This window comes from Pinus tabuliformis, chromosome 6, assembly GCF_031772625.1.
Source record: "Pinus tabuliformis cultivar Carrire ecotype Pingquan chromosome 6, CPIR1, whole genome shotgun sequence".
Taxonomy (NCBI): Eukaryota; Viridiplantae; Streptophyta; class Pinopsida; order Pinales; family Pinaceae; genus Pinus; species Pinus tabuliformis.
The window spans coordinates 615763893-615835981 of NC_142292.1; the positions used below are offsets into that span (position 1 = coordinate 615763893).

General features: G+C 37.6%; 1 protein-coding gene across 4 annotated transcripts; it reads right to left on the bottom strand.

Annotated features, from left to right (window-relative positions):
• Window positions 1–29078: 29078 nt before the first annotated feature.
• On the bottom strand, window positions 29079–36189 carry LOC149260094 (uncharacterized). Of its 4 annotated transcripts, XM_089419683.1 has the most exons (7): window positions 35612–36189; window positions 35438–35511; window positions 35105–35301; window positions 34365–34459; window positions 31723–34239; window positions 30186–30426; window positions 29079–30065 (listed from the first exon to the last, which is right to left on the bottom strand). In XM_089419683.1, the coding sequence occupies exons 2-7, from the start codon at window positions 35488–35490 to the stop codon at window positions 29374–29376; spliced, it is 3795 nt and encodes a 1264-aa protein (XP_089275809.1). In that variant the 5' UTR covers window positions 35491–35511; window positions 35612–36189; the 3' UTR covers window positions 29079–29373. The 4 variants fall into 4 exon arrangements, with proteins under 4 accessions (XP_089275809.1, XP_089275817.1, XP_089275801.1 ...); XM_089419691.1 differs by lacking the exon at window positions 35612–36189 and having other exon boundaries at window positions 34365–34450; window positions 35438–35589; XM_089419675.1 differs by lacking the exon at window positions 35612–36189 and having other exon boundaries at window positions 35438–35588.
• Window positions 36190–72089: the final 35900 nt, after the last annotated feature.

Below are 72089 nucleotides of genomic sequence, written 5' to 3' on the forward strand. Positions count from 1 at the left end.
ATGATGACTAAAGGTATGGCATTGGTGCAATTTTAATATGAAAATTAAGAACCCTTGCCTTAAAAGTATCCAAATTAAAGGAAAGAACTTACTCAAACCCATTTATGAAAAGGAAATGTTGGTCATATCACATGTAGTTAAAAAATGATACCCTTACCTAATATGAAGTTCCTTTAAGGTAAAACTAATGATCATGATAATTTGAATTACTTCTTGGAACAACGATTATGTTCAAAAGAACAACAAAAAATGGCTTAAAAATATGTTAGGCTATGACTTTGAAAGTATCTATTTAAAAGAAAATGAAATATTTTGGTAGATGTATTTTCAAGGAGAGAAGAAGATTGGGTAGAAGAAGCAAGGATAGAATGGAAGAAAAATTAAAAGGTATAAAAGATTATTCAAAAATTACAAAAGGATATATTTTCATTAGATAAATTTGTGTGGAAGAATGATTTACTATGGTATCAAGATCACTTATGTTTATGTATAAAATTCCGAAATCAAATAGAATATCCTTTTGGAATTCCATGCTTCTCCTATACAAGGAAATTTAGAGTTCTTGAAAACTTACCATAGAATTAAGAAGGATATTTTCTATGAAGGCATTAGAACTAATGTTCAAAATTCTATGGCTAAATGTGTGGTCTACAAATAGAATAAGGGAGAGACAATCAAGACCCTATATCTCCTACAACCATTTGACATATCAAGTCAATGACGAGAAGAGTTTCAATGGATTTTAAAACATGTCTATGTAAGCTTGAAGAAATAATGTCAAAATAGTAGTAGTGGATCAACTCAAAAAAAAAAATTGTTTTTTTTTTTTTTTTTCTTTGTTGAAATGTTAGTGAGAAATAGTTCCTTGACTTGTGTCTTAATCAAAAGAACCACAACAAGTTTTTCCTTGGGCATGCACGAGTTCTTATGAGTTAAGATCTAATTCCTAAAAGTTAGGACGAGTTCCTAGAATATAGAGCAAATTCCTAAAAGTTAGGAGTGCAAGAAGTAGTTGACTAGTGCTAATTAGTGGAAAGCCAAGTTTATTGGCTTCTAGAGTGAATTATTTTGGGTAAAGGACGAGATGATTGAATCATACTCTTAAATTATAGGAAGAACGAGTTAACACAACCAATGATATTTTGTTAATTATTCAATCAATAGTTTGACTTTCCTCAAATAGAACTTGCCAGTTAATACCTAATTGAAGCACAATTTGATCATTGTTTTGGTGAGTATGAGTTGGTGATACCAAGCAATAGGAAGCATAAGTTTGTGTGTGGATCTTGTGAGAGGAAGAGTCTGCAAGAGAAGGTTGTGCACAAATTAGTCGAGGGCAACAGAGATGAGTAATATTGCAAGGGTCTCAAGCTTAGATCAAGCAAGAAAGACAAGTGTATATTTCAGATTGAAACAATTGTATTTTGTAAGAGATTAATTGCTCATTTTTTCTATCAATATAATTATCATCAAGTAGAGGGTTTTTCCTAGTTGGGTTCCTTAGTAAAAGAAAAATTTATGTCTTGAAATCTGTGACTATGTTTTATTATCTGTTCCTATTTTGTTGCAATCTAGTAGAGAAATTATTTGTTTATGTGAGAAGAAATTTTATTTTAGATTTCTCTTATTAGTAGATCAAATTTTCATGGATTTTCTACATGGTATTAGAACAACTCAATAGTGAATAGAATTTACCAGCAAATATTGCAAATTTGTGTGCCCTAGGAGCAACATTCTGGAGCAGCCATAATCTTAACAAGTGGGTAGTCCTTGAAGTCCTCGTGTATAATGGTCATTGAAGGGCTAATAAGCTATTAGGAGGTAGATTTGTGAAGACCTAGTTCAGTGGGTTGTATATGGAAAAACCATTGATAAGAGGGCAGACCCAGAAGACCCAATGAGCAGAATTATTAGTGGAGGTAAAGGCATGCTAGTGGGAAGATTAGTGAGCAAATTTCAGTGACACAAAAGGAGTAGTGATCATTGATAGTGGCAGAATTTGGACTCGTAGAAACATGGTGGGAAGAACAAGCCTTCATAACAAGTTATGCAGAATAAAGCAACGAAGACTTCTAGTTCAGAGGGAGCATCTACATCAGTGAAGAAAATGGTATTTTTGGAAACAGGTCCAAGTGGATGAGGTTCTTCCAAGAACACCTTCCTCGCTAAGAGGGAGTGTTGAAAAAGTTAGCAAGAAAGAGTTCCTTTATTTGTACATTAATAAAAGGAACCACAACGAGTTTTTCCTTGAGCATGCATGAATTCCTATGATTTAGGAGCTAATTCCTAAAAAGTAGGATGAGTTCCTAAAATATAGGGAAAATTGCTAAATTTAGGAGTGCGAGAAGTAGTTGACTAGTGCTAATTAGTGGGAGGCCGAGTTTGTTGGCTTCTAGTGCGACTTATTTTGGGTAAAGGACGAGTTGATTGAATTAGGTTCCTAAATTATAGGAAAGATGAGTTGATTGAGTCAAGCTCCTAAATTATAGGAAAGATGAGTTGATTGAGTCAGGCTCCTAAAATATAGGAAGTACGAGTTAACACAAGCAATGAGATTTTGTTAACTAGTGAATAAACAGTTTGAATTTCCTCAACATAAATTCTCAATAATAGCTTTATTTAAGTGCTTATAAGGAGGAATGTAGGCACAATTTGATCATGTTTTTGGTGAGCACAAGTTGGTGAGACCAAGAAATAGGAAGCACGAGTTTGTGTGTGGAGATTGTGAGTGGAAGATGGTGCAAGAGAAGCTTGTGCATAGGTTGGTAGAGGACATCAAAGATCACCAATCTGGAAGGGTTCCAAGCTTAGATCAACCAAAAAAGACAAGTGTGTCTTTCAGATTAAAACAATTTCATTTTGTAAGAGATCAATTACTTATTTTTGTTATCAATAAATTTCTCAATAAGTAGAAGTGTTTTCCTAGTTGGGTTACCTATTATAAAAAAAAATTGTCTTGAATTATGTTACTAACTTTTTATTCTTTGTTCTTATTCCACTACTCTAGTAGAGAATTTAAGTGTCTTGTTGTAGCTTTTCCTAGCACCTGTAGCACAAGTGCTTCAAGATATATAGAAGCCTCCTAGAGACAACCTCTGGGTTGATTGTACACTAGTGCCTAGGGAAACTTAAAGAGAGGAGTCATTTTGAAGATTATATGGAGGGGTTTCTACTGCATTCCAATTGTCATGTCATTTAAAAGGAAATAATTCAAAGGCACTTGGTTCAATAGTCCTTCATCAAGGTAAACTCAAGCGCATACATGGATCTAAATCCTCAGGGGGTAAATCGAGCTACTCTCAAAAAGAAATGTCTGATTCTGGTGGCCGACACAAAAAATAGGCAGCTTTAATATTGAAATTGTAGTAAAATGAAGAGGAGGAAAGAAAGGAATGAATTTGACGCACAGGGATGGATACAAGTTCTAGAAAAGGTATGAAAGAATCAGAAGGTGAAATGGCAGAAATAGTGGAGCGCTAATTAAGGCGCCGAGCTCTATGCATCATGAATACATTTTCCACAAAATAAAATTAGTAAACCTGGGTACATTATAGGTACATAACTAAATATGTAGTTAACACAAGTATTGTTACTACTTAGTAGCGAATATACAACCATGAATCAAAGTGAATCTAACAACTTCATTACACTATTTCAGAGTGAGAAAAACATACATGAAGTGACTTACAGAGGAGAAAACATAATGCACATTACTATAATTGGAATCACCAAAGGGTTTCGTTAATCATTCAAAATGAGTCCAATTCAATAGTCCATTTACATTCAGCAATGTATCGCTCAAGTCCCTCATGAACAGGCAAATAGAACCAAAGTGGAATCACAAAATTTTGGACCTCTCAGGTACAGAATTCTGGAACCATTGTTAAGTATTTATTCCTTCCTTTTATAAGGAGAGGAGATTTTTGTAAAACTGTTACAAAATATCTTAGCCTAAGCTCTAGCTGTCTGATAGACTACTTGTCTCGGTGTGCAAAGGCCTGCTGCCCAAATTATTGCGATCAGATTTGATTTTGTTCTTTCAAATACGAAAATTACAGGAAAATAAAAAAAAGGGGAAATTGAATGATTACGGAGGAAAATATGTTCCTACCACCCCGTGATGGCTCTAATCAGGTCTTGTTTCTGCGTTGATGTGCCTCCCTTGCATCCCACTGGTTCCTGTCACTTTCACCTTAACCACTTGAATTTCCACGTTTTAGAGATGAGAGCGATCCATTGCGATGGCCTTAGTGGTATCATGGAATCATAGTTTTCGACTCATCCATCACATAAATCCCTTCCTTTCAACATCGGAGTGTTATATTCTTCGTAATATAGCCATATTGATATATCATATTTTTTTTCTTCATCGAGACTTTTACTCTAAAGAACAATGCAAAACAGTGATTAATGGTGGTCCTAGGCCCTTTTGTTTAGCCCCTTTCTGCTTTCTTCATCATATGGGGGGGTCATGATTGAAGGCTTGGCCTTAAGGTGCTAGGGCCTTTTGTTCCTGTCTGGGGGGCTTTTTCCTTTGTATATATATTGGCACCCAATTCCTTTGATTTTCTCTAGTGACCATGCACTAAACCAATATATCGGAGCCCCCTTATCGATGGTTTCCAATCAGGATTTCCACTCTAGAGTCATGATATTCAAGTTTCTACAATCGTTGATAGCCCTATGTGCTTTCCACAACCCTACACCTTTGGTTCTTGTTCTTTATGTGAATGTGTGTTAGCCCTTATATTGGAGCCCCCTTATCGGCGTTTTCAAGAATCAAGCATTACAAAGTGTCGACAATCCTCAACCTTCGATTTGTGACCTCTAATATGATTTCATCACTGCCACGTGGCACTTTTTCAATGTTGAGACATGACACCTAGATACGCCCTCATAGGCCCCCTAATGCCAAAACTGCATGACATGTGTTCTTTTGTAATGTTATCTCATGCTAACGTCATCTGCCACGTGTCTTTATTGGAGCCAATCCTGTGTTGCCACGTGTCATCATCGAAGCCAATCTTATGTTGCCATGCGTCCTGCTAGAGGAGAGAAAAAAGGGTTCATTTGCCCTTGGATTTGTAGTGAAATCCTTTGTAAAATCATTTTTGAGTTCCCTGGTGGTTTTATTCTCTATCAGAAATTTATTTGTTTCACAACCTTTTAAGGTTGTTACGTTCAGAAGTTCTAATTGCCGATGTTGCAATATTGCGTGATGTTGGACCTGCGATCACCGATATGTGACTGTTGACGTGCTGATACCTCTAATTATGAGATCATCGATATTCTATGCTGCCCTGATGTGTGATCATCAATCTTTGACTCACTAGACCTCCGACATGTGATCTATAATATCGGACCTCTGATATTCCCTCTTTCCTTGAGGCTTTAATCCTTGAACTTCAGAAGACCATAACTTCTGATCCAGGAGTCCATTTTTGGACTTCTACATACCGTTGGAAAGCTTTTTCAGATCACTTTCCAATGGAGAGGGTCTAATTTAGACTTTGAGTCATCCTGTGGCTTGGAATATGACTGCAAAATTCTCTTCTCTTTTGCACTTTGGACAACTGAAAACACATTTTGCAGTAGGTGACAACATTGGCCCAATTGGGGACAGTGCTTTGGCAAGGTGTGGAGAACTTGCAGACTAGTATCCTTCACCATTGGGCATGGAGTCAAAAATATAATGAACTTATACAACCAGAAAATCTCCATGGAACTTTATTTGTAGGGAGTCCTTTCCTCATCAAACTAAAATGCAAAAATGTAAATTCTAACAACTAGAAATTAAATGCTCAGCTAGTGAGATTTTTTATATACAACTCCTACTTATGAACAAGGCTCAGTTCACCCAAGTGAATTCAACCTTCCAATGACACCATCTCAACATCAGGGTACTCGAACTTAAGCCATCGCTCTCTAGAAATTCAACAATTAAAACAGGCATATACCACATAAAAGCTTTGGACAAAAATTTCGATATGTGCCCCCAACTTGGTAGTTGATGCGCAACTCTTTTAATCTCCTCCATGAACCTTCTAATGGTGCTATGTTCTTAAAAATCAGTGGTGACTAAAACACACACTGCACCCCATAAGAACTTCCGACCAAAGATTTGAAACATACCTTGGACTTGATGTATATTGTTGTGGGTGAAAGAAAGATGTCATGTAGTCAACTATTGGATCATGGAACTGATGATAAAAATTTATAGTTGTCTCCCTTTCTTGAACAGTTTCTAGGGAGGAATATTTCTGAAATAGGCAGCCACAAACATTGCTTGGCTCTTGAACTTTGGGCTCCTCTTGAAGGATTTTTTTGTTGGTAGTCTTCTCCCCACTTGTTTGTAAGTACCCTTTGAACATCTACAATAGTCTCATCCTCCTTGAATCATATGAATCATAGATTGGAGAATCTTTATTAACTTGAATACTAGTTTCTTGGACTTGTTCTCCCTTAGAAGGATGTGAGTTGCAAACTGAGGCCTCTTTGTTAACCTCTTGGTGAACCTTCTATTTTTGTGTAGCTTCCCATGAATGTGACTATTGTGGTTCTACATTCGCTCGACTCCCTATTGGAGTCACACACATCACAAAAGGAGAATCATCAAATTTGGTAGAATAAGATCTCTGAGGGTTTGTTTCTAACTCGATAATGTCTCTTTCTTATCTTTCTTGATCACTGGGTGATGCTTCTTGATGCTAGTATATGTATCCTGGAGTGGAGCCCCACAAACTTCTTTAGCAGGATCATTAACCTTAGAAATATTTTCATCATTAAAATATGCACAACAATCTTCAAACAGATCATCCGGTGGATATAATATTTTGCAATAATAATTGAATTCTATGTGAAAACGCTTCAAGTAAGATATGTTGTCGCGAGGTATTGTTTTTTACCAAACTCTAAAATCTTCTTCTAAAGAGTACATGAACAATTTCATTTGCGCATCTTCAAAAAAAATACCTTGTTGTTCCAAGAATTCGTGAAAATTCTTAAGGCATTGGTCCAACCTTCTATCTGTGTTCCCACTAAATCTAGGTAAATAGGTATTCCATTCATGAAATGAAGGGACATGAGTGGGATAACTAGAAATAGAAGAGAAAGCCAGTGGGGAAAATCTTTTGGCCAAGAATGTAGGAAGGGCCATTTTGAAAACATCTCTAGGTGAGTGATCTCAAGTTCAAATGCAGGGGAAGCTTTTCATTGTTCAGCATTAGAGCAAGTATGAGGCCTCTTGAAAGCTAGGATGGTCAAACAAAAATATAGAAAGTGGAGTTTCTAGAATGTTTATAATGAGATTCAACACTAGAGTCACCAGGGTGAGAGATCTTCAACCCACACTTCCCTCGCTCACCTAACAGAGGAAACTTTAAAAATTTTGTCGTACCCAGGGAAAAGTATTTCAAATTTGTTCCCTGGCAACAGTGCCAGAAAGATGTTGTAGCTTTTTTTAATCACTGTAGCACAAGTGCTTCAGGAGTATAGAAGCTCTCCTAGAGACAACCTCTAGGTTGATTGTATACTAGTGCCTAGGCATCTTAAAGAGAGGAGTGCTTTCTAAGATTATCTGAGGGGTTTTTGTTGCACTCGAATTCTCACATAGTTTAAAAGGAAATAATTCAAGGTGGCTTGGTTCAATAGTCCTTCATCAAGGTAAAATCAAGCACATACATGGATCTAAATACTCAGGGGGTAAATCAGGCTACTCTCAAAGAGAAACGTTTGGTTCTTGGTGACTGACACACAACAATAGGCAACTTTAATATTGGAATTGTAGTAAAATGAGAGGAGGAAAGAAAGGAGGGAATTCGATGTAGAGGGATGGATACAACCCAGAATCCTAAGCAACAGGTTCCAACATAAGTATGAAAGCATGAGGAGGTGAAATGGCAGAAATAGTGGAGAACTAATTAAGGCCCCAAGCTCTATGCATCATGAATACATTTTCTACCAAAAAACATTAGTAAATTTGGGCACATTACAGGTACATCAGTAAATATATAGTTAACACATGTACTCTTACTACTTAGCAACAAATATACAACCATGAATCAGAGTGAAACCGACAACTTCATTATACTATTTCAGAGTGAGTTGGATTTGGTTGGCTCTAGCTCTGGATCACCAACGTCAGAATCTCGATCTATATACCGAACATCTGGCTCTCTATCACGATCACGACCACGAACATAAGAAGTGATTTACAGAGGAGAAAATAACTACTACACATTTCTCTGATTGGAATCACCAAAGAGTTTCATTAATCCTTCAAAATGAGTCCAATTCACTAGTCCATTTACATTCATCAATGTATCACTCAAGTACTTGATGAATAGGCAAATAGAACCAAAGTGGAATCACAAAACTTGGACCTCTCAAGTGCAGAATTCTAGAACCATTGTTAAGTGTTTCTTTTTCCTTTTATAAGGAGAGGGAGAGCTTTGTAAAATAATTACAAAATATCTTAGCCTAAGCTCTAGCTTTCTGATAAACTAGTTGTCTCGGCGTGCAAAGGCCTGCTACCCAAATTATTGCGATTGGATTTGATTTCATTCTTTAAAATACAAAAATTACAGGAAAATAGAAATAAGGGAAAATTGAATGATTATGGAGGAAAATATCTTCCTACCACCCTGTGATGGCCTCTGATCAGGCCATGTTTCTGCGTTGATGTGCCTCCCTTGCAGCTTGGATGGTTCCCATCACTTTCACCTTAACCACTTGAATTCCCACCTTTTATAGTTGGGGAGTGATCAGTTGTGATGGCCTTAGTGGTATCGTGAATCACAACTTCTAACTCATCCATCACATAACTCCCTGCCTTTCACTATCAGAGTGTTATATTCCCAGTAATATAGCCATACTAGTATATTAGAGTTTTCTTCATAGGGACTTTTACTTTAAATAACATTGCAAAATAGCGATTAATGATGGTCCTAGGCCCCTTTTGTTTAGCCCCTTTTTGCTTTCTTCATCATATGATCGAGGACCCTGATAAGAGTCTTGATCTTAAGGCACCAGAGCCTTTTGTTCCTGTCCTGGGGGTATTTTTCCTTTGTAAATAGATTAGCACCCAATTCCTTTGAGTTTCTCTAGTGACCATGCACTAGAAACATATTTCAGAGCCCCCTTACTAGCGGTTTCCAATCGCAGTTTTCATTTTGGAGTCACGATACTCAGGTTTCTCTAATCGTCGATATCCCTCTGTGCTTTGCTTTAGCCGCGCACCTTTGGTTCTTTGTTCTTTATGTGCTTGTAAGCCAGCCCTTATATAAGAGCCCCCTTATCGATGATTTTCAAGTATCAAGCATTACAAAGTACCAAGAACCCTCAACCTCTAATTTGCGACCTCTAATATGACATCATCACTTCCACATGGCACTTTTTCAGTGGTGACACATGTCACCTAGATATTCTCCAATAGCCCCCCTCAAAATGCCAAAACTGCATGACACGTGTCCTTTCATATTTCCACGTCATAATGACGTCATCTGCCACATCTCTTTATCGGAGCCAATCCTGTGTCGCCATGTGTCATAATCGAAGCCAATAATATGTTGCGACGCGTCTTGCTGGAGGAGATATAAAAGGGATCATTTTCCCTTGGTTTTGGAGTTAAATCCTTTGTAAACTCATTTTTGAGTTCCTCGATGCTTTTACGCTATATCATAACTTTATGTCTTTTGAAACCTTTAAAGGTTGTCATGTTTAGAAGGTTTGATTGTAGATGTTGAGATATTGTCTAATGTTGGACCTGCGATAGCCGATCTCCGATGTTGCTTTATGTGCGATCGTCGATATGTGATCACCGACATGTCGAGACCTATGAATATGCGATCATCGTTGTTACACTAAAATTTGTCACCATGACTATTTGCAGTCAGTATGGCTCCATCAATAACCATACTGTCCTCCTTGGCAAGTCTTATACCTCTGCTCCTCATGTCAAACTCTAAAAAAGAGAGAAAGCCTTTAAAAAATCAATATAACTCTGGTTCCGCACTTTCTCTTACTCTTACCTGCGGGCCCGCACCTCAAGTACATAATACCTGCATACTTGTATGCTCTGTCTGTAAAGGGGTGGGTGCGTACCCCTATAAAAGTCAAAAGGCGCAAGTTTTACTTCAAAAAACTTACTTGCGGTCGATTCTAGAGCATTCTAGAAGATGGTTTGACGTGGATTGAGCACCTCCAGATGGTTCATGCATCCCAATGAAAGAGGAACTTATCCCATGAAGAGGGGAGCTATCCCTTTGAAAGAGGGGCTTATCCCATTGATGGTGGACCTATTTAACTTCCTCCAAAGCATTATAAATACAGGCATTGGGCCAGAGGCAAGGGGGGTTGAAAGTTTAACATTCCTAAGGGTAGATGCTGCTGAAATTAGAACTCCCTTATAGAGCTTAAGAGGAGAGATCACATTCCTTTCTTAGCTTCATTTGGAAGTGGGTGAGCTGATCAAAGTAGAGGAGAACTCTTGCTGGACCCTGGGAGGGACCTGCACAACACCAAGGCGCTGGTTGTAAGGTTTCTTTTGTTTCCAATTAATACAATTAAGTTCATTTTTCTCAACAAGTTGTTATATATAATTTGTTTCATAAACTCCTTCGTCTTTATGATGAATATGTTTTATTATATGAGTTATTCAGGTGCTATGTAATTGTTTGCTTGTTTGTGTATGCAGGTTTCAAGGAGAGGAGCTCATCTGGATCGAAGAGACTTGGCCGCTACAAACAGCGTTGGACTAAAGGTAAGCCTTAAACACCTGGTTGCTTTTATTTTAAATGCATATTTAGGGAAAGATAGTGCTTGATTGTTTTGTTTGTCACTAGAAAAGCCTTAGTTTCTAGGGAGGTCGGTTTTGTCCGCAAAATTGACTCTTTCCGCATGACAAAATGGCGACTCCGCTGGGGAATCCATGGATTTGATTGATTTCTCTTTTGATTGATACTTTGACCAGAGAAACTGTATTTTCTATTTCTGTTTTTGACTTGATGATTGTGGGATTGGGTGAATTTAGTTAATTTTGAGTTAGTTTTTATTTTTCATAGTTTTGGGAGAGGTACGCACCCTCTGAGTTAAGCACAGTGCGTACCTGTACGCACTTTTGCTTTGTGCACAGAGCGTGGACGCACCTGTGTAAACAGGTTGCCTGCGTACCCTATCAAAAATTTGAAAATTTTAAATTTTTCTCTTTTTTATCAGTTTAGAATTTGTTTATAGGTTTTAGCCATTGCCCAAACCTGCTTGTTCCCTGTCAAAAAACTTTCCTTGGTTAATTTCATTGGCATTCCTACTTTAAGCTTTTATCAATTGGGTGTTTTGAGTCTCTTTTTTGAGAAATTCTTAATTTGATTTCCTTTGGTCATTACTTGGAGGTTTGTCTCAGTCTTGGGGGCTAAATTGTGTATGAGTGTTAATCGCCTTTGAGTGTTTTTATTTTTTGATCTTTGGAACTCTCACCCAATTTTCTTGACTTGCACTTGATTGGTTCTTAGATTACATTAGAATCATCTTGTGCTTGAGAATTCTCTTGCATAGATCACATTTGCATAATTAGAATTCTCATTTTCAGAATATGAAATAAAAAATGTGCACTTTTATGTTGATTACAATTGCATAGTTTACATTCTGAAAAATCAATCGTAGATTTAGATCAGTTTTCTTTGATTTGAATTTACACAAAAATAAAAATAAAAAAACTATTTTGGAATTGATTTGCATTAGTTTTTTCTTGATGAAATTAGTGCATTAGAGAATTTGTTATATTTTCTCTTAGTGATCAATTTTTTGCATTGTTGGAAGTGAATGGAAACTCTCTCCTTACTTTAGTTAGGATTCATCGAATTGAAAGGATTACATTATCATATTCGATTGCATTCAATTTTGAGTCGGGTCATAACACCATTGGTTTCATATCCATTTACCCCTTTGAGTAATAACAACCTAAATAACACTGCGCTTAATTAAATTCATCTAGTAATTTTTACATTTCTAGGGCTCTGATACACCAACATAGCTTAGGCTAGTGTCTTGGAGTAGGAGAGTAATTATCTCTCCAAGACAGTAAAAACAAACAAGTAGGTGTATCTTGCGGTAGGAAGAAATCCAATTGTTGCATTTATGCTCTGGGAAAGCTCCTCTTAAAGGAGAAGCACGAGATCGTGTCCGAACCAGTGTGGGAATCAATCCTTCCCCATTGGGAAAGATGCCAGATATTCACGTATTAAAAATGGTAAACCTCAAATTAACCATTGTCGAGGAGCCTGGGGTCACTTGTTGGTAAACCTTGGATTATGTCAAGGGGCCTTCAGGGGATTGAGCTTGCTACTCTGCCCTTGCGTGCGTATCGGATCGTAGATTATTCCCCCAGGTATATTTGTTTCGGTTGGTAACCTTAGTGACCATATTCTTTAGGATTCTTCCTAAGGTGACAGTGGTGGGAAGATCCCACTGTACCTGGAGCAGACGTCGGCTAGACTCACTTGGATTTTCTGGGGGGTTCTCTTCACTCGAGACGGTTTAGTGGAGAAACTTGTGCCAGTCTATTCATTAAGCAGGTTGCCGGGGTAACTGTTCCAACCGCTATTTCTGTATTGAATTCTGCGACGTTGGATTTCATCACCAACTAGTGTTTTCGGTACGGAAAGTTACTGTTTGTGTGTGGTTTGACTCCTAGATTTGATAGTGCGTGTTAATTTGTTTGTTTTTACTTTTAGAGACCATAGGTGTGAATTGTGAATTATTAATTTTAGTTTTAAATTGTTAATAAAATTCACTGAAGTTGAATATAATGGCAAATGTTCCAGAATTTACCAACTAAGGAACCCCTCTTAACGAGAATCCTAGTACTTTTCCTTACATTGGAAATGTTGGTCCTCCTTATATGGCTACTTTGTCATTACCTGGATTTACTATAGGTTTACCGATATGGTTATTTTCAACTTCATTGGCCCCAAATACTCCAATTGTTCCACCTAAATCGAATGCTTCAACTCAACAGAGTTCACCGTCTCAACATCACCAACCTTCTGTTGACCCTTTACCTTCTTCGCCTAATTTTTCTTCCTCCATTTCTTCCTCTTCGCTTGGTAAAAGCCTTGATGCTAGTAACCAGGTGTCTAAAAAGAAGAAGAAAGGGAAGAAGAATAAGAAGAAGAAGAAGCAAGATAAGAAAGAAGTCAACCAACCAACCGTGACTGTAAGTGTTAGTTGTGTTGAGGAAAACTCCGACATGCATCATAAACCCAAATACCCTTGCAGGATTTGTAAGGGTGACCACTTCCTTATCAATTGTCCTGGTATTCCAAAGGTCCTGGAAGTATGGTTAGAAAAATCTCATCAACTTTCCATTGATCCATCAACTAGTGATAGTCAGGTTCCTAGGAAAAAGGGTAAAGTTAGGTTTCCGTTGTAAGTTATGCAAAGGGAGTAATCAAACTCACATTTGCCCTCACATGGATGAAGCCTCAACATTGTTGGAAAACCTTACTGTTCCACAACAAGAATTTCCAACTGGTTACCGTAAACTTTCTTCAACCTACCGTCAACTGACGGAGTGATTGATCTAATTTCAAGTACAGTCAATCACACTCTTCCATTGGAGAGTGAAACTCATGTCACTCAAGTTGATGATCCATTAGTTGATCAAGTGGTCGACTCAATTTCACATTTGGTCGATCCAACTTTCCCTTTAGAGAGTGAACTTCATACTGCTCAGGTTCTTTTTGTTACATCGGATTCTTCTACGCTGGGGGCATTTCATCTGTTTCTACAGAACCCCCTCCAAGTACTGAGGTCTTTTCCTTTGATTGGAATAGACTGATAGAACCTTGCCTTCCTTCCTCCATCCCTTTCCAAATCATTGTCAAGGCTGGTGGTAGGGACATACATCGTACTCAGGTAGATGAAGGTGCTTCTGTTAGTATTTTATCCTCAACTGTTTGGAAAGCTTTGGGTTCCCCTCAGTTTGTGCCTATTACACAGAATCTGAAAGCTTTTAACAGAACCATTAGTGAACCTTTAGGGATCCTTCCTAAGTTTTCTATTACCTTGGTAGGTAAAATGTCTATATTGATCTTATGGTAGTTCGAGGTCCTTGGATTTCAATTTACTCCTTGGGCGAGACTATGTTTATGCAATTAAAGCTGTCGTATCGACACTCTTTCGCGTGATGTCTTTCCCTCACAATGGCAGTATTGTGACTGTAGACCAGCTTTCATTCCCTAGTCTTGTTTCAACTACCAATAATATGACACCCCTAAATGTTCCTGATTCTAAAGTGGTATCTACCCTGCCACGGGTTAATTATGTGGCAACTGGTCCCATGTTTTCAGTTACTAATGTAAGTGAGCCTCCCACTGTTTGCTCATCTTCCTTTGATTTAGATCCAGTAATTGACATGGAAAACTCTATGGGATTACTTGAACACGATGTTCTTATCCCTTTTGAGTCCCTTGACATATGTTCTTTCCAGAGAACTATTCTTCCTTCTGATGAAGACCTATTGGAAGCCATGATCAAGGTGTGTCCATTGACATGTCTTTCTTCCAGTTGGAAGCCATGATCAATGAAGCTTAGAGGATAGTTCCTGTTACTGAGTCAACCTCGTTAAAAAATGAATCAAGGATTTTAGAGCATAGTTCCTTGTCTTGTGTCAAGCTCATTAAAAAATGAAACAAGGATTTTAGAGCATAGTTCCTTATCTTGTGTCAAGCTCGTTAAAAAAAAGAAACAAGGCGTCATGAGCATAGTTCCTTGTCTTGTGTCAAGCTCATTAAAAAATGAATCAAGGTTTTTAGAGTAGAGTTTTTGTTAGGTAGATTGTAGAGAGTAGAAGCGAGGATAGTTTGTTCCTCTCTCAACCTCGTTAAAAAATGAAATTGGATGTTTTGAGGAAAGTTCCTGTTACTGAGTCAACCTCGTTAAAAAATGAATCAGGTTTGAGGATAGTTCCTTGTCTTGTGTCAACCTCATTAAAATATGAAACAAGGATAGGTTATATAGGTAGATTGTAGAGAGTAGTTATGAGCATAGTTCCTTATCTTGTGTCAAGCTCGTTTAAAAAATGAAACAAGGGTTTTGAGGATAGTTCTTTTCCTGTGTCAACCTCACTAAAAAATGAAACAACTCCCACGAGTCTTTCCAAGATTTCGAAAGTAAACCTTCATTTCATCCACCTGATTGAATGAAATGAAGCTTGGGGGGCATGTACCTTGATTGGCGTCATTGTGTTGGGGGCATGCGAACTTATAACAAGCATAGTTTTTGTTTCAAGCTTGCGTAAACATGAAACTGAATCCGAGCATAGTTCTTTTCCTGTGTCAAGCTCGTTAAAAAATGAAACAAATCCTCCTCTACTTGAGTCGAGAGTTTGAATAGATCTCATAAATGTTAAGTTGTATATTTAGGTTAGTTATTTCAGTGTTTTGCATAATTTTCTTACAGTTTTAGGTCGAGTCTTTCAAACGATCTCGTACATGAACCTTCATTCCATCCAGCTTGTACTTAGTTGAATGAAATGAAGCTGGGGGGCATGCGCTCTAGCAGTTATGCTTAGGGGGCATCAAGCACAGTTTTCTCTCTGTTTCAAGCTTGTGTAAAAATGAAACTACTTTGAAGCATAGTTTTTCTTTGTTTCAAGCTTTTGTAAAAATGAAACCTATCTCGAGTCAATTTCAGTTATTTTCAAGACTCGTTAAACTCATGAAAATCCCGAGATTATTTTGCTATCTTTCATTCTCGTAAAACAAATGAAAATGTCGAATTCTTTCTGTCTTTTTCCTGCTCGTAAATTAAATTGAAAGTCGGCCATATGAGTACATTTTTATCATTTTTTCGAACTCATTAAAACTTACGAAAAAGTGAAAACCATGAGTACATTTTTGTCATTTTTTCGAACCGTTAAAACTTACGAAAAAATGAAACCTTGGAGGTCTCTTTTAATCCCTTTTCAGACTCTTAAAACATGAAAAGATCGCCGAGCGTTTCTTTTACACTCGTTAAAACGGAATTAAAAGACGTCCATTTACAGCTCTTTTCCAACCGTAAAAACATGAAAAGATTGTCGGATTTTTGTCGTTTTGAATTCGATATTGGTTATAAAATGACGTGTCGTTGATCGCTTTTTTACTTTTTCGGATCAGTGACACTAATAACGAAAAGTACTCCTTGGTCATAAAAGATCAAGCGGTTCTCTCAAGTATTATTTTATACTTTTTCGGGCTTGGGAGACACAAATTTACGAAAAAGGTCAACCCTAGAGTCTTCTTAAGTTTTTCAGACTCTCTAAAATTGAAAAACGCCGAGTTTCTCCTATACTGGACTCGTTAAAATTTCACAGTAAAGGACCTGTTCGATTACAAACAGGAACGGACCACTCCTTCTTAGGGTTCAAATCTAAACTAAGTTGGACTCATCCGAAGGATGAGCTTATAATCAAGCAAATGTTATCCTCCTCAAGCTTGTAAAAAATAAAGAGGTACTTGCCAGAAATGGTGGGGGAAAAGAGAGGAAAATGAGCCTATTTGTTATACTTTGTCTCGGAAAAACATTATCACCACTCTTGAACACGACACTTTTCATTCACCTGGGTTGGGAAATCCTTTTCCTAACAGTTGATCAAACCACATTGAAAGTCTTCAGCCAGTTTCCAGGTATTAACTTTGGGACAATTGTCACCAAACCATCTGTAGTGTCGTTATGTGTTCAAGAGGAGTCTTGCAAATAAGCCATTCATCTGCAAAATATTTGTCATCCATCTTGACCATCCCTGAGTCAGTCCTTACAGCTACATTTCTTCAACTTGATCTATGATTTCGTGTTGTGGGCTTGCCTGCAACGGATCGCTTTCTATTGACTTCAGTTCATTATCTAGAAAGATGATCTAGAAATCATCAGTAACTTGGGATCTGCATGCCTCAATGGCAGGTTTCTCGCCTTTGACGACAGGTTACATCAATGACCTTCGATCAAGGGATTCTGTGACATGTTCGACATCAACACATCTACTCACATCTCATGGATTGTACTGGGTACTTTGAGAACCATTAACATCACTGGTGGTCTCTCTCACACTTGTTAACAGTTTACATCATTGACTGGTAATCAAGTGGTTTCTACCATGTTCGACATCAACTCATTTATTCGCATGGATAGAATCGTACTATTTCGGGAAGCAGAAATGAAGACCCTGGATCTAGTTTCCGCCATCCAGGCTGCAAGGAATTTTGTATTCATTATACAGTAGACTAATTATAAACAGATGGATGTGTCCATACTGTGTCTACATGTGTCTATGTTTATGATGTATTGCGAAATCATTCCTATATCAGAGCAATAGTTAGTTTATTAGTTAAGTTTTTGATCTGAGTATGGGAATGCCTACCTCAGCGATGATATGATCTCATATATGTATTTTGTGTTGAATATTTGCAGGTTCTGACTGGGCTCTCCACAAGATAATCCTCGAAATGATAAAGTGCTTCACCCTTCCTAGATGATATAAAACCCTGATATACTACAGACCTCGCACTTTAGGGGGCAATCTGTTATACTAAAATTTGTCACCATGACTATTTGCAGTCAGTATGGCTCCATCAATAACCATACTGTCCTCCTTGGCAAGTCCTATACCTCTGCTCCTCATGTCAAACTCCAAAAAAGAGAGAAAGCCTTTAAAAAATCAATATAACTCTGGTTCCGCACTTTCTCTTACTCTTACCTGCGGGCCCGCACCTCAAGTACATAATAACTGCGTACTTGTATGCTCTGTCTATAAAGGGGTGGGTGCGTTACCCTGTAAAAGTCAAAAGGCGCAAGTTTTACTTCAAAAAACTTACTTGTGATCGATTCTAGAGCATTCTAGAAGATGGTTTGACGTGGATTGAGCGCCTCCAGATGGTTCATGCATCCCAATGAAAGAGGAACTCATCCCATGAAGAGGGGAGCTATCCCTTTGAAAGAGGGGCTTATCCCATTGATGGTGGACCTGTTTAACTTCCTCCAAAGCATTATAAATACAGGCATTGGGCCAGAGGCAAGGGGGATTGAAAGCTGAACATTCCTAAGGGTAGATGCTGCTGAAATTAGGACTCCCTTAGAGAGCTTAAGAGGAGAGATCACATTCCTTTCTTAGCTTCATTTGGAAGTGGGTGAGCTGATCAAAGTAGAGGAGAACTCTTGCTGGACCCTGGGAGGGACCTGCACAACACCAAGGCACTGGTTGTAAGGTTTCTTTTGTTTCCAATTAATACAATTAAGTTCATTTTTCTCAACAAGTTGTTATATATAATTTGTTTCATAAACTCCTTGGTCTTTATGATGAATATGTTTTATTATATGAGTTATTCAGGTGCTATGTAATCATTTGCTTGTTTGTGTATGCAGGTTTCAAGGAGAGGAGCTCATCTGGATCGAAGAGACTTGGCCACTACAAACAGTGTTGGACTAAAGGTAAGCCTTAAACACCTTGTTGCTTTTATTTTAAATGCATATTTAGGGAAAGATAGTGCTTGATTGTTTTGTTTGTCACTAGAAAAGCCTTAGTTTCTAGGGAGGTCGGTTTTGTCCGCAAAATTGACTCTTTCTGCATGACAGTCGTTATTATGATGTGTGATCACTGATATTCTATGTTGCCCTGATGTGTGATTGCCGATATCCGATGTCGCTAGACCTCGTATATGTGATCTTCATTATCGAACCTTCGATATTCCCTCTTTCCTTGAGGGTTTTATCCTTGAACTTCAGAAGACCATAACTTCTGATCTAGGAGTCCATTTTTTGACTTTTACATACCGTTGGAAATCTTGTTTAGAGAAAATTCCAATGGAGATGGTATGATTTAGATTTTAAGTCTTTCTATGGCCTGGAATATGACTGCAAACTTCTCTGCTATTTTTCACTTTAGACAGATGAAAACACATTTTGCAGTAGGTGACAACATGTCTTATGAATAGAACTAGATTCAGAATTGTTCATTAAGCAATTGCATAAATTCATGGAAAATCTACACTCTTCTCATTGTTTTAAAGAACGTATAAGAGCCACAACATTTATTGAAACATTTTAGAAGGTACATGGAATCCCCAATATTATTGTAAGTGATATAGAACCAATTTTTACTGGTAATTTTTTTACTAAATTATTTTCTTGTTTGGGTAATCAATTGGCTCATAGCTCCTCTTTTCATCCCTAATATGATGGCCAAAGAGATTGTGAATAAATGTCAAGAAGGGAATATTAATGGCTTGGCATCTAATAAACAAACACAATAGATCTAGTGGTTACTTTTAAAAGGTCCTCATTATGGAACTTTGTGGATATCATCCTTTATCCATCACATCACCCTTGACAGGGAAAGTGAAGCTTCAAGTAGTGGAGGACCACATAGATTACCAACAAGAGGTTCTCAAAATATTGAAGGACAAATTGGATACAACACAAAATATGATGAAACAATAAGTATTTCAACATCACAATGAAAGGGAATTTGAAGTGGCATATTGGGTATTTTCAGGATACAAAACAACCATACAAATATATGTACCTCAAGCAACAAAATAAGGACAATAAATTAGCACACAAGTACTATGGTCACTATAAGGTGTTGCAGAAGATTGGAATTATATATGGGTTACAAATTGGAGTTCCCTCGATCTTCACATGGCACATACAATATTTCTTGGTTCTTACTTAAAGAATGTAATAGTTGACAAGACCCTAGTTCAAACTATTTTACCAAAGATTAATGAACAAGGTAAAATAGTACTAGAACTAAAAATAATCCTTGAGATAAGGATCAAGTAGCTACAAAATCAACCAATTACGAAGTACATCCTCAAGTGGAATAATATACCAGTAGAAGGGATGACATGGAAAGATGAGTTCTTCACAATTAATTAAGTGTTGACGGTAATATTTTTTTGAAGGGAAGGGGATGTTAAGCCCTAGATAAAAGCCCCTCTTAAGCCCTAGACATTGAATATTACATTTCTATTGTTATATTACTTTTGTTAGCGAGACCCTTTAATTATAATTGTAACACACACACACACACATAGCCATCTCATCTTGTACATTTTTTCTATTGTAAAAGAAGGTTGCTCGAAAAGGTTTATATTACATTCTTATATCTAATTCTTAAGGCATGAAGTTACTTATATTTCTATTTTTTGGATATTTTGGTGTTTATTGCATAGGTGAACCACTTTAATGTGAATGTATTCACTCCAAGTATTGACAAAGATCCATCTATTGAATACCACTTGACCTAGAGGTGACAATTTCATTGAATAAGTAATGGGATCAACCAAAATCACACTACAAAAAGAGACCATCATTATCAAAGCCATAAGGGCCAAGTTTTATGCTTATTAAAGGGATAAACATGAAAGTCTTCAATTAGTCAAATTGATATTTGAAGTTTGATTTTCATTTATAAATGACTTATCCTCTGAGGTTTTGTTCAGATCATAAACTATGTTTGGACATTATCCATGATGTGCTAGGTAAAAGGCACTGAAGCCTTATAACTAAATAAAAATGGAGTTATAACAAGAGGAAATGTGAGGGCTTTCATAATTTCATAAGAAGCTAACTAAAGAGGAAAATACTTGAAGGAATCACAAAAGGAATGAACATTTATAAATTTCAAATTATGGTTTCACATGTATAGAGGAAGAATTCGTGCTTCTAACATTGTTAAGACAGAGTGACTTTCCTTTAAGGAATTTTATCCGTAAATTTTCATGTATATTTCACTAGACAATTTGTCACAACAAATATGCTAAAATATATTTGAAAAAAATGAAATCTACACTATGATGGTTAATCTTTCCTTAGATTTCTAGATTTGTTCTTATTGCGGTATGCTTATACATGTACTAAATAAAATATGAAAAATAGAGAATAGTGACATAAAACTCACAGATTACAATGAACACAATATATGATATGGGAAACCCTTCCAAGGATGATGAGAGGGAAGGTGAGTCTATTATGCTTTCTTTTTCTCTAAATGTAAAGGGATGCAAGTATAAAGGAGTGAGACTTATGGCCTGTGGGTTGCTACAATGTAAAAACCCTCTCTATGTTCTCTCTCCCTTTCCACTCTCATCTGATCTACTCATCTATTGAATAAAATTCACTTGAATAGAAAGGAACCATTTTTTCTCCTTGTGGCCCAGTTATAACATAGCCCATTCTAAGCCTACTAGTAGTTAAGTTTGACTCCATCAACTCTTAAATAAAGTTACAATATGGACTCTTCTAGATTCTTATTCGTCATGATCACATGGATAACCCCTTTTCCATGAATAATGGGGGTTGATGTGGCATCCTCTTTAATCATGGTGGTCAAAACAAGAAAGTCAACTTCCAAGTGGCATAACTCTTGCATATAGACTCTTTCATATGGTTTGTGGGTTGCTACAATATAAAAACCCTCTCTATTTTCTCTCTCTATCCACTCTTGTCTAATCTACTCATTTATTGAACAAAATGCACTCGAATAGAAAGGAAGCATTTTTTTCTCCTAGTGGCCCCATTATAACATATCCCATTCTAAGCCTACTAGCAGTTAAGTTTGACTCCATCAACTCTTAAATAAAGTTACAATATGGACTCTTCTAGATTCTTATTCATCATGATCACATGAATAACCCCTTTTCCATCAATAATGGGGGCTAATGTGGTATCCTCTTTAATCGTGGTGGTCAAAATAAGAAGGTCAACTTCCAAGTAGCATAACTCTTGCATACGAACTCTGATTGAGGTAATTATTGCACTGTTAAAAATGTATATGTGTGTATAATAGTGATATGGGATTCCACACTTAAGTGGCAAAGTTAACCCCAAAAATATGTTATTTTTTGTAGCATTGGATGTGTTCTAGCCACGAAATTTAGTGGAGAGACTAGAATACATGAGATCTCCAAAATCCATAAATCATTTATGGAAATTCCACATAGAGATGGCTTAATTAGATTATTAACTAGTTTTTAAATATTTCCTAAGTATAAACTTAGGGAATAGTTAATTAATCATACTTAATTAAGTCAAGGTGTGAATCATCTAGAAACTCACACGGGTCGACTTCAAGATGATCTTAGCCATTGATTAAGTTTTAATCTTGGTCATTTTCTCCAACAGTGGATTATAAGAGGAAGTTGGTGGGCACTTGGAGAAGATACACCAGAACACCAAAAGTTCGATTTCCTTGGCAGATTGATTTCTAGTGTAGTAGCAATCAGTTTTCAGAGAGCCAGAGATCGAAGCAGTGAGTGAGGGGCAGGGACAGTGAATCTGGAAGAGATTTTCTAGATCTGGAGAGCCAACTACAAGAGGATCAATTTTCCTCAATGAGGTTGCACAAAATCTTCAGAGGCAGCAATTTGATTTGGCCAGAAAGAGGGTCGATTTAGATGTTGAAGGCCTGGAATATTTCTAGAAGGGATCAACGAGTCATTCTTAGAGACTGGATTGGGAATACGGTTTGATAAGTTGAAGTTCTAGGTAGAGAGTATCAATGGTTGTGTAGGCTTGACGCAGGGGTTTTGTGGAGCCCATTCGGAGCCAGTTTTGGAGCTGGATTAGTGCCAAGTGGACAAAATTTCTCTCACTAATTTTTGTGGCCATAGTAGATTGCTAGTTTTTGCATCTAGATTATACTCAAATTTTCATTGTTGCATAAAAATAAAAACCCTCACTACTGCATTGATTTCCCCACATTGGTTTTTTCCGAGGACAATTGTCCAAAAATAACGGTGACAATTTTATTATGTGTGTGCTTGTATTTTCTCATATTCCAATGTTATTATTTCTACAGTATTTTATTTGTAAAGGTTTTAGTGTGATATTTTTGATATTTTCCATTGCATATAAATTGTTAAAATAATTACCAATTAGAAAAATAAATTCCAATTGTCGTAATAGGATTTCAGTTTTGAAATTTTCACATGGTATCAGAGCGTGAGTGATTAGTCGGGAAGCTCATAAGCAAAAGAGAGAATTTTTTTCTTCAGTAAGATAAATAGGCCAAAATTCCTAGAGGCGGCACAGTTCGTTACCAGGCAGGCCAAGTAGCTTTAGGAAGTTTGATTTTTCAATGCAGAGTGGAAGAAAAATTTGACTTTCTAGATTGAGTAATTCTAGCAAGCAAAGGGAGTAGCACCAACTCATATTTTCATTGAATAGATTCCTTGGTTGGATGTAAAGGGTTTTGCGGTAGCAAAACCAGTGTCAGGTGGAAGAGAAAAGCACACACAACAGAGGAAAAATTTTGCTCAGGGAACTTCGAGTCTCAAAAGTTTGATTTTTCCAGGTAAATTAGCAGTAGTAACTAGCAGATCTACGCATTCCATGAGGGAGTGCAAGTAGTAGAGCAACAACCAAGTAGAGGGAAAGAGGGAGTTTTCGAAAGATTCAGAGATGACCATAGCGGGGCTTAGAGATCAGGATAGGTTGGATGGCTCCTCTAACTATATCATCTGGAAGGCCAGTATGTCCTTCCTATTGGATGAATATGGCATGAAGCTCTACATAGACAGTGTTGTGGTAGTTACCCAGGATGCAGATCAGCTGAAGGAATACAAAAAGGAGATGGTGCGGGTGAAGCAATCGATCTTATATGGAGTCCAGGACCATATTGTCTCACACATAGGTGGCAAGGATACTGCAAAAGTTATGTGGGATGCTCTCTCCACGCTATACTAGAATACTTCCGAGTAGCGAAATATGTTCCTAGAAGAAAATATAAGATGCATCAAGGTGCAGAAGGGGGAAGGCATATATCCCTTCCTCACTAGGATTCAAGAGGTTTGAGACCAATGTGCAATTGTGGGGGAAACACCTCAACCAACAGATCTAGTGAGATTGGCATTGAACAGTGTCTCTGAGGAGTGGCAAGTTTTTGTTCAAAGTATATTGGGCAGAGACTGTTGGACAATGTAACTAGGTTCATTCTTCATTTAATATATTTGAGTCATCTTGTAATGTACATGTGAAAAGAATAAAGAAAAGAATTTTTAGTGACTTTTTAAAGCATGGGTTCCATGCTTGGGTCACCATGTTTTAGGTCAAAATCCCCATTGAGAACTTCTAGGATTTATTCTGAGTCAATAAAGTCAATGTACTTTTAAAGAAACCCTTCTTGGGCTTTTGAATCATGTAAAAAGGTCAAGTATTCAGTCAAATATAATTTATGTATCCTCCACATCAAGTCAACCTAAAAGAGATCAAGTCAGCCTAAGGACACTAATTCGACCTCACATGGAGCCTATAAATACAAGCACATCAAATTCATTTAGAACACACTCTCTCACAAGGAGTTCAATATCTCTTTTAGTTGGGAAAAGTGTGAAGTCTATTGTTGGGAATCCAAAGTAAGTGCGAGTTTGGGGAAGTATAAGAAGAAGGAAAAAATTTAAATTTTGGTGCCTCTCTCTCTCTATTTCATCGTCTATATTGGGAGATCGAAGTCTTCCAAGTTTCACTGTTGTCGGAAACTACCAGTTGCCAGAAGCTGCTGCCTAATCGAATTTGCTGGAAAGGGGTCAAAATTATGGGACGCTAACTTGGTGTGGAGGAAAGGTTTGGTATTTGTTTAGGGTGAAGAGTCTCAAAGAATATTATTTAAAGGAAGAGTTTCTTGACTGGGTTTTCCCCTTGAGGGGCGTTTTCCCCTAGCATAGTGCCTAGATATGGTGTATATTGTTTTATGTGTTGTTGCTTTGGTAGTTGCTTGATGAACTAAAAGAAAGAAGATATAAGGAATCGTAATAATAAGAAACATCACAAGTAATTATTAATAATAGGAAAATATTTTTGCCTTTCTGATTTTCTAACAAAGACAAGCTACCAGATTGGGACAGGATGTGGGTCAATTTGCAATAGGAGGAGTTGAGGTGAGCTTTGTTAAAGCTCCATCAGTGTTAGTAGTAACAACGGATCGAAGGTGGTGAAGGAGGAGAAAAATATCACCCTCATATCAAAGGGTCCCAGTTAGTGGCAGGGGGAACAAAGAAGGAAGAAGAAGGACCTGTCAAACGTCAAGTGCTCCAAATGTCGTGAGCTTGGTCACTATAGAACGTACTGTCCTCTCAGCAAGAAGGAAAATTTGGAGAAGCAGGATTTAGCAAGCAGCGTCAGATGAGATCAACAATTTGTCCTTCAAGTTGGAGGAAGACTTTGTGATGTTGGCAGCTATACCTCTAAGAGTGCGATGGGGTGACTTGGAGTTGTAGCCCCAAAGAGCTACATATTTGGTCAGGATCCACTGAGAAGTCCACCGCATGGATCATTACCTTGCTACAGGGGCCCACAATATTCAGTGGCAGGATGGATCAATGGCAGTTGAAGCAGTCAATACCAAAGTGACAGTTGTAGACTAGTAGCAATCATATATTGAGGATCACAGTGCAGTGTTGATAGCAGAACAGGTGGCTCAGTGCAGAGTTGGCAGCAACGCAGATTATTCAGCAACAATGCATATGCAAGTAGCATTTGGGACTCGGGAGATAGATGCATCATACTGAACACAATTGATTCAGTATTTTGGATGCTTCTCAGTTGTAGTAGTTGTAGTTGTAGAAACAACAGATGAGAGGGAGTTGTAATGCAGATGCAGAGTTGGCAGTAGTATGGCAGTGTTAGCAGCAGCACTAATGCAACATCATATTTGCATAGTAGTTAATGGGAAGCAGCAGCCAGACATCAGCAGCATGACAGAGGTGATACAGAGACAGGGTGTTGTGGCAGGATGTGAAATACTAGAGAGAGAACGCATTCCTTGCTAAGAGAGAGTGTTAGTTTTTGTAGCATCGTCTGTGTTCTAGCCACGAAATTTTGTGGAGAGGATAGAATACATGAGATCTCGAAAACCTAGAAATCGTTTCTGGAAATTCCACCTAGAGTTGGCTTAATTAGATTATTAACCAGTTTTTAAATATTTCCTAAGTCTAAACTTAGGGAATATGGTTAATTAATCAGAATTGATAAAGTCAAGGTGTGAATCATCTAGAAACTCACACAGGTTGACTCCAAGATGATCATATCCATTTATTAAGTTTTAATGTTGGTCGTTAGTGTTCCAACAGTGGATTATAAGAGGAATTCGATGGGCACTTGGAGAAGATACACCAAAATTTTGATTTCCTTAGTAGATCGATCTTTAGAGTAGCAGCAGTTAGTTGCCACAGAGCCAGAGATCGAAGCAGTGAGTGAGTGGCAAGGACAGTGAGTTCAGAGGAGATTTTCCAGATCTAGAAAGTCAGCTACATGAGGGTGATTTTCCTTAGTGAGGTTGTGCAGAAGCTTCAGAGGCAGTAGTTCGATTTAGCTAGATAAAGGGTCAATTTAGTTGTTGAAGGCCTGGACGATTTTCGGAAGGGGTCAATGAGTCATTCTCAGAGGCTAGATTGGGCAAATGACTTGATCAATTGTTATTCTAGGAAAAGGGTACCATTGGCTATGTAGGCTTGACACAGAGGCTAACGCAAGGTTTTCGTGGAGCCCATTCAAAGCTAGTTTTGGAGCTAGATCAGTGCCAGGTGAGACAAAATTTGTCTCACTAATTTTTGTGACTAGTTTCTCTTGTAATGGATTTCCAGATTATGCATCCAAATTGTACTCATATTTTCACTACTACATAATAATAAAAACCCTTACTGTTGCATCGCTTTTCCCACATTGGTTTTTTCCGGGGACAATTGTCCAAAAAATTCGGTGTCAATTTTATTTTTTGTGTGTACTAGTATTTTCTCAGATTCAAGTGCTATAATTTCTGCAGTATTTTATTTGTGAAGGTTGCAATGTGATTTATTTGATATTTGTCGTAGTAGATAAATTGTTAAAATAATTAACAATTGGAAAAATAAATTTTGATTGTTGCAATATGATTTCACTTTTGAAATTTTCACACAATCCTCACTTGATGTCTCAAATTGCTTCAAATTGCTTCAATATGGTTTTAGACCCCAGTTTGTCAAATTACGACCTGCCGGTAAAAATGGTCCTATGAGTTGATTCGTCCAATTTTTCAACCCTAAAAATATCAAAAACGATGAAAAATAATATAATGATCCAATATGGATCAAAAGTAAACAATGTTACCTTTTACAGATCATCCTATAAGAAAATCACTGATTTAAGGAAGAAATAAAGTTGGTCCAACATGAAGAAATATAGAAAGCACACTATACCAAATGCTTGAGTGTAAAAAGGAAAATTTAAAACATCCATATCATGTTTATTTGTTACATCCATTTACCATTTCATAATAAAAATGGGATGAAATCACCATAGATTTTGTTACATACCAATATAGTAATGAATTATTTCATTATGTTGGTCATGGATTTGCTATTAGTTTTGCTTTGACTAAAAATATTTAAAATCTATCCAAAGTTTAACATTATGAAATTAAATTTATATTTTTAAATAAAATTTATTTCTATTTATCTTAAAAATGATTGGTTGAAATGTCTCCCCTCTTATTGTGTAATGATGACAAGAATTGTCTTTTGTGTACTCTATTATTAATTACTATGTACTATATCACTAATTACTATGTACAATAAATATAAATAATTTGAAAAATAACATTATATATTAATTACCATGTACCATCACACAAATGATTTATAATTAAATTCAAAAATTCCATTTTCTCATTGGTGGAAAGTATTGAATAGACCATTTTTATGGGTTTTATTTTTTAATTTACAAAAAGTTAACTTAAAAAATATAAATTTGAAAAAATATGTAAAAATAACATGTGTAAAATTTGTGCAACTCTCATTATATTAGTGTATACTCTAATGACATGACATGTGTACTATAATATGAGTATTATATAAAAAAATGTCATCATTCAATATTAAATAAATAATTATTAACTTGTTATCATTCTCTTCAATATCAATTACATATGTAACCTTTATCTACCAAAAAAATGTTTAATTATATTAAAAAATTAATTAAAAAAAAAATAAACAAATATTTGTATGAATCATTTTACAATTTTATTATTGCTTAAAATACATACAACACATCATGACATTAAAATATTTTATTACACTAACCAACAATGAACACTAACTATACAAACTTATTAATTAAATAAAATAAAAATATTAATTAAATAAAATAAAAATACAACTACTAAACATGAAATTAAAAAAACTCAGTGTCCTTTCTCAATGTCTTTATTAAAAAGATTGCAGAAGCGTTAGTACTTCTTTTAAGAAAGACCAAAAATATATTCCATTTTGATTGTTGTAATATATGATAGGGACCATTAAAATATTAATATTACTTCGTACACTTAAATGATACCAAACATAAATGACATAATGTTTAGATAACGAATAAAATTCACATCCATCGAAATGTAATACAAAATATATATAATATAATGTTTACATAACAACTAATGTCCATATTCATCGTAATAAAATAATTACACATATATGTTTTAAGTTTATTTTTTCCTTAAATAATCATATTAAAAACAAAGGGAAGTATAACATCATTTGTATTTCATTTTCCTTACACTCCTTACCACATCTTTCTTGTTCCATATGTTATTTTACATTATGTCAGCATCTTTTTTGTTCCCTATGTTATATATGTTACTTTCTTTCAATAGAAATTGACCTAAGAGAATTTTGGAAAAATAATATCTGGGTGGAATAGAAATTAAACTCCACTAAATGGCGGTGAGAAATATTTTGTTTTATGTATCTCGAAAAATATTTATTTGAGTATATTAAATTGTTATTAAGTTGAGAAGCTTATTCTATAGTGTAATATGATGTGTAATCAGGTTCATTCTACCTGTCCAATGTGTAACTTTGTTCAGTGATCAAAGTTGAAATTTTGCTCATATCAATCCAAATAAAAACAAAAATTAAATAACTACACAAAATATTTAAATAATATCCATTTATAAAAATTGCACGTGAAAAATTAGATTCCTATTTAAAATAAATCTATACTAATATGTAATGATTACAATATACTGGTATATAGTAACTACACTAGTGAGTGAAAACACCAATCAAAACCTTGGATATCATCATTTTTTTATATATCATAAACTTCATGAAAATCTATTACATAAAAAATACATATGATTTTTTGCTTTACATATTAAATGAAAAAGGAAGTGGCATGAAACTTCAGGTGTGTTTTGTATGGATGGTTGTATTATACAGGAGTGGGTTTTGGATCAATTCCATCTCCCATGAAAAAGAGTTGCAGAGAGCTGCATGCTGATATAAACTCCCCTTTGAACATTTTAAAGATTTGAAATTACTTTAAAAATAACATGTTAACTAACCTAGACAAATCTTTACTAGTTTACTGCTAAGCCACAGGGAAATCCAAAATAATATCTTCCAGTAATTGGTCAAAGAGCAGCTTCTCTATGTCCCTGCCAATCTCCTGGGCCTCTCCTTCACCAAACATGCCATCATCCCATGAGGAAGTCCATATACTGTTCACCCCAATTCTTGTCATGTTGAGATCCCTCAACAACATGGTGAAAAGGGAGTCATTGGCAACATCATCATCAAAAGGCACAGCATGATAATCCACCAACTCTCCAATATCATCACACAGCTCCTCCACCAGATCTGGAATTCTTCTTTTCCTCTTTAATCCCTGTGCAAATGACGCCCTTCTCAGTTTTAAAATTGACGGCCTCTGCTTCATTTGCAAACGCGTCCTCGTCTTTCGTTTCAACAATTCCTTGACGCAGTCCATCACGAGGCGGCGTTCGAGGGCGTCACCGGGGAGCCGCTGTTTACCCGAGAACGACGCCGCTTCCTGCTCTTCTATTTTATAGTAGAGTTGTGGGTAGAGCTCAGTCGAGTCTGCCCCTTCCGCGTTCATCAATGTGGGATTACTCGTCAAGATTTCCCAAACATAATCCCTGTAATCCATCTCACAAGCGTCAAACTCAGCAGACTTGGCTGCACTTTGGTTGCTGCAACTTGACGCTGTGCTTAGCCTCGCTTGCCCCTCTTCACGGATTTGATCTGTTGTCTTGTCTGAATCTGCAGCACCCAAAAACACAATTTAGGAATATAATAGAGGGAACCCACTTAGGACATGACAAATGGTCTGCTCGTGTATTGTATTACAGTGTCCAATAACAGGTTTGGAGAAAGAATAACCTTTATCATCAGTTGGTTGACTGGAGGATTCATATTCCTCTTTTTCCCCATTATCAGCTCCCAGTTCGTCTACATCATCTTCTTCTAAATGATGTGCTTCTGCTTCTGGTGGCAGTTCCAGAACAGAGACTGGATTGATTGACAAAGCTGCAGAACTATGCTGGAGAGCAACTGGTAATTGATCACTGTCAGAGCTTTTCTCATTTTGGGCATCATAAGCATGATCCAAGCGGCTTGCAACCTGCAGCATGTTAATGTGATTGTGATCAGAATTAAAGAATGATCGATAGTGGAGAAGATTTGGCAGGAGAAATGAAAGCTTACTGCAATAATCAATCATATCCAGAGTTCAGGTTTTACATCACTTAGCAAATCTATGTTAACGCTAAACACACATAATATAAAATGTACCATAATGGGATCATATAGGATTAGAGATGATACAGTGAGAATGATCTCAGTATAATAGAGATTTTAAAGAAATTAGCAGTTCATTTTATTCCATTCCTTTCCCCTCTTAAAATTCCAAAATGCAGTGTAATAATAATAATATACCTAAGGAACAAAAATCCTTCATCATTAATCAGGCCTGGTCTATTTTGGAACAGGATTTCCATAATTTCCAATTTAATGCAGTGTAATAATAAATACCCTAATGCACAAAAATCCTTCATCCTTAATCAGGCCTGGTCTACTTTGAAACAGGATTTCTAATTTCTATTTGGTTTATATTAAATAATATGAGTATTTTTAGTAGCACATATAATTAAAGGTATATATAATTAAAAATAATTAATAATATGAAAAAATATATAAGTTGTTTCGAATCAAATAATGTGGTTTATCTTCAAAACAAAAGTCTATCTAAAATATGAAAATATCTTTAATAATATAAATAATTTAACAACAAACGAAATTAAGAATTTTAAACAATTTAAATTGCTATCCGCATTTATCAGCCATTTAATATATATAATATATATAGTTGTGCTAATAGGCAGTAAATTAAAAATGTTGAGCAATCAAAAATATTTGTAGTACACTGTGCTACTTATCAATGCTTAATGATTATAACATTCTTCCCTGACGGGCCTACAGAATGTTAACCTGGACAACTTAAATCGGAAGCACCATATTTTCAAAATAGGAACCGGTAAAACTCAAGCACTTGCACAGTTCTCTGAGAATGCTTGCTGATCAAGTGGTTAAATAGCTTCCTATACAGGAAGATTTCCCCTACTAAGGCTATAGAATGTTTATGTCAAAACATAGTTTAAAAATTAATAAATGTACAGATAATTCAAAAGTTCAAAACAGTAAACAATTTGCTCAATGTGGGCTAATTAAGTGACTAGATGGTTTATACGTGGTACAACTATATTGTGCTAGATGGTATATATTTTCAGTGCTTTGAGTACTTATGAAGTTCTAATTGTTTTGTTAAATAAAATATCATTTCTTTTAGTTACTGAGAAATTAAACCAACCGTTCCATGCAATCACAAAGAAATAACGAAAAAGAAAGAATGAGAACTCACGTTGGAACTTTCAGAGGAATCCCTGTTGGGTTTAAAGCTGTTAAATGGAGATCTCTCCTTATTGCTGCCATCACCTCTGTGGATTTTTGACGTCTGTGAAGCAACACTTGGTAATTGGGATATTACCAGAGATATTTGATTAGTCTTTGTATCATCTGATGTTGTAGGTTCCTGATCACCTGATGAGATTCGATCTGTGGAGGCTGCAGGTAAGCTGGAACGAGGTCTCGAGATACTATTTCCCTTTGGCTTGGTATCAGAATTCTGATCATGGTGAGATTTCTGTCTCTCTGGCTTTAAGGGCAAGGAGGAAGCCTTCTTTTCATGGGCGACCTTGTTATGATTGGCATTAGAAATTCTCTCAGTCCTCCTTCTATTGAGCTCCTGCATGAGGACAGAAGGAGGAGGTGGAGGAGAAAGGTGTGTTTTAACTGAACGGGGTGGGGGTGGGGGTGGTGGTGGAGGAGGTGGAGGAGGTGTCTTCACCGGAGGAGGAGGTGGTGGAGAAGGAAGAGGAGGAAGCTGTGTCTTAACCAGAGGAGGAGGACGAGACGGTGGTAGTGATGGCGGTGAAGGAGGAGGAGGGGGCTGCTGTACCTTAACAGCGTGGTTATGGTGATGAATTCCATGCTCGCCTAGAACTCTAGTTTGTTGGTGCGGTCTAGGCCCCTCTGAATTTATATTACTGTTGCTATTCTTTTTCGATTGTACTCCTGGATCAGCCAATCTTTCCAATGTGGGTTTACTCGTTTTTTTCTTAGGCGTTGTGCTCTTCGCCGCATTTCCATGACCCTGTTTAATTCTGGAAGCTGCTGTGAATTTTTCATGTATTTCTGCTGTTTTCTTGGGGCTTCTGACAACCTGCTGCTGTGCTGCCACGGGACTCCTTAGATTTACTGGCTTTATTACTGGGGGTTCCTCCCTTGTAATAGCCTTGGCATTGACATTATCATTGGTATTCGCAATAGCTGACGTCCTCTTTTCAGGCATCGAAACGTACTGGCCCTGTTGCTGTTGCTGCTCCTGCAAATTAATCCTCGCAGGCTTTTGCTTCTCTGCCTTCAAAGAAATCACGCGGTCCGAACCTGAACCGTATTCATGCATGTGATCCTCGACATCTGGAACGGGATATGAATGCAAAATGCCTTTAATTTGCATTGCTTCCAGTATCTGTTTCAGGGTCTTGGACTCGGCCTGTTCAGAGCTCAGCCGCTTTAATTTCTCACTTACCTCCACTTCGAAATTGTTCTTGGCAGGGGCCTGTTGTTTTATTCGTTTTACTGCCACAGATTCCTGTGGCTTCTGTGAACCTGATCTTGATGTCGAATCCCGTGGTCTCTGTTTCTCTGGCTTCGATGATCTGTTAGCGTCCATGGATACTGAACCAGTATTGATGATGTCTGGATTAATGGGATGCACAGGATTTGATTTCCTTTTCTGGATCATCTGCAAATTGGGGCTCTTGGGTGGCTTCGCATTGGACTTAGGATTCTTTGGTTCTGAGGGCAGTTCTTCCAAACCCATGAGCCGAGCAATAACACTAGGAATTCTGCGCTTTGTATCTGCCTGTTGCAGGCCTGATTTCGAACCAGAAACACTTGAATCCGCCTGTAACATGCTTTTATTCTTTTTACTACTAGTACTCCTAATGCTGTCTTCTACATCAACCTGCTTAGCAGAATTATTATTATTATTGTTATTATTAATATTATAGAGCATTTTCTGTCTGTTGAGGCTTTCTCTGATGGCATCCCTGAGATCCACAGTACTGGACGTTTTGGCAGCAATTTCCCTTCCATCTAAAGATAGCCTGCCAGGTTCCCTTTTCCCTGCATCAAACGAACGCCTGGGCTGATCATCGTGCAATACTCTGTGCGTATATGGCAGCAATTCTTTGAGATCAACTGATTTCCTGGGCGGCTGAAGAGTCTTGAGATTCGAACCCGCGGCCTTCTGAAGCTGGGCCAGCATTCGCAGAGACTCCTCCAAATCCATGGCGCCCTTCAACAAATCTCTGCCAACGTCCCCCGCGCTGTCTAATTTCTGTTTGCTCTTCCATCCATGCAAAATCTCGCCCAGTTTTTGCGCGTCCCGGGAAATCTCTCTGAGCTGTAAATACGATCGAGCCTGGGTATTGCTCTGCAGCATATCAGAATCCGAGAAATAATGTCGCCCGACTTCACTCAGGTCCAGCGATCTTCTGTGGTGATGATGGTGGGAATTCCCGCGTTTAACCAGCTGCTTATTACTATCATTACTTTTATTATAATAACTGAAATCATTGCCTCCATGAATAACCATTATTTCGCTGCCATTCCTGCGTACAGAATTGTTGCCATGATGGTGCACTTCTCGTTGTCTTCGCTGATAATCTACGTCGCCATTAGAAGTGTAATAGATTGATGAGTCTGCAAACTGTTTGGAGCTTCTGTACCGTGACTCGCCTGCCAATTGAGCAGGCCTTGAGCTGGATTCTTCCATTACGTTGGATCTACGCCTTTCTCTGTCCCCATGAACCTGCAAATCAAAATTTAAAAAAAAATAACCCCAATTCTTGAGGCCAATTTTTTCTATTCGCCTACCTCCCCATAATTTAAACCAAAACAAAACTAGAAACTGCAGACTGAAAATAATTAACTTACGTATATTCTCTCCTCATGAATGGGATCCTCTCTGTATATATTCCCGGACCTCGAATTAATTGATCGCTTGTAATTTCTTTCTATATCTGTTATCACTGCACCCATGAGCAACTGGTTACTACAGAATAAAATTTTTAACAGAAAATGATAAGGATGTGACACCAATTCAGGTTTCTATGAAAGGTGTTTTATTTTAAAAAGTTGTTTTTCCTTCTCATCAAAATTAAAAAATTCTCTATATTTTCTTTCCTTTATTTCAATGGTGAATTGGTAATTTGTAATAGTAATTTGTTCTGAAAGACTAATATTAAATTTAGCTAGATCATTAACCAGACATACTAGAAATTTAACTTAACAAAAAACTTAAATCTTACTGAACAAAAAACTTTAAAAACTTAAATCTTACTGAACAAAAACCTTAAATCTTACTGAGAACCTAATCCTTGAGCTTTATCGCAACAGATCAAAAATGTCCATTATAAAATTGCAGAACAAGAAAATGACCCACCTACCTTATCTTGAATGAATGAACTACAGAAACGTTGGAACCTTGACATCTGATTATGTTTATGTATTCCTTCTCTTTAATAAATGAATTACAGCAACATTGGAACCTTGATATCTGATTTCCTAAATGAGTGGACTAAAGTAACAGTGGAACATTGATATCTGATGATGTTCAGGTTGATTCAGAAGCTTAAATGGTCAACAGCAGGAAAATATACAGTATAGATACACACCTGGAGAAGGGCCGACCTGATGAGATCCGCGCCATTTCATATGAGCATTATCCTGCTCTTCGCTAAGAGAAATTAGACGCCTCTGTAAGCGCAAATCTTCGATCAATTTCTGGTTAAGCCTCGCAGTACTAGTCATGGCGAATCCGCAAAACAAAATTTCTTCACAGCTCGAGACTGAAAATATGAAGAAAATAAACCTGCACAGCAAAAAATCAACAATATACAGAGATCTCAATGTGTAGAATTCATTGAAAAAATAAATTTACCTTGACTCCGACGGGTATCGCAAAAATTTCCACGTACGAAATTGACGAAGAGACCCTGAGTCCTTACCAGGCAAAGACTTGGAGTCGACTTACAATGCGGCATCTTCGGAGCAGCAGCATTCCTAACGCCTCGCGCCCATCCTGCAGGCCGACAAGGCCAAGAAAATGTCAAGACGAAAGAACTGGAATATGTGATAAAATATGTGTATATATCATTCACGGGGTATATACACAGACGCACGTGAAATTGTTAATGGAGTCACGCGTAAGTCATGGAGCAAGCGGCGGTAGCACGTAATGAAAGACGAGGCTTTGACCACAAACTAAGTCTGCATTTCAGCGGAGCTGTCGGATAGATAATTTAAGACCGACACTGTAAACCCTAATCTTGTTTTTATTTCAAGAATCCACGGATTTGAAGCCCTTCGGCTGGGCGGCCATTGTCTGATATCAAGTCTAACCTAATATTCGATGACGCTTGCTTTAGTTTGCTTTGCCAGCAAAATACTTTCACTGCAAAACATGTTGGTAGGTTGCTTTCTTCACCAAACTTGACTCAGAGCGGATCAATCTCTCTTTCAGACTGATCCTGGTGAGAATTGAACCCGGGCTAATTCTGATTAAATTTCCTTGACAGCCAACCGAACCTGAACCTGAACATGGCCCACTCGGCCACTATTCAAATATATATGTGGAAGCTCATCATTACATTATAAATGTGATGAGATCCATGATCAAATATGAGAGGGGGAGCATTGACTTCCACTGTAATACACGCAACAGAGAACAAACTCCTAAGAAAAGAGTGGCCTGCTCGTCACGAGCAGTCTGGATTACAAAATCATATTTTTAAGGCAATGTTGAGGTTATCAATCATTTTCAAATGTATTGACGACCTCCTACGGCACAACATGGTTACTGCTATGTAAATATTTTAATCGATCACACCCATCAGATGTTAAATTTGGTAAGGACAATACATCTGTGTGTTTTACTTTGCTTGAAGTAAAACAATTCATTGGATGGTATCTCAAGGAGTCATTATGTCAACCACCATGTAGGTTTGTGTTGTCATGTTAAAAGGTTATCTTAAAAGTATGTTATTAATTATTTGCTTTTAGATGAGGTCATTGGAAGACTCATTTGCAAATGGTTGACTTTGTTATTAGTTTTTAATGACTCAAATCTACTTGTCTAATTTATTAACCTAGTCATTTTATCACACCTCGTTTATAAAACATATCACTATATTTGAGATGTGTAATGTGTATTTAAGGTTATGTTGTAAATTCATACTTAAGTTAAATTTGCTAAAGTTAATTAATGCAGATTAGGTTGGACACTTGTAAAGTTAATTGTTGACTTTGCTATTAGCCCTGGATGACCAAGTTCAATAATTAGGTCATTTTTTCATTTTTTCTCACTTTATTGGTAAAACATCTCACTACACCTACTTAAGATGTGAGATTTCTCTATTCAAGGTTATGTTGTCAATTCATAGCTAAGTTAAATTGGTCAAAGCTAGTCATTGCATTGGTTAGGTCAATCATATTTAGCCTTTAATATCATTTTACTACCACACCTCCTCCCAATTACAAGTGCAAGTTTTGTATATTCTATTATTTAACTAGAGTCAAGTTCAAAGTTAGTCATTTTGTATATTCCACTATGATGTGATGTGAGAGGCATAAGGTTGTGTTGCCAATTCATAACTAGGTTAAATTGGTCAAAATTAGTCATTGCATGGGCTAAGTTAGTGTCCTTTGGCCTTAAGGTCATTTTACTTACCACACCCCTACCCACTTAAAAGTGTAATTTATATATGTCTTCAATTTATTTAGCTTAAGCCAAGTTCAAAGTAAGTCATTTTGTACTAAGCCATTTTGTATATTCCCATGTGATGTGAGAGGCATATCAAACTAGCTAGCTTAGAGCTTAGGATCATATGCACATTAAATTACTCAATTTAAACTTTGGGATTAAAGGCACATTAAGTAGTTAGCTTATACACAAAAGCAAAATATTTGTTGAACGTGTCTTCCATGAGATTCAATCCTTAACTCCTCACTGCAAATCACTTATTTCCACCACCACACTTATGTGTATGTTTTTAAAAGCATTTTGCACCAATGTCAAGTTTTTTGAAAACAAATAAAAACATGTATTTAAAAATACATACGAGGTTAAATTTGATAAAGACAAGACATCCATATGATGTTAAATATTTATCTAAATATGCATATGATGTTAAATTTGATATCACAAGAAGTCATGTGTTTTACCTCACTTGAAGTAAAGCATTCATAGGATTGTATCTTAAAGGGGCCACTTGGTATATGGAAAACACCATATATGTTTAGATTAAGCATGTTAAGTTCATTATTTAAGTCATTTGACCTACTACTCATATTTATGACAACCTACCATTCCTTAATATGTGGGATGTGAAATGTGCATAGTTAGGGTTGTGTTGTTAATCCATAGTTAAGTTAAATTGGTCAAATCTCATTATTTGAATGCTAAGTTAGTCAACATTAGCCTTAAGTTCATTTTACTTACCACACCCCCACCCATTTGTAAGTGTAAGTTATGTATGTGTTTAGGTTTGTTAACTAAGAGCCAAGTTCAAAGTGAGTCATTTCTATAGTTGCCTATGATGTGAGAGGCACATCAAACTAATTATCTTAAAGCTTGGCATCATGGGAAACTTAAGATAGTTAATTCAAAGTTTGGGGTCAAATGCAGATAAAGTAGAAGAACCAAAATGTGAAAGCAAGGTATTGGATGCATACCCTAAATGATCACATCAATTGTCCCTGTCGGGACTCAATCCTTAACTCCTTGTTGCAAACCATCTACTTCCACCATCACACATGTGTGTTTTTAAAAGAATTTTGCATCAATGCCAAGCGTTGTAAAAACAAATTTAAAGCTAGATATATATTAAGTGCATGACTATTGAACCCTTTTCTATTGAATCAATTCCCACCTCAAGACATGGTTTGAAACACATTGTGTATATGTAAAATATGATTCTATGCAATGTATATATATCCAACTCATCAAATTGAATTAGGACCTTCATAAATTGAATGAAATCCCCTTTATTTCCTTGTAACACCCTTAATCATGTCTTTGGTTACATTAGCATCATTTCGATGGACCTCAATGTGACCTTGATTAGTTTTGTCAAACCCTTGATTTGAGTATAACTCATGATGGCATTGACTTCCCATTAACTAGTGCAAGCAATTAACTTAAACAATGATTGATAATATTATTGGGCACATGGCTAGCTCTATGTTGTTACTTTCCTTATTCAGCTCCCTTCTGAGTAGGTATAGTAGTTCATGCCAGTGATTTTACTATGGATTACATTAACAAATATAGGGAAGCATTACCTAAAAAATATTGTTTATTAACTAACAAAATTGATACAATAGTCACAATAGAACATATACCATACACTTTGCTTAACAATGATTGAACTGTTTAGTCAATTTAGTGTTCCTAAATTGATGTCATTAATTGTCAACCCGGGGCTCGTAAGCTGATGAAGTGAAGGTGTACTATATGTACTTAAGCAACCTCTTAGATCTTTTTGTCGTTTGGGGCTGTTGTTTGTGGTCAATTTATCTTCCTAAGATGGAATGGAGGTTTTATAAACAGATGAGTGATAGTGTGTGTAAGGTGATTTCTAAATGAGTGAGTGTGTGTAACTGGTGGTTTCTAACTACCTTCTAAACTTGCAAAGAAAGAGCTTGAAAGAAATAACTTGAAATGAAACTGAAGGCAAAGCATAAAAACCACTTTCTAATGGCACTAGTCACTACTCATGCTGTTGCAATAAAAAGGTAAGAAAAACCACTTTAAAGACCAATTATAATGTTCATCTCTTCCTAACACTTTGCTTCCAACATATAGTACTATGTGAAACACGATTAAGAAGTAGTTAGATATAAGTCTAAAAAGTAATCAAGCTCTAAGATGACAAATTATAACACCACTGTGCCTTTCTCCAACATTCTTCTTCCAACATACATTGTAATGTGTAACAAGTGAAGAAAGAGTTAGTGATATAAGTCAAAAACTACTCAAAGCAAACTGTAATTTATTAGTATTTTGATCTCTTAAAGATGAACAACTTATGATAAGGGGACCATTAATATGTTAGCATACAACTTGAGAAACTAAACTAGAAATCAAGCTAGAAAAACAGAATAAAGGCAGCAACTATGAATATGACAACTGAAAATACCATTAGAGATAAAGAAAATACAACAAAGACACACAATCACGGGCTAACACCTGCAGAAAACAATCCTGATCAGTTAAAGTAAATGCTGGAAATGAAATGATAGTGAAAGTAAATCAAAACTGTACATGTTTTAAAGAAAAGGAAAATTGCTGAATTCAAAAGAAGGAAATGGCAAGAACGTAAAGGTAAATTTACTGTACAAAGGCTGTTATGAATGGGGGCCCTCCATCCACAAAACCCAAGGAAAGATCAGCTACTCGAAGGGATCAAAACAGCACAGTCTTCTATTAACTCATATGCAGAAATTACAGTAAAAGTGCTGAAACAGCAGCTTCAAAATAGAGTTTCTGTATACACTAAAATTGCAGCAATTACATAAAAAAAGCAACTAAAAACTAATCCTTAAGCGTGCGCAGACGCTGGATTTTATAGGCGTATGAACAACTGCCTACTGCGTAAAACATGAAACTAGAAATTAACTGACAGTCATGCTAATTAAATGGTACAGCAACACGTAAACAGGTCCGTGTGTTATCTGGAGGGTACGGTCGTCATGGAGGTTGAATCCAAGGTTGGATCCTGTCTCCCATAACCTGCGTAGCGTGGAGGAATCGCCATCTGGAGTGACGTGACCTTTCAGCTCACGCAGCACCGTTTGAGCTGGCTTTGTTGACCGAAGTTTGATCCACGTTGACCGGAGGTGTGCGTGGCATTGCTGACCGAACCAATATCATAGGAACCTTTAACACCTTCATTCCCACGTGTCCATGTGATTCATTTTTCAAAATGACACGTGGAACATAGAGATCAATGAAAAGGCTGCGGAATGACTAGATAGCTGCGGAATTGCTGAATGGCTGCGGAATTGCCAGACAGCTGCGGAATCTCTGTGCATATGTCAAAAATCTAGACAAACAGTCAAACATTAGCAAAGTTAACCAATCATGCTTAAAGACATCAAATGTAATGATCTGGATAGGTTTATGAGGAAAATAGGGCAAAAGAGAGGGATAAGTGAGGAAAAGCTATAGGTAATGATAAATAATTAGGTGTAAGTTAGAGGCTCTACATACCCCCACTACGAGGGTGTTGCATGTCCTCATGCAACGAAAACATTGTTTAATCCACCTGTTGAGATGCCTCTGCTAGGACATCTAGTCTTCTCCTCTTCCTCTGTGTAGCCACATTGACTCTTGGTTTCCTCACCAAGCATCTGAATTTTAAATTGACCAAAGCTCTGCTTATCTTCCTGCATTTCTTCTTTAGCTTTCTGTTTTTCCTTTTCCAAAGGCCCAGATGAAGCATGGTATTATCGTGGACCATCTTGTCCACCTTAGCTTGCTCCTTCAATTTTTCATTCTCTTGTATGATGTGGCGATTTAAAACTTCATGCTCAAAAATTTCCTGTTTGAGTGAGTGAACTTGCTGCTCAAGAGGTAGAATAGTGCTTGGACCAGCAGCAGCTTGTTCTAACGTCTCCAGGTAGTTATAAACTTTTTGCTGATCTGGGTCAATCTCTGGTGACCTCTTTGGACTAGGCTCATGCTCAAATTCGGGTTCATGCTCAAGAGGACTTTCCTCACGTGGAGGACTAGTCTCAACATGCTCCACATGTGGAGGGCTTTTCTCAAAGTCAAGTCTTGTAGCAACCTTTTCAGGTGTGCTCAAGTCAATAATGAGTGACTCTTTATCCTTTGTGGCCCCCACTTTGTCTTGTAGCCTGCTGCTCCTCCTCACGGTGATGATGCTCTGTTTTTCCTTTTGTTTGTTTTGCTTTTGTTTTTGCATCTTCTTGGAAAGGGCAACCTCATGAAGTTGGGCCAGTCTATGTGCCAATGGCTGAGTGTCCTCTTCACTGGAATTTTCAGGAGTAAGGTAGGTTTCTTGGGCTATAGCTTTTCCTTTATCTTTCTTTTGTCTCTTCCTACTCTCCTTTTTCTTTTGAGCAGCCTCTTGGACAATTTCTTGCAGGGTTTCTGTAATGATTTCTTGGGCTGTTTGGTCAATGTCTACAGCAGGCTCAGGGTCATTTTCTTCTTCAGAATGATGTGCAGCAATTTCTTCTTCAACAAGGTCTTGGACAGTTTCTTCTTGGATAACAATTTCAGGGACATCAGTTTCTAATTGGACAACAATTTCTGGGGTAATTTCCTCTCTTCTTTTCCTTCTACTCTTTTTAGGCACTTGAGGTGAACCACCAGAGGCTTGCCCTATCTCTTGGAAATGATTCCTTACAAGAAATCTTTCCCATGTATCTCTTTTTGCTTTCAACTGTTCTTCAACTAGTATCTTGACAAGCCCATGATGATACAAATGTGGCTCAATGTTTCTTGTGTTTCTTTGGACTATTGAGCACATTTTTCTAAGGCTTGAGAGTAAAAAATATGGAAGGTTAATGTCATGCTCTCCTAAGAAATGCATCATAATTTTGGCATGGTAAACATATAGAATTCCAAACCTTCCCTCACATGTAAAGAATTTTTGTACTAGTAGAAGCAAAGCTGTCCATTCTTCTTTGACAAGATTAACAGGGATTCCCTTTGTAAAAATGCTAGTGTCCATACCTGGGTTCTTCAGAATTTGCTTCCATTGCTGGTCTTTTACTGATCGGTTTTTGAACCATCTCTCCCCAGTTTGTGGTAGTGAAGTGGCCTGTGCTAAACTGCTTTCGGTGACTGTAAATTTCAGATCTCCTATCTCCACTTGGTTGTCCTTGTCTTTGAAAGAACGTGCAAAAGCCTTTGTGACCTCTCTATGGTAACCCTTGAATTTTTGGATGCACTGGAGCCAATTTGCCTTCTGCAAAGCGTCTTTGATTTGGGGATATCCTTCCAGAAATTTGGAGCCCTCTGGCTCTGCCCTCAAAAGTTTACCCATCAGCTCTCTGGCTTGTCTTACGGCTCTGTTTTAATACTTTGGAGAAAGGGTTATACGGCTTCAATAGTGGCTTCAACACAATAGATTTACGGCTTCAACATAACAGCCATAATATACTCACAACAGTGGTCAAAGTTTAGCAGAGGAGAAAAAAAATGAAACAGAGTATGGTTACGGTGGTAGAGTAGTGAATAAGGCAGAGCAGTGGAAAACAAGGGAAATGCGGAAGTGAATCAACAGCGTGAATGAGATTATACATGCGTAGGAGGGTTATGAATAATGGGAAGAAACGGTTAAGTCCCTTAGACATCGGTCATGAGTGTACATTTGGCTGCGGAATCATAACGCAGAGAGCCGTAGTACAATTGTCTACATCACTCAGGTACAAGAGTTTTAATGGAAGAGCAGCCGTGTTTGAGTTTTAAATTCGTGATGAATAGGGACCGTTAAGGCTGAGAGATACGTGGATTTCCGGTCGAGTAATGGAAAGGATTGGTAATCATTACATTAAATGGCCAAAAACACAATCCAGAAACCATGCAAAATGTTATAACCGTAGGTTTAGAAATTAGATCATACCTTATGTATCCGCGCTTTGACTCCTTTTGCTCATCTGACACTAACCTTTCATTGTTTATTGCTGCTACATGACCTTTTTTCAATTATTGCTGATGATTTTTGGACTGCAAATTCCTTCTTAAAACAGACTGTGTTTTTTTTATGCAGGTGTAGAAAGTGTATCGACTGCGGAATTGGGATGTTGGCTGCGGAATTGCTCCTCAGCTGCGGAAACTGCAGTGATACCCTCTGTCTGCACAAAACAACTTTAGCTGTGTGAAATAAATCTGACAATGACTTTATTGGTGAGATAGAATGTAATGGATGGATGGATGGAAAGAAATGAGGTGGAGTGAGAGTGATTGGATGAATGAGATGGTGAATGAAGTAGGTGAAATGAGATGGAACAAGGAGGAGAGAGAGATTTTTTTTTGGAAAATGTGAGGTGTCAGGTGACCCTGATTTTCACCTCAGATTTTCTGCATAGGACTGCCAATCAGAGACGGGTTTTCAGGCCTATACATTTGTATTTTTTTTTTTTTCAAAAACCAAAGATTAGGCTGATGGAGGAGAAGAATCCTTCTCCACCAACCTGATTGCAGAATCTTCTTTAAACAACTTGACAAATTCCTCTTTTGAGAGTGGCTTCTGGTAGATCTTCAAGCGATGGCCATTCACAATAAGAGGAGTATGAAATTCATCAATAGTTTTCACTCGAACTGCTCCATTGCTAAAGACATCATCAATCTCATATGGCCCAAGCCAATGAGTTTGAAATTTTCCTTTGAAGTCTTTAAACTTTGAATCAAACAATAGTGCCCAATCTCCTTTCTGAAACTTTCTTTCTTTGATGTGTCGATCATGCCATTTAGTTCTTTGGTGCTGAACTAGATCGGTCCTTAGAATTGCATCTTGTCTTATTTCATCTAGCTCATTTAGCTGGTCCATTCTGTGTTTTTGGGCTTCCGAGAGGCTCATCCCCAATTGGACTGCCATCTTGAAGGTCTTGATTTGGAACTCAATGGGGAGCAGGACTTCCTTCCCATAAACAAGTTCATAGGGAGAATGTCCTGTTGTGTTCCTCCATGTATTTCTATAGGCCCATAAGGCTTCAGGAAGCCTTTCCGCCCAATCTCTTCTATGAAGATGAACAGTCTTGGTGATAATGCCTTCAAGAACTTTATTGGTAGATTCCACTTGGCCATTTGATTGCGGATGGTATGGAGTAGATGTTCTGTGCTTGATCTTATATTCCTCCATCATCTTCTCCATCAATTTAGATGTAAATTGGCTTCCCTGATCTGTCACAATTTCTCTTGGGACACCAAAACGAGTAAAAATATCCTCAAAAAGAATTTGAACAACTGAATTTTCAGTGGCAGAAGGCAATGCCTTGGCTTCTACCCACTTAGTAACATAATCAGTACAAACCAATATATACTTCTTTTGCTTTGATGGTGGATTAATAGGTCCAACGAAATCTAGAGCCCATTTCTCAAAGGGTTCGATGCATACCTGTGGCTGGAGTGGCATTTCATTTGAAGGAGTTGGTCTCCCAACTCTTTGGCAGTTGTCGCACCTTCTAACATACTGCTTTGCATCTTTAAAGAGAGAAGGCCAATAATATCTTAGAGAAAGGATTTTATAGGCTTTCCTCTTGTCAGCAAAGTGTCCGCCGCATGGTTCATCATGACATGCCTTAAGGATGTCAGGCATTTCATCTTCCCGAACACATCTTCTGATTATACAATCTGGCCCTGTTTTGAACAATTCATTAGAAATCCAAGAATAATGTGAACTCTCCTGAATGATTTTCCTTTTCTCATTAGGAAATAAGTGTAGAGGTAGCTTTCCTGTAACTAGATAATTAGCAATATCTGCATACCAAGGAGTCTTGGTAGTTACTGCAAACAAGTATTCATCTGGAAACTTATCTTCTACTGGAGAATCTTCATTAGTGTTTTGGATTCTAGACAAGAAATCAGCTACTGTGTTTTGTTTCCCAGGTCTATCTAACACAGTAATGTTGAATTCTTGAAAAAGTAAAAGCCATCTTGTAACTCTGCCATTAGTAACAGGTTTGTTCATGAGATATCTAATTGCAGAGTGATCAGTATGGACAAAAGTTTCATAGCCGGTTATATAATGTCTAAACTTGTTAATTGCATGAACAACGGCTAGAAATTCTTTTTCAGTCACAGTGTAATTTAACTCAGTGGGAGTCAAATTTTTGCTAGTGTAATAAATGGCATAAGGGATCAAATCCTTTTGTCCCAAGATAGCTCCTAGAGCCGTATCTGAAGCATCAGTAGAAATATGGAAAGGGAGTTTCCAATTTGGCCCCCTTAAGATGGGTGCTTCAGATATTCTAGTCTTTAAAGTTTCAAAGGCAGATTGACACTCAGGATCCCATTTGAACTCACAGTCTTTGGTAAGCAATTTGAAAAGAGGAGATGCTATCTTAGTGAAGTTTTCAATAAATCTTCTGTAATATCCAGTAAACCCAAGAAAACTTCTAACATCTTTCTGGCAATTTGGAACAGGTAACTTGGAGATGACTTCCACTTTGGATCTATCAACCTTAATCCCATCTCCTGAAATATGATGTCCTAAAACAATCCCTTCAGTAAACATCATAAAACACTTTTCATGACTTAAAGAAAGATTTGTTTCCTTACATCTTATCAGTACTTTTTCCAAATTTTCCAAAGCTTCTTCGAATGTATTACCGTAAACTGTAAAATCATCCATATAGACCTCTACACAATCATGGATTAGATCTGAAAAGATACCTAATACAGCCCTTTGAAAAGTAGCAGGTGCATTGCATAATCCAAAAGGGAGTACTCGGTAGGCAAAAGTTCCCCATGGACAGGTGAATGTGGTCTTATCTTGATCTTCAGGTGCCACCTGAATTTGATTATACCCACTAAAACCATCCAAGAATGAGAAATACTTTTTACCTGCTAAAGTGTCTAGTACCTGATCAATAAAAGGTAGAGGGAAATGATCCTTTAAGGTTGCCTTGTTCAATTCTCGATAATCAATGAAAACTCTCCATTTACCATTCTTTTTGGGCACTATAACTAAGGGAGAAACCCATTGGCTATCTGAAATGGGGTAAATGAAGTTTACCTTGAGTAATTTCTGGAGTTCTTCTTTCACGATTTCCCTAAGGTTTGGATTCATCCTTCTCTGCGGTTGCCTAATAGGTCTGCTGTTTTCTTCAATATAGATGTGATGAATACAAGTCTTAGGATCAATTCCTTTCATGTCAGTGTATTCCCATGCAAATGCAGTAGAATGTTTTTGCAAAAGTTTGGTTAATTTTTCTTGTTGTGGTCTTTCCAAGTTTCTGCTAATGTTCAATATTTTTTCCTGGAAGGATTTCAACTGTAGAACTACCAAACTCTTCCATTGAGAAGAGAGACATCTGTCTAGAGGAGAGATATTCAATGTCCGCATCTAACTGAAACTGTGTAGAGTCATATTCTAAAGATATTTCAAAATTTTCTAATGTATTTAGGATTTGACTGTCTTCACTGATCTCAGAGATGGTTAGAACAGGTTGTATAGTATCCTCATCATCGACCCACTCATCTTCTCCTATTTCTGTTATTGCCTTTGTTGGAGGATACAAGTTGAATTTCTTGGTAGAATTACCATCTGATATATACATGTCCCCAGACCTACAACTAATAAAAGCATCAGTTGTTGCTAGCCAAGGTCTTCCTAAGATAAGAGGATGTCCTCCTAGATTGTTCTTGGGAGTTAAAATCATAAAATCAACTGGATATTCCCAAGAGTCTAGGGAGACTGGAATGTCTTCCAATACACCATCAGGTTTAATGATTGATCGATCTGCAAGTTGCAGTAAAGTAGGTGTAAAGAGAAGGCTAGGAAGCTTTAACTGATCCATGGTCTGTCTACTCATGATGTTGATAGCGGCTCCTTAGTCAATCAAAGTATTTGGGATTTCAACCCCATTAATATGAGTTTTGACAATAGGGCTACTGGGATCCACATACTTTTGCATGGTAATCTTACCCATCATAATGTCTGCAATTTTTCCAACCAGATGTATCCTTTTGGTATCTCTGGTTCTCTTTCCTGTTTTCTTCAAACTCAACTCCTTTATTGTCTTTGCTAGAATGGGAATTTCCTTAATGGCTTGTAACAAGGGGATCTTGATATAGACATTCTTCAATTCATCTAGAAAACTATAGTTAGGCAACCAAATTTGCTTTTCCACTCCTTTGTCAATTTGTAATCTTTCAGGAAAAGGAGGTGTAGCTAAAGATGTCGGTTGCTCAACTATGGGAGTTGTGGGGGTTGATTCTTTTTCTTTTTCTTTTTGGATATTTTGGTTTTGAAGTGATACTTCAGAACCCTTATTGACTTTAAGAGATTCTTCCTCAGAAATGCTTGGTTGTTGAACATTTGTAGAAGGTTGATCTAGGATTCTACCTGATCTGAGTTGTACTTCATTGAGAGGAACAACCATATAGGTAGGAAATGGTCGACCTTCCATCATGTAAGCATTTTGAGGGTTCCTATTATTGGGATTTGGTAATGGCTGAGAGGGAAGTTGATTTGACTTCTGTTGGGATTGAACCAAGAGTTGAGAATTTTGATTTTGTGGAGGAGGTTGTTGTTGTTGAGGGTATGGCAATGATAGTTGTTGACCTTGATTTGGAAGTTGTGGAGCTTGCTGGTTCTGAAAAGATGGAGGATATTGATAGAATTGAGCAAATCTCCCATAAGGATTTTGCATGCTTTGCATCCATGATTGAAAAGGATTTTGAGGTTGAGGCCAGGGTTGTTGCCAAGGATTCCAATTTGGTTGGGGTTGAAAATTCATAGAGTTGTTAAACCCTTGATTCTGTTTCCCTTGCCAAGGTCTCCTTGCAACAAAACAGAGAGATTCAAGTGTATTTGGATCCTCTTGAAAGACTGCCTTGAGGCCAGGAATTGAAGGACAATCCTTGGTCTCATGAGTTTCCGAGCAAATTACGCATGTTTCTACAACGTGTGCATCCAAGGGACATTCCCTTAAAGCATGTTTCTTTCTACATTTCGGGCAAAAAATGGCTAAAGCCTCAGCTTCTGCTTTTTGTTTATTGTGAATCTTAAGGGTATCTAATTGTTCACTAAGACTCCCTAAGATGTCAGTTTTGAATTCATCAAGCATATTGCCGATTTCAGCCCTACTTACTGATCCCGTTGCAGATTTATTTGCTCTAAGGAGAGAAGGATCTCTAGGCCCTTTTTGAGTTTTTGATTTGCCCCTTGAGAGATGGATACATAGTTCTGCTATATCATTGAGTGAAAGTTGAGATATATCCCCTTTCCCCATCATGTTCAAGATATCTATCCATTCATCTCTAATGGCTTTTAATAGGAGGGCTTTTAAGGTCTCTTCATCCAAGTTACTCATTTTTGCTCTTTTCAGGTTATATTGAAATCTTTCAAGTAAATCTTCTAAGCTCTCATCTTCTCTTTGTATCATTTTAAATACCTCGTCCTTGTGATTAGTAGGCATACAATAGTCCAGATACCTATCCAAAAATGTTTGTTTCATCTCATCCCAAGACCTAATGGATTGAGTGAGTAACCCCATGAACCATTTCAAAGCTTGATCTTTCAGTGTTGAAGGGAACAATTTGAGTTTCTGAGATTCATCCAGATAGTCATAAGTCCGACACACAACTTCAAACTCAAATAAAAATGTTTCGGGGTCCTCAGTTCTTAACCCATGGAAATTTGGGAGGACAGATGGCGATATGTTTTTCATAGTAGCTCGGGAATCCTCATTAACAATAGGAAACCCAAATGAGTTATCCCCATCTCTATTTCCTCCTCCAAGGGGACCTCTACCTCCTCCATTGTTGTTGTTGTTTCCTCCTCCTCCTCTACCTCTACCTCTACCTCTACCACCTCCTTCTTCCTCTGCCATGATGGTTCCCCTAGGGATTTCAAAATCTTCTGGTTCTTCTACAAAGGGTGAATGAGAAGAGATTTCCCCTTCTTCTTCAGATGATTCTACTTCCTCAATTACAATTGGTCTTTCTGTAGGAGAAAGAGAAGGGTCTCTTCCTGGTTCAAATTCAATAGAAGGTGTGGGAGAGTCAATTCTTGGTTCTTGAATTCCAGGAATTCTAGGGCTAGGAGTATCGGTTGGAGATGAGGGAGGTGTCTCTTGTCTATCCCTTGAAGCAGATGGACTTGTAAAAATTGAACTTCGAGCTCTAGCTAAAAACCTTCCCCTAGAATCTCTAGCTCTATGCATGTCATTTTTTATTTTTCTTCAAGTCAAGTTAATAGTCCTTTTTCTGATCTTCCAGGTCACTCTAGGTGCAAGAAGAGAGCATACTCAAGAAACTACTAAATCAATAACTTTCTCTTTTCTGATCCTCCAGATCACTTTGAAGTGCAAGAGGAGAGCATACTTTGATAGGTTATCAACTTCTTTTCTTGAAATTTTATGTTTTTTTTTTCTAAGAATATGGCTACTTAATTTCACTTCCCCAGCAACGGCGCCAAAATGTTTAGTCAATTTAGTGTTCCTAAATTGATGTCATTAATTGTCAACCTGGGGCTCGTAAGCTGATGAAGTGAAGGTGTACTATATGTACTTAAGCAACCTCTTAGATCTTTTTGTCGTTTGGGGGTGTTGTTTGTGGTCAATTTATCTTCTTAAGATGGAATGGAGGTTTTATAAACAGATGAGTGATAGTGTGTGTAAGGTGATTTCTAAATGAGTGAGTGTGTGTAACTGGTGGTTTCTAACTACCTTCTAAACTTGCAAAGAAAGAGCTTGAAAGAAATAACTTGAAATGAAACTGAAGGCAAAGCATAAAAACCACTTTCTAATGGCACTAGTCACTACTCATGCTGCTGCAATAAAAAGGTAAGAAAAACCACTTTAAAGACCAATTATAATGTTCATCTCTTCCTAACACTCTGCTTCCAACATATAGTACTATGTGAAACACGATTAAGAAGTAGTTAGATATAAGTCTAAAAAGTAATCAAGCTCTAAGATGACAAATTATAACACCACTGTGCCTTTCTCCAACATTCTGCTTCCAACATACATTGTAATGTGTAACAAGTGAAGAAAGAGTTAGTGATATAAGTAAAAAACTACTCAAAGCAAGCTGTAATTTATTAGTATTCTGATCTCTTAAAGATGAACAACTTATGATAAGGAGACCATCAATATGTTAGCATACAACTTGAGAAACTAAACTAGAAATCAAGCTAGAAAAACAGAATAAAGGCAGCAACTATGAATATGACAACTGAAAATACCATTAGAGATAAAGCAAATACAACAAAGACACACAATCCCGGGCTAACACCTGCAGAAAACAATCCTGATCAGTTAAAGTAAATGCTGGAAATGAAATGACAGTGAAAGTAAATCAAAACTGTACATGTTTTAAAGAAAAGGAAAATTGCTGAATTCAAAAGAAGGAAATGGAAAGAACGTAAAGGTAAATTTACTGTACAAAGGCTGTTATGAATGGGGGCCCTCCATCCAAAAAACCCAAGGAAATATCAGCTACTCGAAGGGATCAAAACAGCACAGTCTTCTATTAACTCATATGCAGAAATTACAGTAAAAAGTGCTGAAACAACAGCTTCAAAACAGAGTTTCTGTATACACTAAAATTGCAGCAATTACATAAACAAAGCAACTAAAAACTAATCCTTAAGCGTGCGCAGACGCTGGATTTTATAGGCGTATGAACAACTGCCTACTGCGTAAAACATGAAACTAGAAATTAACTGACAGTCATGCTAATTAAATGGTACAGCAACACGTAAACAGGTCCGTGTGTTATCTGGAGGGTACGGTCGTCATGGAGGTTGAATCCAAGGTTGGATCCTGTCTCCCATAACCTGCGTAGCGTGGAGGAATCGCCATCTGGAGTGACGTGACCTTTCAGCTCACGCAGCACCGTTTGAGCTGGCTTTGTTGACCGAAGTTTGATCCACGTTGACCGTAGGTGTGCGTGGCGTTGCTGACCGAACCAATAGCATAGGAACCTTTAACACCTTCATTCCCACGTGCCCATGTGATTCGTTTTTCAAAATGACACGTGGAACATAGAGATCAATGAAAAGGCTGCGGAATGACTAGATAGCTGCGGAATTGTTGAATGGCTGCGGAATTGCCAGACAGCTGCGGAATCTCTGTGCATATGTCAAAAATCTAGACAAACAGTCAAACATTAGCAAAGTTAACCAATCATGCTTAAAGACATCAAATGTAATGATCTGGATAGGTTTATGAGGAAAATAGGGCAAAAGAGAGGGATAAGTGAGGAAAAGCTGTAGGTAATGATAAATAATTAGGTGTAAGTTAGAGGCTCTACATGAACCATTTTAGAAAATGACACATGTGATGAATAAATATATGTAACTCAACATTTCAAGTCAATTTATGAAAATAAATCTATTTTAATTTTTGTTTCTCTAATGTTATTGAAACCATTTTCAAAAGTCTTATTTCCAAGGAAAGAGTAGAGTAATAACTCTTGTTACTATGTTGGTTTCTTCTCATGAAATGTTGGCACCAAATCAAGCTCAAGTCTTTGTTTCTAGAGTTTTATTCGGGCCTTGATTAATTATATTTTTCCTTCTTGTTTTCCACATAACAAGTTGCTCGTAAAGTGTTTCTCTAAGGTATGTGACATAATGTTAGAGCTACAACAAATTTTTAATTTTGGTAGGATGACTCTGGTCAAGAAATAAGATTGAGTTATGTTTTCACTATGGATATAATTTACGAATAATTGTTGCATCAAGAAAAAGTTTGTATTAAAAAATTTGCATAACACTTTAGAGAGTCCTCGTCTATCATCCAAAATCCTCCACATAACATGCCAATTCAAGAGTTTGTGATTAAGTAGACTTAATAAATGCCTCCCATATTTGATTAAGTTAAAACATGATAGCAAAGTATTCATTCAATGATTCAGGTGCTTAACAGTACAAATCTTTATTTTTCTTGTCAAGCTCCATAATTGCCTTAGAGAAATGTAGCTAAGACCACTCCACCATCTAATGTAAATAATGGTTATTCAATTAAAGAATCAACACATGTAGTACCAATGGATACATAGAAGGACATTTCATCTCCTATGGGTAATGAAAAAGTAGCCCTAAGTATGAGTTTAAATGGTTGAACTAAAATCTTAACCTCCTCCCATTAATGATTCTAATAAATGGAAAGTTTAGCGATGTAGGAAGTAGAAAGGTTCAACCGATTTACATAAAAGAATTAATAAACCCAAATTCCCTCCAAAATGGAGGATATTCATAAAACTATTGTCAATAGATGTAGTTGTAATATCATCATTGTATTCTCAAGGTGGCTCAAATGAGTTATTACACTGTAATGCATTTAAAGAATTCAAGAAATCTAATTATTTTTCAAAAAAAATATTTGTATGTGTTCTTGAAACATGAGATGGATGACCCTCTTATGCATAAGATGTGCAACAATACATTTTTATTATGTTTCATATAGGTTGAAACTATCACTCTGGACAAATTTGAAATTCTTCAGAAATGAAAAATACAATAAATATCCTTATGCATAATGCATGAAAGAAGAAACTTGTAAATTGGTGCCAAAAGAAAAAATAATATTGGCGTACTCATTCTCATAAGTTTGGTAATACAAACAATTTGGCACGTTAGCATTTCTCTTGGCCTTAGCATTCTCCACACGGTTCATGTTTCCTCTATGATACCACTATCATCATGTTGCTTCACATAAGTCCTATTTTATGTTCCTCTTCCTCCTTTTTGAGTTCTCTTCTTACTTTTCCCTTTACTCTCAATGGATTCCAACTCAATCTCATTTTTACACATCCTATTCATAAGCCTTGTTTTGACTTACTTTCCGTTGTCTTTTTGGAACCATTAGATGTAAAAGTTTATTTCATGTCTCTTTGTGTTCCCTGTGTATCACTTCAATTGTTTTTTTTCATATGCTTTAATCCACTCTCCCCTTTTTGCATGTCAAACTTGGTTATTCGTCTATGTTTACTTCAATGCATCGTTGTGTGAAAAGTTTTGCACCTTCATTTTCACGTTGCCACTTCTTAAGCTCACAATTTTCTTCCACACAACCTCACCTCTTAAAAAATAGTCTTATATCTTAGCATATTTCTCAAAACACTTTTCCCAAAGATATGTGCCCCTTATATGTTCATATTTCATACTTCTCTCGACACCCACAAAAATCTTATTCATTTCCAAACCATCTTAATATTTTTCTCAATAACTTGGGCTATTAAACATGATGTTGTTGCATCAAATTCTTCCTTGTATATTTTCATGAATTCCCTACACTCAATGCTTCATCAAATTTTTCCTTGACCTCGTTAGTTTTCTGATACTTATCTTTAGAAATCCAAGTTCTTTCCTAAAAAAAATTATTTTTTCACTTTACTAAGCACTCTTTGTACTCTTCACTATGCATCTCCAAAACTATTGCATCCAAGTCTTTGTTAATCTCTTAGGCCTTATTATTTTTCATTTGGACACACCAATCAACCTTGTCTTCTTCCTCTATTGTATCCTTGTATCTTGTTTTATAATCATTAAGATCCAACACATTGAATATAGTTGAAATATCTAAGTATTCAAGCAAGACCATCTAATGGGAATTTTGACTAATTTCTACTCAAATCTAACATGGAAAATTCTTCTTCACTTTAAACTTATTCTCTACATCCTTAAGATAGTGCCCCTTTCTCAAATGCATTGTCACTTCACCTCATATCCTAAACAAATTGAATCTTATGTGAACATGTCCACTCCTTATTATCTTCACTCTTCCAACTCAAAGTTCTATGTCAATGCAAATATACTTCCATCATCTATTATTTTAATGCTTTTGAGTCATCAATTATGTGAATCTCTAAAATAGTAAGTAAGTCAATAAATCCTCATATGTATGTAAATACACAATGTAATATGTTTATTTCTTGACTAAATTCTTCATATAACTATTGTATGTAAATTATGTCCCCTCCAAAATTGAATTCCATAGCTGCTGAGTTCTTGCTTTTGTGACTACTTTTTGTTCCAATATGATTTTTCCTTACTCATCAAGTTATGGAAATATTGTTTGAACTGGGAACTTATCACCTATAGCCTTCTTTAAACATGAAACATGGAAAACTGGGTGCACTTGGGAAGCTGCAGGAAGCTCCAATTTGCATGCCATAGTACCAATCTTTTGCAACACCTTATACAGACCATAATACTTTGGTGATAATTTATTATCCTTTTTAGCTTGCTTAAGGCACATTTGTTTATATGGTTGTAGTCGTAGGAATACCCAATCACCTACATCAAAACTTCTTTCGTTGGGATGTTGATTTTCCTAGTTGTTTCATTCTATTTTGCGCCAAGGTGAGGTTATCCTTTAAGAGTTGGAGAACTTGTTGTTGATGCTTGATGTGATGTTCCACTGCTTGAACCTTAGAATTTTCTCTTAAATATGATGTGATGGATGGTGGATGATATCCATAAAGTGCCATAAATGGGGTCATTTTGTTGTAGTATGGAAGGAAGTGTTATACCACCATTCAGCTAGAGGCAACCATTTGACCCATTGTGTCTATTTATCAGATACAAAGAAACGAAGATATCCTTCCAAACATTTGTTTACTATCTCAGTTTGCCCATCAGATTGAGGATGATAAGATGAGCTATGACCTAATTGAGTACCGAGACAAGAAAATAATTATGTCCAAAAATTTCCTATAAAAATGGGATCTCTATCGCTTACAATAATCTTTGGGTTTCCATGTAGCTTTTGAATTATTTCTATAAATGCAGTAGAAACTGTATTGGCTTTAAATGGATGTGATAATGCACAAAAGTGTGCATACTTGGTAAATCTGTCAACTACCACCATGATGACACTCTTTCCTTCAGACTTGGGTAAACTTGTGATAAAATCCATTGAAACCTCCTCCCAACGTTGGCTTGGAATGGATAAAGGTTGTAATAGACCTGGGGTCTTAATTGTTTAAACTTTATTTTGTTGGAAAACCAAACATTCCACCACAAACTTTTGAATATCCGATTTAAGGCCATCCCAAAAAAAATTCCTTCTTAACCCTGTGGTAAGTTTTTAAAGATCCCGAGTGCCCTCCCAAGGGAGAAGTGTGTAATTCCATAAGAATATTTTGTTTGAGTTTGGAATTCTTACATAGGTATAAGCGATATTTGTACCATAATGAATCATTTTTCCAGCTAAATGTATTAGATGTACTGGGATCTTGTAACTTTTGAATGAGTGCCCACACTTTTTCGTCATTATTCCATTCATCCATTGCTTCGTTTATCCAATCTAGTTGGATAATAGAAATGGCGCACAACAATGCTTCCACATCCTCATCCTTTCTTAAGAGTGCATCTGCCACAACATTTTTCTTCCCTTTTTGTAGATGATTTCAAAGTCACAACCCAACATCTTTGTGACCCATTTTTATTGCTCTTCAGAGGATAATCTTTGTTCTAAAAAGTATTTAAGACTATCATGATCTATTTTTACCTTGAAGTGTCTTTCCATTAGGTAGGGTTGCCATTTCTTAAGTGCATGTAGTATTGCCAACATTTCCTTCTCATAAATAGCTTTGTGTAAATGCTTTCCTTTGATTGGATGACTTTCGAAAGCAATGGGTCTTTCACCTTGCATTAAAACAACACCAATTCCATTTCATGAAGCATCACATTCCACAATAAAGGTTTTTGTGAATTCCGTCATTGCTAAGACTGGTGCTTGGCACATTGCCTCTTTAAGATGTTTGAAGGCCATTATTGCTTCTGGAGTCCATGAAAATGCATCTTTCTTCAATAATGTTGTTAGAGGTGCTATTATTCTCCCATAATTCTTAACAAACTTGCGATAATACCCTGTCAACCTGAGAAATCCTCACAGATGCTTTATGGATGTGGGGATTTTCCATTCCTTAATGGATTTAATTTTTCTAGGGTCTACCTTAACACCTTCATGAGATACAATATGACCCAGATATTCCACCTCTTGTACTCCAAAGAAGCATTTGGAGCTTTTTGCATATAATTGTTTCTCCTCCAATAGTTTGAGCACCCTGTCAACATGTTCAATATGATCCTTCCAAGACTTGCTGTAGATTAGTATATCATCAAAAAATACTAACAAAAATTTTCTAAGGAAGGGTTTGAAAATGGAATTCATCAAACCTTGAAATGTAGAAGGTGCATTGGTAAGGCCAAAAGGCATGACCAAAAATTCATAATGACCCTCATGAGTTCTAAATGTTATTTTCGGAATGTATTCAGTCTTTATTTTGATTTGATGATATCCTAAACGAAGATCCAACTTGGTGAAGTAAATTGATCCATGCATGTTGGGTAGCAGAAGCCCCGTGCAATGGTCATGGGGCACAAAGCCCGAAATTTTGCGTAAAGATAAGGTAAAGACTCTGCGATATGCGCGGAGCACGGGTTGTAATAAGTTGAGTCAAAGGGTAGTCCGCCAAAAAATAATGTAAAGAAATGTAAGTGAGTCGGCCTGCCCATGGATCATGGTACATGGAAAGGTACAAATAGAGCGAGGCTCTATGGGTAGAGGTAGCTAGTTTGTGGTATGATTTTGGATCTGAAATGTAATGGGTTTTTGAGGAGAAAAGTCTTGAAGCATCTGTAAGTCTGAGTCTAGGGATTGGGTAGTAGATAGAGGCTCTGCAGCTATGTCTGCAGAGGCTTGGAAGAGTCCACAGCTATGTGCGCGGACCCCTACAGCTGAGTGCGTAGGGCGGATCTGGATGTCGTGGTGAAGAAAGTGAATAAAGATAAGTTTCTTCTGAAATTCTATGTTAAATCTGTATTATCGCGGATCTGGCTATTGTATGGTTAATATAACTATTTGAATTTTTTATGCATATGCTTATGTTATGAATATATGTGAATCTGCGTCTATTCCAAGTGCGCAAACTGGTTAATTCTGATAAATGTTTGCTTAAAGACCCTTCTAAGTAGATCTGATTCATAGTACATCATTAAGTAATTAATCTTAAGAAGTAGTCTAGGTCCGGATCTGTGCAGAAACCGAGCAACACAAGATTGCAGAATGGCACGTGAAACCTCCAGACCACATATAGACATCCCAAGGGTGCGGAAACTTGGTTCCAGCACCCTCCCGTGCTACCTCAGGTGAGACCTCAGTTCGCGCTTAGTGGGCTGTTACTGAAAGGGCTGGTAGCTGCGAGATTTGTTTGGCTAAATAACTCTTCCGAACCTAGGTCAGGTCCATATAAGCCAACAAATGGCTCTATTGCTGGGACCAAGATCTGCCTATCTGATGTTGGAACACTGGAACCCTACAAAGAAAGAGCTTGAAGAATGGTTGGATCCGAAGCTCCATGAGTTCGCGGTTCAGGAAAACAAAAATCTGTGGATATCAGAGGAAGATTGGTTGGACCGCTATATATACATAGATATCCATGAGGTCTTCTTCGTGACATTTCCAGAAGAGCTTTACGAGTGGATTGTGAGGCTAGCTGACAGCATGGGAAGGTGCAGATTAGATTAGCCTATTGTGTGGACTCCAGAACTAGTGCGCAGGCTAGAAGCCACCAAAGATAAAATCGCATGCTCAGTAGATCATTGGCTGGATTGGGTAATAGGAGGATTTATCACTGAGTTTGCGATCGATACAATTGTGAGTGATAGTGAAGCAGAAAGGCGATTTCTCCAAGGACCGCGGGGTAAGTATATCAAATCATTGAATACTTAGATTAAGATGTTGTTGTGTGAAAAACATATTATGCACGTTTATTGATGTTTGGGGTAACGTGGAGCGGAAGAGGTTACCACGGAACAGGAGGGGCGGAGAATAGTCCTCTGCTTTCTATTTCACAGGAAAGCGAGGAGGAGCTTGCAAGGTTCTCACCAAGAAGTACAGTCTGGTTGATGAAGGAGCGCTTCCCACTAATACCACCTCTGTCCATGCCACCACCCACTTCACCTACATCAAATCTGTCCACACCAACACCAACCCCATCTCCAACCCCACCACCACCAAAAGTTGGGATGGCGAGTGCAGTAAAGTTACCGATATTTAAGGGTGTAGGAAATGAGGAACCAGGCCAGTTCTGGTTTGTGATAAAGTCTGTGTGGGACGCTCAAGGCATAACAGATGATAACATCAAGAAGGCTACCTTAGTTAGCATGCTACAGGACTGTGCATTGACCTGGTACATGAAATACTCAAGTGATCATCCAAATGAAGGAATAGCAACAATCCAAGAGGTGCTAAACAAGGAATTTGGGCGACCGAAGTTAGAAGCACAGTCAGTTATTAGGTTCAACAAAATTGCAATGCTGCCTGGTGAAACCCCGTGGGATTTGGATCAGAGGTTGAAAAGCACCATCCATGAGGCCAACATGACACTGTCAGATGTGCAGCACCACGCTTGGTTTGTCACATCATTAATTCCATATCTGAGGTCAGCTCTGTTGCAACAAAAGATCTCAACCCAAGCCAAAGCACTGGAGGCAGCAATGCGGCTACACGAAACCCCAATACAGGATCCGGGGTTGGGAGTACAGCAAATCCAAGCGCAAATACAAAACCTATGTCTGGAAATGCGAAGCTTGAAACAAGGGCAGGCACCTCGTGCATAGTACGGGAAGAGGTATGGTGTATGAAATGTAAGGGACATGGCCACGATAAGGACCACTATCCAATCTTCGCAAACTATTTGATAGGAGGGGGACCAATACTATTGTGACCAGAGGTACAAGCTAGGCCAAGCATGACACCCACACTCTGGTGCACAATCTGTCAGGTGGGAGGAAAGAATGACATGGACAATTGTCACCTATTACTGAACTTAAGACAACCCCTCCCTCAACAATTATTTTGTAACTTCTGTAGGACGGTGGGCCATGATGAAAGAAATTGCCGAAGTTACGAGATGTTGATGGATCGAACACCTGCTTATAGGATGCAGACGGAGGCGCGCAGGTAGGATCCCACCGCACCGCTTGCGTAAGGAGGATACCAAGGACGTGGATGGGGCCGTGGGGGAATAGGACCTGGATGGGGATGAGGACAATTAATTTTCTATAATTGTGGAGGACTGGGGCATTACGTGCATGATTACACAAACCCGACCAAAGTCTATTGCCCTTACTGTTATCAACTTGACCATGAAGCAGTCGATTAACTCACGTTAATTGCTCAGATGCAGGAAAAGGGGGTGCTTCTAGCTAACGCTACTCAGAGCGTCCAAATGATGAAGGTTGAACCCTGCACGAAAGATCCCAATGTAAATATGATGCTCAGAATTGGCACCGCTACCAGAGAAGATAAGGGGAAGCAGCCATAGGAGGATACATGGGTCCGTAAGGCCCCCCAAAAACAACCAGAATTTGACTTGGAGCGTGCAAAGGAAACCTTTATGGAAGCCAAGAAGAACTTCGCAGAAGCTTCTACTTCGAACAGTAAGGATCAATTTGGATTAGAGAAGGATAATTCTATGTTAACCACCTTCTTGGAAACCTGCATGAACTTACTCAGGGATGCTTAAGCGATAAAGGGTTTGCAAGAATTGATTACTCGATGTGCAGGAGCGGACAAACCGCAAATGGTCCGGAAGTTAGGCAAACATGCCTTGCGCATGGGGCTGGAAATGTGACTGATCATTTAGATCGTAGACTATGAGATGGACCAGGTCATTTTATATTTGGGGTCCGACACGAATTTCCTACCAAAACAGACTTGGGAGCGCATGGGCAGGCCCACACTACAATGGTATCTGATTCAGTTACGGATGGCTAGCCAACAAAAGATTCTGCCCATGGGAAGACTGAACAGGGTTACAGTAGACATTGATGGCACTAGCACGCAAACTGATTTTGAAGTCATAGAAATTGTGGATGATAGTAACCCCTATCCTGCATTACTAGGGATAGATTGGGCAACGGATATGAATGGAGTCATCAACCTCAAGAAACGAAAAATGATATTCGAAAATAAATCTCTCCGCGTAGTGGTTCTGTTTGATCCAGCTAAAGGGGTGTGCTATACTGAGCCATTGCACGATGAAGACAGTGATGGTGAATTGGATTGTATCTACCAGATTACAACGCAATATCAGGACAGGGTAAATCCAACAACGGACGGTAGAATCTCATGGGACCATGATAGTGCTTGCACATCGGACTCAGATGAAGAAATTGAACGATGGTAGAACCGACTACATGAAGTAACCACCCTAAATTTTAATAGGATGGTGACAATAGGGGCAAAGGAGCAGCCAGAAGTATCCACAAAAGAATCACGTACAATCGTGGCTTTAGGAAAGGGTGTAGCTATGAATATGCGAAGGAAAGGGCACTGACGTTGGAGGCAGGCGCTCGCACGGATGGGAGAGTGAAACGAGGTAAGCATGTCTCACCAGCATAGGCTGCAGAGGTATGAGATGCAGACACCCAACCAGCTTAGAAGTAGTAGCCCAGAGCCACCCTAACAAACCAGTTCACCAGCAGCCAGTGCCAAGGGTAGTAGGAAATTAGGGAAGTTGTGGATACCACGGGTTCACTGGGCCTGTAATAGATGAAAGAAAGGAGCTCAAAAAAGACAGGGTAGCCGTAGGCCCCGCAACATCAATAAGCTTGGGGTACGGCCAAGGAAGCAAAGTACACTAAGACGGGACAGATCCAGTAGCGTAGGACAGGAACGAGTTGTGACCTTGCTATCATGACTGCACCCACACTTACAGAAGAACACACCTTCTAATAGATTGGCTACCCAAATGCTTGAGAGGTGCTCATAGCCCAGGCTAGCAGGGAAGTTTAGAACTCACACCAAATGTGAGAGCACTTGACTAGCAGTAGAAACTACAGTCTCAATGCCCCAAGCAGTTAAAAGAAGGCGTGGGATTACAAAAAAGTCTATGAAAAGCCAGCGTGACAAAAGGATTCTTTACCAAGTAAGACAGTCCACAAGATCATAGCTGCGCCCCAAGGATTGCGCTCTCGGGGGGGACATTGAAAAAATGACTATTAGCAACATTAGTCCTGACAAGAAGGATAGGTTACATTAGAGAGGAGCGGGCAGCAAGACATTAAGATGAGAGGTCCAGACTAGATATGCAAAGATTTATCGACTCAACGCCACTAATAAACTGGAAAAGGGGGGAAGGAATTTTTTCAAAGCTCAGAATTTGTGGCCAATACTAGAATATTGGCGCTTCGAACCAGCAAAAAGCAGTGTGTACTCAGCTACCAGGCACCCCATGAGTACCATGGCTAGAACCTGTGCATGATTCGTAGAGGAAATGCAACTGAATCAAAAAGAGCCCGAGGATGTGACTCAAGTTCCCGAAGTTCCTAAGTCTCCACGCACACCGAAACCCAGGAAGAACAAGCAAACGGTAGGAGTAGTCTAGGCCTCACTAAGATTCAACAAATGGTTGGCAATTAACAAAGGCAAAACAGTCATCACCGAACCTGCTAAGGACGATGATGATCTGCAAGCCCTGATTGATTAGATTGATGCATAAGCTGAGGAAGAAGACGTTGCGTTCCAACTTCCATCACTACCTTCATATAGTTCTCTGTGGACCGAGATGACCAAGATACCCAAGGATGTGGACGCTGTAAAGACTATGTTCTAGAGCCCGCTTCTTTCAGATGACATAAGGTTCGAAGGGTTACCGATGGGGCACATTCCAAGCCTCAAGTTAGAAGGTTGGGACCTTGCAGACAATGACAAGTTCCCCGAGCTGGCCGAAGATAAGTTATTACCACAAAAGTGGTTACTAGGTGTGGAGAAGGCGGGACTACTGAATCTCAGGTGGATACCTCACTATCACCACACGACCATCACCATATTTGTGATCTGATAGTTGCTCTATCTCGTACATGATGGATATCTTTGGTTGGAGGAGCCAATCCCAATCACAGCCAAATTGATCCACCAAATTACGCACTTGCCCCTTAAAGGGAATAACCCCACAGACATAGTAAGAACAAGTAGCAAGGGAGGCCTTGCCAAAGCAATGAAGGCAAAATACTAGCTGGAAAAAGGAAAGCAGGGGTATGTCATCACAAGCATCAGCGACTGTGGGAGATGAGTTGTCACTCAGCTACTAGCTGGAAAAATCATGAGGAAGTGTCACACAGATGAGGTGCTAGCCCCTGTCATTACATTGGTGGGACAGTGCACCAAAGGGGTTCAGTTCAGTTGGGCACAGTTTTTATGCAACAAATTTCTGACCAATTGTCAAGAAGCACAAGACAAAGGTAAGACATTTCATTATGAATGGTTGCTTTTATCTATCATTCTAGTTACAGGCGAATTGCCGCAAGAGAGCTAGTTTCCCAGCATTGAAGATAGCCTACCCGAAGCAATGCGGTATATTTCGCTCTGGGCTACAAAGGACGCAGTAAGGGTTTCTGCGATTTGAGCATTTTGGACCTCCATGGAAGGGAATATATGAACACAGATTGCTCGAAGATCATGCATGTCCCCCACGATCTATAATAATTTTCAAAGCACTGCCGAGTTCAAAGCAGACATGCATCACTTGTATATCCACGTGCGAAAGGATCCAAAGCAATCATGGGTCACACTTCCATTCATTGCAACAAATGATGCCATTTACGCGTTATTGGCAGCATGGCCTCTAGAATGGCGCACCCCAGACAAGGCCATTCTTGACAAGCTGATAGCACAACAACAAAAGAAGGAACGCCAGCAGTGACTCACTCAATTGGTAAAAAAGACACGTCAGGAACAACACGCCGCTTCGTAGCAGGAGGCTACCAAGAGCCTGACAATAGAAGAGAACCAAGCAGATCAAAAAATGGACTTGGAACAGGACCCGTGACAGGAAATGGAGACGCAGGACCCCCTCAAGCGGTTGCACGCCAAGGAATCACCGGTTACCCGAAAAAAGTCCAAAACAGCGAAGGCTCTGGAAAAAGAATTCATGGATAACAGTCAACCATCGAGCAATGTTCCCACCAACGCGTTGAATGAACTAATCACCGAAGGGATATATGTGTTGGGGGAGATCTGCACGTTGTTGCAGGAATTACAAGAGCGACCCTCGGGTAAGGTCACCCGACAGCCAGTAGAAGATATGGCCGCCACCGAGTAGATGGTTAGCACACACACACCACACACCATACCATTGCCAACAGGTGTTGTCATAGACGCAGTCGCAGGCGAAGAACATAGTTGGGAATTAAATATAGTTTCCCTGTCCAGGGAAGTACTATACCAACTACAAGAGGGAGTAACTCAAGAGCTTTGTGCCAAGGAAGGTCACACTTTCCACATCTTGACAGAGCATGAAGGCAAAGTTAGAACAGGTCACTCTCCAGCATGATGACTTGGCCACACGCTACCAAGAAGTAGACCAAGCTGTGACATAAGCGTGTAGCATGGTGCTAGAGTTAGCCATCCCCAGAGACCTCCCAACAGCTACCAAGATCCAACACATGGCAGCCGGATTTCGTATGGCCCAAGAAGAGGCTGCAAGAGCCCAGGGGGAACTAATGTTACAAATTGCAGAGCTTCACCTCAAGGCACGACCATCCACACCTCCAACAGAATGAGAATGGTGCCACAACAAAATTCAAGCCAGAGTAGAAATAATGAGGAGCACTGTTTGCGAACACTCAGAACTACTAGGTCAATCTCTGGGGATACTCACATCCCTCCAAGAGGACGCAACCATACAGTAAGTGGAAACCCAAGCGCGTGAGTTGCAGCAGGCCTATGACACCACTCGCGGGGCTGCACAGACGGTCACTATCACACAGTGGTTTGCCAAAATGAAGGAGGCCCAGGCTCTTAAGGCCTAAGTTGATGCGGTGGGGCAACAGGAGGCAATACTTAAAGAAGGGATCCAGCCCTGGCTCGATGAAGCGTTTAGCATCTCTACAACTATTGAAGGCAAGTTAGCACATATGCAGGTAGTGTGTGATACCGAGCAAGCCACTGCAATTGATAGGGATGCATCAACGACTCACATGGAGAAGGTACAGAGGCTCGCAGCCAAATTTATTACAGGGATAGGTGATATGCAACAGTTGCTGACTGACCTCCACACAAAGACTCCCGCACCAGCCGAGTGACTTGGGACGAGTCACGATGATTGTGTTGGGGGACTGTTGGGTAGTAGAAGCCCCGTGCAACACTCATGGGGCACAAAGCCCGAAATTTTGGGTAAAGATAAGGTAAAGACTTTGCCAGATGCATAGAGCACGGGTTGTAATAAGTTGATTCAAAGGATAGTCCACCCAAAAATAATGTAAAGAAATGTAAGTGAGATGGCCCACCTATGGATCGCGGTCCATGGAAAGGTACAAATAGAGCGAGGCTCTATGGGTAGAGGTAGCTAGTTTGTGGTATGATTTTGGATCTGAAATGTAATGGGTTTTTAGGGAGAAAAGTCTTGAAGTATCTGTAAGTCCGAGTCAAGGGACTGGGTAGTAGATAGAGGCTCTGCAGCTATGTGCGCAGAGTCCTGGAAGAGTTCGAAGCTATGTGTGTGGACCCCTGCAGCTGAGTGCACAGGGTAGATCTGGATGTAGTGGTGAAGAAAGTGAATAAAGATAAGTTGCTTCTGAAATTTTGTGTTAAATCTGTATTATCACGGATCTGGCTATTGTATGGTTAATATAACTATTTGAATTTGTGCGCATATTCTTATGTTATGAATATATGTGAATCTGCGTCTATTCCAAGTGCATGAACTGGTTAATTTTGATAAATGTTTGCTTAAAGACCCTTCTAAGTAGATCTGATTCATAATACATCATTAAGTAATTAATCTTAAGAAGTAGTCTAGGTCCAAATCTGCGCGGAAGCCGAGTAGCGCAAGACTGTAGAATGGCGTGCAAAATCTCCAGACCACATCTAGACATCCCAAGGGTGTGGAAACCTAGTTCCAACACCCTGCCCTCCTACCTCGGGTGAGACCTCAGTCCGCGCTCCACGGGCTATTTCCTAAAGGGTCGGTAGCTGTGGGATTTGTTTGGCTAAATAACTCTTCTGAACCTAGGTCAGGCCCATATAAGCCAACAATACAATTCATCCAATAATTCATCAATGACAAGAATGGGAAATTTATCTTTAATAGTAAGCTTGTTGAGCTCCCTATAATCTGGACACATGTGCCATGATCCATCCTTCTTGTGCACCAATACCATTGGAGTAGAGAAATAACTTTGACTAGGTTGAATTATACCAACCTCTAGCATTTCTACAACCATATGTTCAATTTCACTCTTTTGGGCATAGGGATATCTGTATGCCCTGATGTTTGGAGGAACACTTCCTGGACTCAAATGAATAACATGATCATGCTCACGAATAGGTGGGAGGCCTTTGGGAGTATTAAATACCTTGGAATGATTGTCCAAGACTTTTTGGAGATCTGGAGAAATAGATGATTTCGATGTGGGAAACTCTAGCGAACATAATTGTGCAATTACGCCTCATTGTTCCTTCCTTAGAAGCTTTGTCATACAGTTAGAGCTGGTTATCTTTCCCGATTTCCCTATAATACCCCTTAATTCAACTTCCTTTCCTTCTGCACAAATTTCATGAAAAGTTCTTGAAAATTAAAAGCTATTGTACCCAAGGATTGTAGCCATTGGACTCCTAGTACAACATCAACAACACCCATTGGAATGGAAAGCATTAGGCTATTCAATACATATTCTCCCATGGATAGCTTGATATTATGGCACTTTCGAGAAAAAATTATGGTTCCTCCACTTGTAACCACCACTTGACACTCTGGTGCTAGATATAGAAGCAATTCAATTCCTTGGCTATCTTACAATAAATAAAATTATGGGCACTTCCTGAATCAATCAACACTATTACCTTTTTCTTCATGATATTTCCTTTTATCTTGATAGTTTAAGGAGTGATAATTCCAGCCAATGCATTACAAGATATGGTCAGATTCATTTCTTCTTTATCTAAGGTTTGTTCCTAGAGTATATCCTCTTCTTTTGACATTTCTTGTTCCTTTTCTTCCTCCTCTTCAAAATCTATGTATAATAATTTCTTCTCAGCACACTTATGACCTTTAGTGTATTTTCTATCACAACAGTAACAAAGCCCTTTTGCTCTTTTTTCTTCCAATTGTTGTGGTGTCAACCTTGTAGGTTATGGAAGGCTAGGGGCAACAACACTTCCATCTTTATAGTTGTGAGTGGTAGGCTCCTTGATTGCCATAATTTTGCTTTCCATTTTTCTTTTTTCGGGGAATCAATTAATGCTAATAATTCTTCACTAATCCCTTTGAATTCCTTCAAACTAATTTTTCAAATCAATCTTATGCAAAATTCAAAAAAAACTACACACCTTTTTTTTCACTTTGTAAGAGCTCGATATTTAATCTGTTGTATCTCTGTAACTGTGGATCTCTAGTATCTGAAATCGCGTCCTACAATATCCTTTTTAGTCATCTTTCTAGCCTCGCAAGTTTGATCAAGATTGGATTCTCCAAGGAAGAGTTATGCCAAATCTCCCACGCTGACCTGATTATAGACTAGTTCAGTAGAGCAAACTTGTGTGAAGTGCCACACATCACTGTTTCGACCTTAGTATCTGAAACTAATATACAAAAAACTGCAGACCGTCCTCTTTCTAAAACTTCTTACGAAATTTCAATCTGATGCTCAGAACAAAAGTTATGATGATTTTCCCAAGTCATCTATTTGGAATGTAATTCAGGAGTCTACAAAAACCCTAACTTCCTCAGATCATATCTCTGAAAATATAGCGAGACAAGCTTTGAAATTTATACCCGAAGTTTAGAACGATTTTGGCTCAAATGGGTTTTTTTTAGCTTTGAAACATCACAGAAAACAAATTATAGTGAAAATTCTACGATGACCTATTTGGAGTAGCGAAACCCTAGAATCCAAAGCTTTGATACCAAATGTTAGGAAACCAGCTCACAAAAAGATAGAAAAGAAAGATCAACACCTTAGAATTTAGCCTCTTTGAGGGGGAAACCTCCTTTACATTACACAAATGAACAATTCTTTGATGATACAAATGACTAAACCTCCCTTCTATATAAAGGAGTCTAAGGGGTCATAATATAATCAAGCCGACATAAAAGTAATAACATAAGGGCACAATAATAACAATAGTGGGTTTCTATGGGGCACACTAATAACAATATAGGAACAATTTGGGCACAATAATAAAAATAAGGGATACAATGACAATAGTAATGGGGCAATCACTAGTATTATAGGGATCTAACAAAATCCATCATAAGCAGTAAATCAAAACCATCATATGTAATAAATATGCATCAAAATCATAAACCACTTTCAACATATAAAAATTGACGAGTCAATACTAACAAGATCACCATCATATATAACTAAAATAAGTGAAATTCACACATACTAGTAAAAATAACATTGGAAAATGATGCATGTGTAACAGCTGACATAATTCAAAATGATACATCATGTGCAAATGATATAAAAAAGGCTGCATAGCTAGCGTTCCTGCCGCTTAGTTTAATTATTGAACTTTGAGAAGTATGAACAAAGTCCCATATCTGAACAAGGGATTAATTTAAATATAGTTAAACCAAAGTAAAAAAACAATAAAGATATAATGAAAATTGTCCCATTTTTCTAGACAACCTCATGTGCAGTGAACTGTACCATAGAAGTGGATAAAGTAGTATTCATAGTGTGGATTTCCTTGAATCATTCTAATTTAATGTGATTTTTATTTATATTTTTTTGGGGTAAAAGTTGTAATTTATATCCTAGTATATATGTATATATAATGTAAGATTTTCTAAATTATTAAAGTTTATTTTGTTTTTTCTTTCATTTTATAATTTTCTTAAAAACATAAGATATCAAGTAATGTGATTTGTCATTTTTTTTAAAATAAAAATTGTAATTTTCACTATCATATTTAATCAAATTTTGAATATTTTTAATATATGGTAAAGATTTTTAAATTATTATAATTTATTATAATGGTAATAAATGTGAAATAATATGAATTAATTTAAATTTTAATAAAAAATTTAAACCGACTTTTCGTATTCTGAAATTAGTAAAGTATATTATCATAATCAACACAAAAATGTGAATTTTGTTGCCATTTTTACAGGACATGTGTTTTGTGCAAGTAGTTGATTGACTGGATTATCTTTGTTGTATACATGTTTATGGGTATATAATTGATACATGCATTGTTAATTGAAACGAAATGTTTATGAGTGTATTAAATATGACATGTAGTACAGGTATAATAAATTCAATGCGTATGTCATTTTCCCTTCCCCACCTCTTTCGTGCATAAGACGACAACCCTGCGTCGAAAATACATCTTATACTACACTAAAATATTCATATGTATATAAATAGGAGTAGTCAGCCTACACGAAATTCTGCAAGATGATTGATTAATTGCTTTGCAAATAGTTGTTTATTGCCATGACTATTCACTCTCAGTGAAATCATTGTGAAATAAGACGAAGACCAATAAAATTCAAGAAAATATAAAATCAAATATTTAAAATACACACATATATATTTGTAGTGTTCACTTTAGACCCCGATTTCTAATTTTTGGCCAATCTCTAAGTAATTCGGTAGTCAACGACTTATTGAATACGATATACCTATCTGTGATATTATAATAAAAATGATGAACTATGTAAGACAAAATGATACAAGTCAATACAAATGATATAAGTCAAAATGATACATGTCAAAAACATACAACTCAATAATACGCTACAGGAGGCCGTGAAAATGATGCATATGATAAACCATGAAAATCGACATCATAACAAAATATCAAAAATGATCCATGATGTAGTCTTTATGATCATGAATGTCACTAGGTGCTACCAACAACTGCATCATGATCAACATCACCATCTTGATCATCAGTATCATCATTGCCATCGGCCTCGTTGTCATCTGTATATGTGTCATCATGAGAATCATCTTCCATCTCAGCATCAAACCCAGTGTGATCTGGATCTATGTGATGATGATCATTCAAATCTTTTGGAAGATCCTAATTTTGCAACAACAAAAAAATAGAATAAAAAGTTATTATTTATTTCATGCAATAATTAATTTCTCTGTTATATATCTCTAATTACAACATATGAAAAGAAACAATAATCATATTACAACATATCAAAGTGTACATATGATAATAAAATTTCAATTAAGTTATAAATAAGATGTTGCAATAGCAAGCCATTTCATATTTCTTGTTAGAGCTTAAAAGTGGGTAGTCAAAGATGTGTTTCTGCCACCAAACACTATATCATCACTTGGGGGATTAAGAAAACAAATTGAGAAGCACAAACATAGGTAACTGTGGATTGAGAAGAAGATGTTGTAACAACGGATGCCATAACAACATATCAATGTTAAAATTGTTGAAAATGTTGTAACAATTGATATTGTAACACCTATTATTGTTGAAAATGTTAAAGCTGATGTAAAATTTGATGTTATAACAACTGCTACTATTGATACAACTAAAATACACTACAAGAAAAAAGGACATTGATGAGGGGTGAAAAATGTCACCATAAGCTCATTAGTGATGGCCAAAAGAGCATTCGTCACCAAAAACTGAACGTCGCCAAAGGTGGCATCGCCAAAAGTATAGGTGCTGTAGTGACATACAAAGTCTGTCACCAATAATGATTTATAATGACGGATAGTGACTGTCAACATTTCATATAAGAAATGGTGACAGACCATAGCCTCCATCATCGAAAACTGAATGTCACCAAAGGTGTCATCGCCAAAAGTATAGGTGTTGTAGTGACATTCAAAGTTCATCACCAATAATGATTTATAATGATGGATAACGACCGTCACCATTACATATGAGTAATGGTGATGGACCATATCCTCCGTCACCAAAAGCTAAACATCACCAAAGGTGGCATTGCCAAAAGTATAGGTGTTATGGTGACATTCAAGGTCCATCACAAATATTGATTATAATGATGGATAGTGACCGTCACCATTTCATATGAACAATAATGATTTATTGTGATGGATCTTTAATGGTCGTCACTATTGATGCATATATATGGTGATGTTCGTTGACTGTCACCAAAAGTTGCATTGCTAGAAGTATAGTAGTTGTGGTGACATTCAAGGTCCGTCATGAATAATGACTATAATGACGGGCAATAACCATCACCATTTCATATCAACAACAATGATTTATGGTTACAGAGCTTTGAGGGTCGTCACTATTAATGTGTATATATGGTGGCGTTCGTTGACCGACACCATTTAATATTTTTGGTGAGGGTCGAAAAATGTCACCAAAGCTCATTGGTGATGGTCAAAAGAGCCACCATCACCAAAAATTGATCGTCGCCATTCCATATGGATGTTAGGGCATGATGGAATCAAACCACCAACATCCTGCTTGTAAAGTAGGTGTTGTTCCATTAAGCTAGCACCCTTTAAAGAATTATACTTTTAAAAATTAGACCTTGAAACTTCATAAATTGTAAATTTTACAACTTTCAATAAATTAAAGTCTTGGCAATACTTTACTAAACAAGCAAAGCAACATCGAAGCTGCAGTTCCCTACCTAATGTTTATTGAAGTTATGAAAAGTGGGTGAAGGGAAAAATAGTTATGTATAAGAGAATCAATATGTTCAGTTGAATACTCAATTAGAAGTGAAACTTTGAAGATATTTATAACCTATAAATGACCTATAACTAACAAATTCACCAAATATTGCAAAGGTAATGTCATAAGTGGATAGCATATGGAAGAAGATGAGGCAGGGACTTGGAACCCTTGTACATCTTGGCATGCCTTAGCACTTGGCACATCTTAGCTTGTTTGGCATGTCTTCGTACTATTTGGCATAGGTTAGCATGCCCTAGCATTCCCTAACACACCTTAGCAGTCATGACCTCACAACTAGCATTACATTTTTCCATGACTTGGGAACCTTACATTCACTAGAACACCTTGGCACTCTCTCATTGTCATGCCCTCACGAGTGTGACTTAGACTTGGGAATAACTCATGAAGATTCAACATAAAACTCAACAAATGAAAATATACTCACAATATACTCAAATTTAAAAAATGTAAAACAATTCATTCCATGATAAATCCACTTCATAAACATCAAAATAAACAATAATGTAAATAATTAGTATTAAATAGACAAATGTGGAATTTTAGATTTACTTTAAGGTTTAGATACATTATTGTAAAAAGTTTCAAAATTTATATGTAGATTCCAAACACCATGGACCGTGAACTACAATATGAATTAAGAAAGAAATGTAAATCAACTGACCAACATATTAATGTAAAAAGTGCTCTGATTATTGATGTAAAAAGGAATAATATTATTATACAACTGTAACTCTGATGAAAAGCCTCCTCCCCATGAAATCAGATTTTTGGATGATACTAACGACTTTTTATACTTGGTTCTTATCTCTAGGTTGGCTATCGCATCAAACTTGAAAAGCAGTTTAAGACTCGCCTAGTACTTGCAAGTCTAATAAAATTGATCGAGTATTAGCAAACAATGAAGACAACTTCCTCCAACCATCTGGCATTTTTTCTTTTTATTGTCTCCCTCTACAATCATTGGCTTTATGATGTTTTATGAAGAGGTTAATCGAGCTCCAACTCTTCTTTTACTCTTTCCCTGGCCCAGCATAATTCATGTTGTTCCTTATAATTGGCATTCATCTTTTGACTTTATGGTTCTTTGACAACACTTAATCCATGTATTGTCTTGTAAAAGATAAACATGGAGCCCTGATAAAACTTCCCACATAGACCGACCTATGCCCTCAAAACCTTCCTCCTTACAAGCTCTGCAACTTTGTGACATACCTCCCAAGAGGTTAGTTCTCTCTCGATATGTTTTACAAATGTCTTGAAGTCTCCTACATG

Coding starts and splice junctions, on each gene's coding strand:
- LOC149260094 (XM_089419683.1), bottom strand. CDS start 35,490: ATGCTGCTGCTCCGAAGATGCCGCATTGTAAGTCGACTCCAAGTCTTT. Junction 34,240..34,364: donor TTCATGAGGAGAGAATATAC/GTAAGTTAATTA, acceptor TTTGATTTGCAG/GTTCATGGGGACAGAGAAAG. Junction 30,066..30,185: donor TCAACCAACTGATGATAAAG/GTTATTCTTTCT, acceptor TGGGTGCTGCAG/ATTCAGACAAGACAACAGAT.